At 45.9% G+C, this 70,535-nt stretch overlaps 5 protein-coding genes, 1 non-coding gene and 1 pseudogene across 9 annotated transcripts; 4 read left to right on the top strand and 3 right to left on the bottom strand.

Annotated features, from left to right (window-relative positions):
• The first annotated feature begins 18,083 nt into the window (after positions 1-18,083).
• Positions 18,084-23,982, top strand: LOC117833104 (respiratory burst oxidase homolog protein B). Its single transcript, XM_034712492.2, has 8 exons — positions 18,084-18,955; positions 19,071-19,227; positions 19,343-19,391; positions 19,512-20,656; positions 20,848-20,950; positions 21,045-21,127; positions 22,322-22,833; positions 23,676-23,982. The coding sequence occupies exons 1-8, from the start codon at positions 18,319-18,321 to the stop codon at positions 23,783-23,785; spliced, it is 2,796 nt and encodes a 931-aa protein (XP_034568383.1). The 5' UTR covers positions 18,084-18,318; the 3' UTR covers positions 23,786-23,982.
• Positions 23,983-26,273: 2,291 nt separating this feature from the next.
• LOC117833880 (germin-like protein 11-1) lies at positions 26,274-27,319 on the bottom strand. Of its 2 annotated transcripts, XM_034713478.2 has the most exons (2): positions 27,181-27,319; positions 26,274-27,015 (listed from the first exon to the last, which is right to left on the bottom strand). In XM_034713478.2, exon 2 carries the CDS (start codon positions 27,001-27,003, stop codon positions 26,431-26,433), a length of 573 nt encoding a protein of 190 aa, XP_034569369.1. In that variant the 5' UTR covers positions 27,004-27,015; positions 27,181-27,319; the 3' UTR covers positions 26,274-26,430. The 2 variants fall into 2 exon arrangements, with proteins under 2 accessions (XP_034569369.1, XP_034569368.1); XM_034713477.2 differs by having other exon boundaries at positions 26,274-27,188.
• Positions 27,320-27,328: 9 nt separating this feature from the next.
• On the bottom strand, positions 27,329-30,048 carry LOC117833879 (uncharacterized). The gene is made up of 2 exons (XM_034713476.2): positions 29,616-30,048; positions 27,329-28,194 (listed from the first exon to the last, which is right to left on the bottom strand). The coding sequence occupies exons 1-2, from the start codon at positions 29,930-29,932 to the stop codon at positions 27,699-27,701; spliced, it is 813 nt and encodes a 270-aa protein (XP_034569367.1). The 5' UTR covers positions 29,933-30,048; the 3' UTR covers positions 27,329-27,698.
• A 2,823-nt stretch (positions 30,049-32,871) lies between these two features.
• On the top strand, positions 32,872-34,905 carry LOC117834443 (zinc finger BED domain-containing protein RICESLEEPER 2-like; annotated as a pseudogene).
• A 1,741-nt stretch (positions 34,906-36,646) lies between these two features.
• Positions 36,647-36,780, bottom strand: LOC117834906 (small nucleolar RNA Z247). The gene has a single exon (XR_004635860.1). It is a non-coding gene; the product is annotated as a small nucleolar RNA Z247 (small nucleolar RNA).
• Positions 36,781-38,187: 1,407 nt separating this feature from the next.
• LOC117834733 (uncharacterized) lies at positions 38,188-42,920 on the top strand. Of its 3 annotated transcripts, none has more exons than XM_034714258.2 (13): positions 38,188-38,584; positions 39,527-39,619; positions 39,714-39,830; positions 39,920-40,144; positions 40,226-40,308; positions 40,419-40,519; positions 40,860-40,983; positions 41,074-41,228; positions 41,308-41,444; positions 41,529-41,699; positions 41,806-42,030; positions 42,124-42,357; positions 42,459-42,920. In XM_034714258.2, the coding sequence occupies exons 1-13, from the start codon at positions 38,351-38,353 to the stop codon at positions 42,555-42,557; spliced, it is 1,998 nt and encodes a 665-aa protein (XP_034570149.1). In that variant the 5' UTR covers positions 38,188-38,350; the 3' UTR covers positions 42,558-42,920. The 3 variants fall into 3 exon arrangements, with proteins under 3 accessions (XP_034570149.1, XP_034570150.1, XP_072151801.1); XM_072295700.1 differs by having other exon boundaries at positions 38,528-38,584; positions 39,527-39,643; XM_034714259.2 differs by lacking the exon at positions 39,527-39,619 and having other exon boundaries at positions 38,190-38,584.
• Positions 42,921-58,122: 15,202 nt separating this feature from the next.
• On the top strand, positions 58,123-59,240 carry LOC117866824 (uncharacterized). Its single transcript, XM_034751109.2, has one exon. It carries the CDS (start codon positions 58,213-58,215, stop codon positions 59,062-59,064), a length of 852 nt encoding a protein of 283 aa, XP_034607000.1. The 5' UTR covers positions 58,123-58,212; the 3' UTR covers positions 59,065-59,240.
• The last annotated feature ends 11,295 nt before the right edge of the window (positions 59,241-70,535 follow it).

The following is a 70,535-nucleotide window of genomic DNA, read 5'->3' as shown; positions in this document are numbered from 1 at the left end:
ACGTACTCACCATCTTCAGCTGGTTAACAAGCCAATGCAAGTCATCAAAAGTCAGCATATTCCCCAGCCCACTGATTTAACAATTCCAACACTGTCCTTGATTCCTTGCTTAACTACCCGGTAACCCACGATTAATTATTTTTTTGAAGGTACGATTAATTGTTTTAATCAGGTGGTAATGAAGGACTGACGCCACCGGTTGAAGATTGGAGCAACCGTCCAAGCCTTTGCCTGTTGGCAGTTGATGGACGAAAGTGCCCTTGCAATCGCGATGGGATCAGGTAGTTGTGACGTGTTGACGATTTTCCAAGGTCATTGTTGTTCTCCCCTACAAATGGTTTGTGCCAAACTGTTTTATTTTTTTATATATAATAATGGTGCCAAACCGAAAACGGTTTGATTTGAACACGCTAGGGCACCGAGCCGAGATAGTAGATAGCTCATAGCCGCCATGGCCCATCCATATCTGAGTTCCGGCGGCCATTCCACAAAGTGTGTAACACTAACGTGGACATGTCCATGTCAAGTACCTCTCCACACTGTGCTTGTGCTCTTGTGCCTGCCTCTGATCCAGACATTGCTGTTCTTGGTGCCGATCAGTAGTGTGCTGTATTCGAGCCAGTCACGCAATTCAGTTTGTCAATTGGGACTGTTCCTCGACAGCGACGAAGGCCGTGATCAGGATCAGGATCGTTCCAATCCAATCCTGAAAGCGGCCGCGCACTACTGTGTTGTGATTGGGAGACCGATCTCACAGCAGTAGCAGGAGAAGGACAAACGACGGGTTCTTGTTTGGAGTTTTGGATCGATAACAAAAATCGACAGTAGGTGTTTGGACCGGACCTGAGCCAGCAACCATAGCTCATAGCACATGTTCGAAGGAAACACCTGGATCCCATAGGGACCTACAAATCGGCCGGGCAAGGATTGATTGTGACAATCATTAGAGAAGAGAAATTCGGCACTTCGACACGAGCCGTAGGACTCGAACCTAAGTGGGTGGAAAGATATGATCCATCAACCTTCAGCGTGGGACCGTGGTTCGGTTCCTTTAATTTCTCTCCCTCCAGCTTCCTTAATTTTGTTTTATCGTTACAAATGTTGTGCTTCTTTTCCTAAACAAAAGAAATGTCGTACCATCACTGCTGTCCAGTTGGAAACCCCCTCCCAAGAAAGAGTCAAATGACACTGGTCCTCATGAATAGCAGCATGCATAGACCTAGCCTGAACCAATAAGGTCAGTCCCAACCCTCCACCTCAGTTGGTTTCTATAGCATTAAGTATGGTGCCATGTAGGCAAAAAGCTGAGGTGGCAAGAGAGTTAATGAGAAGAGATGTAAAAATATGGAGAAATCGGGTCTCATATAAGACATGGTGTTGACACGATCTTCAACGAAGAATAAGAGAGGGGAGAGAAGAGAGAAAATTTATTACGGCCCCACGTCAAGAAATCATGGGTTGGAGGTGTAGTTTCTAAAGCTGATGTCTTGATGATTTTGGTAAGATTGACACTACTTATGAACATCGTGGGTTGGGACTGGCCTAAAGCACCCAAAATTTTGGGTTTCCAAATTACTACTCCTTCCATTCTCTTTTGATAGTACTATTTCCTCTTGGTATAATGACTAAGGAAAAAAATCTTACCTATCATCCTACTTATCATCCATTTAATCATACCATTAACTAGTTCTCGTAAACAAGCGATTTGTTAAGGTATAGACTTCTTGATGTCCATGTAGCCAATCTCGGTTGGAAGAATAAAGAGTCACACATCAGACCTGACAGAACCATTAAAGCATAGACTTCTTGATGTCCATGTAGCCAATCTTGGTTGGAAGAGTAAAGAGGCACGCATCAGACCTGACAGAACCATTAAGTGGATGGATAGTTGGATTGAAATAAGATTATCAAAAGAGAATTTTTTAAATTTGGAAATATACCTATCAAAAGCGAACGGAGGTAGTAAATCACTAGAACATTTTAGGTTATACAGTAGCTTTGGCGGATCAACCGAGTCAACCACAAACTATGATTACAAAATTGGCCCAGATGCATGGTAGGTGGTCTCCGGAGTCAGAAACCAGGGGAGGCGTTTCAATGGCCTCGTGAAGAGGATACAAAGCTTTCTTTTTGAGCAAAGATACAGAGCTTTCGAAGAACTGTCTTACCGACAATTTTGACTACAGCAGCAGGTGCCTATGGAATTTGAGAGGAAGAAGGAACAAACATAAATAAGATTAACTGACAAAAATAGCGTTCCGCCAACATACCAGCTTCTCTAACCAGTCCAACATATAGTTTGAACAGCACAACTGCCAGTCCATGCCGACCAAGCATGAAATTAAACCAGACTTTTACGCTCGTGCTGCTAAATGTTTAGGAAGCTTCTGTCCTGAACTACGGCATGCATGTGCCCTGCCTTGCACGTAAAAGGAACAAAACACATGGACCTGTACATCGGAGGATGGAGCTAAAAAGTTCACGCAGCACAAGTAGCGAAGACCTCGTCAGATATGCGAGCCAGATGGTGGTTGGACAGGCAGGGCCTGTACAGTTGTAGAGACACTGCAAAATAACCAAAACAGACCAGCAAGCTCTTCATTTTGCTTGGAAGCTTCCTTTGTCATCTTTTTTTCCGAAGTGGTATACCCTACAAATAAAAGATACGACAAGTTTTCAGCATACTGCTTTAAATTATTCGGTACCTCCTCACTCTTGGCCGCGTTGTGCCTTACGGCCACTTCAAAAGGTTGTGCCTTACTCTACAGAAAAAGAGGAGAAAACAAAGAGGACCCACTTCACTTCCTCCCATGATGCACTTTCATATGTCCTTGTTTTTTTTTTTGCCTCACCCTTTTCATCACGCACGTCAGGAAAACCATACATGGAACTTGACATTGAAAAAGGAATCAGCAAATTAAAGGCGCTCCATCTTTGCCTCATATATAAAAATCATTTTGCACTTTTTTCGAGTATTTTCCAAGAGTAGTACATTAGTGCATGCCATCGGAGAGATGTATGGGCACATGTATTGTTTAGCAACTAATATTATTTTGAAAGGCATAGTCGCTAATGATAGGGATAAACAGAGGAATCCAGCATTTCAGTAGCATGCAATGCATGTGTCAAAGGAACAGCTCAATGGGAGTAATGCATAATGACGTAGTAGGAGTCATGATCTCAATCACACATCCAGTGGCGCAGTTAGTTTATATGACAAGATAATTTATGGAAAATTAGCGTCATTCTCTTGCTACTATGATGCACTAGTACTAAATTAAGCATGGATGGTGCCTACATTAAGCAACTTTCTCAGTGATGGCATAACTGCATTATGATGAAAGCAAAATATAAACTAACAAATTTTGAACGCCTGAGCTTAGGTGCTGACCCATGTAGAGGCTAGTGAGGGCAGAGGCCCTTACTCAAAATTTTGAATCAAAGGAAACTAACAAATTTTCACCATATAAAAGCTTCATAAATTTAGACTCTCCTAAGGTGTGCCCCCACTCAAATCTTGTTCTAGGTCTGCCCCTGCATGAGCTTGCGATGATCGTCAGTGTGTGCAGCCAACCTCTACGGCAATTAACAGTGCTTGAAACAAAGGACAATTATGCTTACGATGATCGTCAGTGCTACTCCATTAAATATAAAAATCCACTAGATTCTTGCAAAAAGTAGCGATTACGATGTCACCAACGTTATGCACGTTATGCAGACAGATACGCTCGATTTGTCCCATCAAAGAAGTTGCCAAGTCACAACGACGACAACGAGACGCTGCTTATATCTAAGCCTGAAACGCGCTAGCTGTCCAGGTGCAGCTGATGAGTAACGATCGACACCGGCACAATCAGCAATCTCGTTAATTAGATTCAATCGTCAGTTGACAGGCAGCGGTTACAAAATTAATTAAGCAAAAGTTCTTAGACACTGTTGTGTTTCTTAGACACTATCATGGGTAGAGCCAGCGATCCTTAGCAGTTAGCACCAAAATTAGTGTGGAAAGGGAGCTCCTGGTTCGACAATGTATATACGCATCTCATTTCAAACCAGGCAATTTGCATAAAATTCATAGGAAACGTTTTCATCCCATATAGGAACCTATGTATAAATCCGCAAATCGGCAAAAGTCAGAAAATGACATGACCTAGGACTTGGACCTTGGTTGGTGAAAAGGGTCATTCGCCTCCGGGACCCGGAGTGTTGCCCGGCCGGTTCCTTTCTCACCCTCTCACCTTGCTTATATTTTTGTAACTAGAAATGTTGTTGTACTACTTTCCCTAAAAAAAATAAAAATTGCACCACCAATGGTTCTGCCCAATAGAAGAATTCCAGTTTGAAGTCCCCCTTGCTCCCAAGAAACAGTCAAGTGAACAATGATCCTAAAGTACCGTAGACCTAGTCCAAACCAATAAAGCAGCATGATTAGCGTCTCAACAGTTTCCAAATTTCTTCACTAAAACAGATACAACTATGCTCGCTTGTAGAAGCAACTAGACAACTAGAAATTATGACTACAAAATTGGCCCGAGTGCATGGTAGGTGAAACTTCTCCAGAGACCTTTCAAGCCTCATGAGTCAGAAACCAGGGGGAGGCGTTTCAATGGGCTCAAGAAAAAGGATAGAGATTTCCAAGGACTACCTAAAATTTTGACTACAGAAGTAATTGCCTCTGGAATTTGAGAGGACGAAGGAACGAACATAAGGTTAACCGACAAAAAATAGTGCACTAGCACACCAACTTCTAAAATCAATCTAACATAGTACTAACTTCTACAAGTAGTTTTCCCGTAAAATTGTTTTCTCCAAGCCACCTGTGTCGACCTTGAATAGCAGAGCTGTCCATGGATGCATGAACGGAAACTTTTAAGCTCGTGCAAAATTCGTAAGAATCTTCTAGTTTGAATTTAAGCATGTGTCCTGCCTTGCACATGCCTTAATTAAGAAAAATAAACATATGGACCTGTACATTCACGAATGGAGTCAAGGAAAGATGCGCTGGAAAACGACTTGAATAGGAAACCTGCGAGTGCCAAGCAAACGCATGAATGCACGCAGGACAAGAGCATTTCTAGGAACCTTCGGTTGCAATCAGGTCAGGCAGTTTGACAAAATCCAACACCCATGCGGCCATGCATGTATGTGACTGCATGAACCTGCCCTAGCTGAGAGCCGAAGACCTTGTCAGATATTTGACTACACACTCACCGGTGGAAATATGAGCATTAGTCCCGTATCTCTCAAAAAAACACGGAACTAATCGTTCGGTACTAAAGGTCCCCCTCTTTAGTCCCGGATCATTCACTCAGGATTAAAGATCTCCTTTTATCCGGTTGGTAATACCAGCCGGGACTAAAGGGACCGCCGTGCATGCGCATGCACGTGGCCTCTTTAATCGGTTGGTCTAAAGATTTTTTTTCTTTTTACCCTAAATTCTTTTCCATATTAATGATAATTGTTGCTTCACTTATACACACACATACGTATACATCCTTAGCGTACACTACTTACACGTATACACTCGTATTGTATGCACGTCATATATATATTTCATGATAGTATATACATAATATTAATTATAACTACTATATATACAATTCTAGTATATTATACACATCAAACTAGTATTTATACAATTACTATATATACAATAATTTATCCTCTTCATTCTTAGGATCCTGCCATCGTGGTGTTGCTCGGTTCAGCTATTGAATGTCCACCATAATAAAATTCTCCTTTGCGATTTATCACCTCGTCCACTAGAAATCCCATGAGAGCTTCTTGGATTTCCAAAAAACTCTCCTTCTCCAAGAGTTCTTCTCTAATCCACAACATTTGTTATTTGAAAATATGTGAATGTTACACCAACAATTAAATATAAGGAGCTCAAAAACAATTAATTATTAATAGGTTTATTTTATGTACAGTTATATTGTCCAATATCACCTTGTCCCTCACGAAATGGTACATGTGCTCATAGACGTAGTATCCACATAAATTATTCCCTTATTTAGTGGGAAAAAACATGTTATGAAATATTCATGTTGCAGAATGTACAAAATGTGCAAACTTCATACGTACTGGGAACGTTGTACTAAATGTAAGTTTTTCTTTGAATTCACCACGGCGAGTCATACAGAATCGTTTCCATGCGCTGCGAATTAAAATAATGAATGATATAGTGTTAGGTGAAAATTTAGGAAACAAACTAAAGATACAATTATTGAATACAAGTTAAGCATGCCTTGAATGTCTTGGTACTTGTACTTTGGTTTCCTCAACGAATCAAGCACAATAACGTTGCTTTGATCAATCATAATTACAAGAAGAATCCAGTGAAAACTATGTACATAAATGTTCACATTAGAACTAACTAACATTAATTAGGTAAGGAAAAAGAAAATCAAAATAGACGGTGCCCACACTTACTTAAAGTTGTAAGGTAGTAGTATGTATTGCTTGTAATTTTGTTGCTCCAAGAATTTGTATATTCTTTCCAATGTATCCTTTGGTTGATCCCGAATCTGATGTTGGTTAACAAGAGCTGGATCCATGACACCAATGTTGAAGTAGGATTCTCGGCGGCACCTCTGAATTAGCATCCTACATAAAATGAAAGACAAACTTAGTAGGGTGACATACATACAAAATAATGATTTGAGCCAAAATTTACATCTAATAAACACACGCTTACAGAACATAGGCGCTAATGAGAGAGACATCGAGGGCATCTTGATGGTACACTTCATAAATATCCTTGAATTCCAACCACAGCAGTTTCTCACCTTCACCGAAAAAATCAATCGTTTTAACACGAAGAGTGAACATGACCCTTTCCTTGGCCAACTGGTCCATGTACCACAAATGGAATTCATACATCTTAGTTGAGAGCTTCCGTACCAATTCAGGCCTGGCTAGAGGCTTGCCTAACTCAAAGGGCCATTTAGGTACAGTCTTTTCTGGAGGTGGCGGTTCAGCTTGCCCTAGAACTTCAGGAAGCGAGAGACATGTGTCTTCCATAAACTTAATGATCTGAATTTGTAGTTCTAAAGGCAAAGGTGCTATAGCTAGAGCATCTTTATCTACTTGTTGATCTTGCTGCACGAGCTGGAAGACAGTACGACGGGACAATGACTCTCCTTGTTTTTTCTTCTGATAAGACTTAACTAATGAACGATCGTAGTTTGATAGTAACGTCTTCTTGACTTCTTTTTTCATGCCAATAAAAAACTTTAATTTGGCTAGATCTACTGGCTTAGGCTCCATCTCCTTCGCTTTTCTTTTTGCAACTTTTTTTTAAATCACTCCCTTACATATGCTTGCAATGCGTCCCCCAATTCCTCTGGAGTCATATCGCCTGCTAGCTTCTTAATAGGTTCAGACTTCTTTGTTTTCTTCCTCGATGGTCGTGACTTCTTGAGAGGTGCTGCAGATTCCTTGCTCGCACCAGACTTTAGTCCCAGCGCTGCAGATGGTGATCGGGGAAGGCTGTTTTGGTCATCGTCGCTCGCACCTTCAGGATTCGATGGTGCTGGAGACAGTGATCGAACAGGATGTGACGGTCCCGGTGGTGATGACAGTCCTGGAGGTGGATGTGCTGGAGATGATGGTCTTGAGTTCTGAGGAGATGGTGGCTGTGGAGGATCTATGGGACGAAATGATACCTCCTGGCCGGGGATGATGTTGTAGCGTTTGCGCCATAGAATGATACCGTGAAGTGCATCTCCTAGTATCCTTTCCCCTTCACCTCCCAGGAGGTCGAGCTCTAGGCCTTCATATTTAGTATCACAAATTTGCTCCACCCCAACGCTGGAGTAGCTAGGTGGAATCTTTATACCATGGCTTGTCTGCCTTTGCAGGATTGGTAAAGCACTTTCGTACACCACCTGTACAAATAGGAGAAATAAAAAAAGTTATTAAACTCCTGAGGTGTGGATCAATTGAGATAATTGTACAAATTATACATATGTGTACCTTAATAGTGAGGTTGCCAAATGGTCTCTACAGCTCACATGAGGTCCGCTAAGTGATGTCATCCACCGGGCACTGTTGGTTGTCCTGTGCAACCATGGGTAAGCTTGGCATGTTCCCATCGGGGACTCCTGCGGAAGCACAGTTGCTTCGACGTTGAGAAGGGCTGACGACAACGTTGGGATCCGGCAGTGCTCCAGATTGGGCCATCTCAGTAACCGTCAGGGCCACTTGCTAATTATCGATTGCCTTCTGTGAAATTGCATTGACAAAACGCGCATAGCTTTACAAGCAGCAATCGTACATTCTCTGGTAGAATACCATTCAGTGCAACCGAAAGCAACTGGATCATCAATATGTGGCAGTCATGGGCCTTTAGATTAGTGAACTTCTTTTCTTGCATATTTATTATTCCCTTTATATTCAAGGAGTACTGAGATGAAACCTTGATACTATTCATATAGCCAAACATGCTATCCTTTTCTTCCTTGCTGAGAGTGTAACTGGCAGGACATAAGTAGTGCTATCATTTATCTCTCTTTCCGGATGTAGGTCATCTCCGTTTCAGGTCCTGACATGCTTCAAATGTATCTTTTGAATTCCCATAACAACCCATGAAGCCGTTCACGCAAAGATTCTTCATCATGTGCATCATGTTTATTGCATTGCGGACCTCTACAATTTTCCAATGAGGTAGCTCCCAAAATATAGACTTCTTATTCCACATGGGTGCACATCCATTGTCGTTGTTGGGAATCAAGACCCTTTCCAAAAACTACCCTTACATACTTTATCATCTCAAATACACGCTTTCCATTACGATATGTAGGTTTATTATGATGGTCTGGCGCCCCTTTGAAATACATCCCTTTCTTTCTTAACGGGTGGTTAGCAGGAAGAAATCAACGATGGCCATATATACGACCTTCCTATAGTGTTTCAAATACATGCTATCTATGTCGTCTAAACAGTTGGTGCAGGCCCGATATCCGTTATTTGTCTGTCCTGAAATGTTACTCAGCGTAGGCCAATCATTGATGGTTATGAACAACAATGCTCATAGGTCAAAGCTCTCTTGTTTATCCTCATCCCACACATGTACACCTTCTTCCTTCCAGAGTAGTAAAAGTTCATCAACCAACGGTCTTAGATACACGTCCATGTCGTTCCCTGGTTATTTCGGACCTTGGATAAGCACAGGCATCATAATGAACTTCCACTTCATGCATAGCCAAGGAGGAAGGTTGAACGTACATAGGGTCGCAGGCCAAGTACTATGACCACTACTCAACTCACTGAATGGATTGAATCTATTAGTACTTAAACCAAACCTTATGTTTCTTGCATCACTTTCAAAGTCCGGGAATGCTCTATCAATTGATCTCCACTGGGCCCCATCTGCAGGGTGTCTAAGCATCTCATCTTGCTTACGTTCTTCTTTGTGCCATCGCATCAACTTAGCATTCGCCTTGTTTCTGAACAAACGCTTCAAATGTGGTATTATAGGGAAATACCACATCACCTTCGCGGGACTCTCTTCTTGGGAGGCTGCCCCTCAACATCACTAGGATCATCTCACCTGATCTTGTACCGCAGCACTCCGCACACATGACAAGCATCCAATTTCTCGTAATCATCACCACGATAGAGGATACAGTCATTAGGGCATGTGTCTATCTTCTAAACCTCCAATCTCAGAGGTCAAACAACCTGTTTAGCTTCATATGTTATGGACGGCAATTCATTATTCTCGGGAAGCATGTTCTTTACAATTTTCAATATCCCTTGTAATGTCGTATCGGACATACCATTTTTTGCCTTCCATTGCAGCATTTCCAATGTGGTACCTAGTTTTTTATGACTCTACTTGCAATTTGGGTATAATAATTTTTTGTGATCATGCGCTGCAACTTTTCTGATTCCTTCTCAGTTTCGTAGTCTTTCTATGCATCCCATAGCACCTGGCCAAGATCATCAATAGGGCCGTCTTCTGCATACTGTTCTTCATCAGCCTCGCTCATTGTAGTATCCGCAAAATGTTTGGCCTGCAGTCCAGTCTGAAATGTTGTTATCATCCTCCTCTTCTTTGTCGTCTTCCAGTATAACCTCTCTTTCGTTGTGCTTGGTCCAAACCAAATAGTTAGGCATGAAACCGTATCTAAACGAGTGGCTAGGAAGAGTCCCCCAGGAAGAGTAACCCTTCTTGTTACTGCATTGGAAGCATGGACAACATATGAATCCCTTCTCTGCCTTGTTGACTTTGGCCACTTCGAGAAAATAATGCAAGCTATCGACAAACTCCTTGGTCCGTCTGTCCATGTTATACATCCATTGTCGGTCCATCTATATCGTATTATATGAAAAATGGACATAGGTCTTCATTTTAGATAAAGAACTTGATCGATATTGATAATTTACACCAATCAATCTCGTAAAGATAAAAAAATTCACATGAAAATTACACCAATCAACCTTCATATCATTCACTACTAGGTCGACAAAAAGAAAACTGCTAGAATTCTAGAACAAGACAATCAAGATATATATACACTAAAGATTACAGACGCTCCATAGTGGACTTCACATAGTTAATAATCCTAAAATAATGATACAACATAGTAGAATGTTCGCCCTCTAAGCCATCTCTGCACATGACTCAATCTTCTCCGAAATCTATAGAGAGTCACCTCTGCTCCTCCAGTACCAGAAAATAATGGTATAACAGAAGATCTTTGAGTCCACATACTCGAGCTAAATATCATAAAGGAATCTTGAAATAATTGTCCAAACGTCTTTTGGAGCAAGTGCCACATTTTTATAATAGAAGTATGGTGGCACACAATAGCCTGTCAAGGCAAAATATCTTTTCACTGAGCATAGCCCATTTTGGCAAGCTAAAATCAACTAAAAGCCGATGGGTCAAGGTCAGTGAACAGATCTCTTCTAGAACAGGCTATTGGGACCCCATACTTTTATTGTGAGAATGTGGCTCCAAAAGACGTTTGGAAAACTATTTCAAGATTGTTTTATTATATTCAGCTCGAGTTTTTGGACTCAAAGTTCTTCTATTCTACCATTATTTTTGGATTCTCCACTCCGTGAAGTCCACTCTGGAGTGTCTATAGTCTTTAGTGTATCTTTGTTGTCTCGTTCCTCAAATGTAGCATTAAGTTGACTAGTGTAATTGTCATGTCACTCTAATTTAACATGCAAACTATCCAAAAAATTGTAGCAATGACCAAATTCTATTTCTTACACTTATAATTTTATTTACCTCAATTTTATTGCAATGACTAAATATTAAAAATAAATTTACTCTATTTTTTTCTCGTACCTAATATTGTTCAAGATATTTATCTAATACGAATCATATATAACAAGCAAGCTATCCATCAAATTCTAGCTCAACAACATGTATAAATAAAAAATCCTCTGCATTCTCCCTTGTTCTATAAAACTCATTTTTCTCTACCTCTAAAGCATAAAATAAAGCATAATAACAATAAATGAAGGGAGGATGAAGTAGCTAACCTTTACAACACTTTGGATGAGTGAAATCCCCATAAAAATAAGGAAAAAAATAGGGCAGAACCTCCCTAAGCTTGCTTGCTGGCCATGGAGAAGGAGCCCGAAGCTCTCGATCTGAGTGGCTCGAGCTCGGAGAGGAAGATGCTAACTTTTATAGACGAGGTGTTTAGTCCCGGTTGGGACTAAAGGCCATCCATTTAATCCCGGCTGGAATTATCAACCAGGACCAAAGATTTAGTCCCGGTTGAATTACCAATCGGGACTAAATGGATGGCCCTTAGTCTCGGTAGGTGTTTTCAACCGGGACTAAATATCCAACAAGATTCCCTCGTCCCCACTAGCCGTTACAACCATGACTAAAGGGGCTCTTTAGTCCTTGTTGATATTACCAAGGGGGACTAAAGCTCCCATCGTCAGTGGCCGTCCGTGGTGGCTGTTTGACCCGGGACCAAAGCTCCTTTAGTCCCGAGTTCAAAAATGACCGAGACATATTACGCTGGATGGAAGGTCGTTTCTCTACTTAGTGAGGTGGTAGTTGGACAAGCAGGGTAATAGCTAAGAACAGAGACTGACAGCATGAGCAGAATAATTCCAGTAGATAATTAAGTGATGCATAAGAGACAAAGTCATGTGTTAAAAAAACGTTATAAGCAAGCTGATCTGTGAGAAAATCTAGTGGTTGTTTGACCTGAGCAGAGCTTGTTAATTTTAAAATTTGTTTGATCCAAACAACGGATAGCTCAGACCAACTAGTGGCACTAGTTTGAAGTAAAACATGTGAGAAAACCTCTGACCAAGAGAAGGTCTTGGATTAGGATGATGTAGGCAACCTAATATCACAAATCAAGTTCCTAGTTTAATATCTTGGTGGGAGTAGTATTTCCAACATTCAAGTCTCTCATTCTTGATTCATGCATCATCCTTCTAGCTTTTTCTAAGTCCTGTCGAATGTCCCGTAAAATTTATTGAGAACTGTATGCGTAGAATATACCCAGGGTTCTTACTAAACTGTGTTGAAAGAGTCCCATAGACGTAAGCCCCCCACCTAACCCATATATCACTATCCACTGAATTATCAAAGGCCAAGAAATGTGAATTTACACGTTTCAAGAAAAACGCAGTTATCATGGTGTCATGTTCAGATTTTTTCCTTTTCCTGCTAAGGGCGATAATTCAGGAGCAGTAGTCCTTTCGTGGTAAGAATTGAATTCAAGTTTTCAAGCAGGTGGAAGGCAGTTTGCATGCAACGCATGCAGTCAAAGAAAACGAAATGTTTTGTGATATTCAGTTCGTTTGGAGAAAGAGGACTAAGAAGGGGTCTAGTGACTAGGGAGCATACGGTCGCTTTACCATTGCCTTTACGCTGCCTATCTCGGATGATATCAGCAGTGTCTGGTCCGGAAATATGCTCTCTCGCTTACCTCATCTTCTTTTGCCCTGTACGTTTTGGTAACCACAGTATGAACTTCTTTTTTTTCCTTTCTCTTCTTTGAAGCCGCATTCTCCCTCCTAATATTTCAACACACTGAAAAAAAAGAATTAACACCCTGTAGGTTCATACACGTCCATCACATGGCGTCACCACGTTGGAGTAATAAGAGACGATGACATACTACACAGTGCATCTGCAAAAGTTCAACACCAAAAAAGAAACGGCATTATTTTCTTTTATTGGGTATAAAGTCAGCTTATTTGCCAGTCAACCGTAGGAAAAAACAACTTCAGAAACCTCCATTCAGAGGGGGAAATGTTACAAAAGAAAATAAAAATCTTCACGATTGAATTTGATTTCCAAGGACAAATACGCATGGACATTTCGCGGTAACCATCCAGCATTCCACCTCCAGGCACACGTGCATTGTGAGCCATCTAGAGCTCGAGTGCTGGGCCATGAAACCACTACGGCAGGCAGCATATTCATCACAGGCCACTGGCCACATGCCCCAATCGCTTTACAAGCAACAATGTGCAGTGCAGCAAAAAAGGTAGCAATCAGAGCGCACAAACCGCCTGAACCCAATCAAGGAAGAAAAAGAACCTTTTCCACACGGCCGGTGAAGACCTGTGGAAAGCGCGGCGATTTTATTCATCGGTTCGGCACTCGTATGAACAGTGAACAGCTGGATTATCTGCCGCCGCCGATCATCGGCCGCCGGCGACGGAGAAGAAAACGACCGGTCAGGAGGAGCGCACTTTCTGTTGCAGCGAGGCACCCCATCTGCCGGCATCTGCGTGGAATTGTAGGGCGGGTACTACGGTGGTGCGTGACGAAAGCACATGCCGTCTCCGGGCAAAGCCTAGCTCACTTGCGAGCTGTGGTGATGTGTACGTTCACTAGCTTGCTGGATGGAGTTTGGAAGCTGCACGTATGCTTGGGCGATCTTGGGTCGGTGGTGGCCTTGTCTCGATTGATATGGTGTATACATCTGTTGATAGCTTGCTTTTGCAGGAGCTTCACTTGGATGCACTTTGGAGGGATCCGAATTATCAAAGGCAAAGATGAAGTGCTAATTTGTCTTTTTTTTAAAAAAATATTGTAGTATACGCAATACATACTCCCTCCATAAATGTAAGTATTTCTATAGAACTTAAAAGGTACTAAAGAGAAAGAGAAATGTCCGTGTTGCCCAATCAATCATGGCAACACCAAAATTGTAGAGAAGCATTTAAACGTATGCCTTTTTAGCTAACCTAATCTTTCAACACAGGTTACTATTATAACACGATGTTTTAGAGACCAGACTCTAGTTGAGGCACGCTCCACAGAATTCGAACCCGAACTGCTTACTCCAAAACCGGAGCAGCTAAGCCACCCAGATCTCCACGTGGTCAATGTTTTGACTATGCTGGGTATGTAAATCGGCAAATACCAACTTTAACACATTGATTACCACGACAAATATATGGTTTTTGAAAACTTTCAAACCTAAAAACATACTGGTATCTGATTATTTTTGGTCCCATCCTAGAATTTTTTTTCCTTCAAAATTCTGCTTTAGGGGGTGTTTGGATACGAGGTGTTAAACTTTAACAGTGTCACATCGGATGTTCGGATGCTAATTAGGAGAACTAAATATGAGCTAATTATAAAACTAATTGCAGAACCCTGTGCTAATCCGCGAGACGAATCTATTAAGCCTAATTAATCCATCATTAGCAATTGGTTACTGTAGCACCACATTGTCAAATCATGGACTAATTAGGCTTAATAGATTCGTCTCGTGAATTACACTTCATCTGTGCAATTAGTTTTGTAATTAGCCTATATTTAATACTCCTAATTAGCATCCAAACATCCGATGTGACAGGTGTTAAATTTTAACACTTGGTTGCCAAACAGGCCCTTAATTGGTGCGAATTTTCAGCAAGTAGACATTTTGCATTGCACGACCGCCGAGAGTCCGGCGCGGGTAGTACGCACCCGTCGCCAACCACTGCACGCGTGCCTTTCTTGCGGTCCATCTGCAGCTAGAAGCCTGGATCGTGAAACCACCATAGTCCATAGCCACCACGTACAGCAGAATAATCTCACAGAAGAAGAACAAGAAGAGAAAGAGGTTTGACAGGGCACGATCGACGAATGAAAAAGGCAGCAATCAGAGCGCACGAACCGAGAGCACAAACTTTTCGCGCGCTGAGAGAGCGAGAGCCGAGGTTCGTCGGTTCGGCACGCGTGAGATCGAACAGTGTGGGATATCGATCGATCTGTGCGTGGATGGACCTGCCGCTGCCGAACGCTCGATGCTCGTCGTCGTCGCCATCGGCCGCCGCGCCGGCGATGACGGAAGAGAGAGGGATAACGACCGGTCGGGGGCGCGCACTCTGCGTTGGAGACGCACCGGACCGGGCACCACCGCCACCCGTGCAGCCGCGTGGAGTCGTGGCACGATGACGGAGAGCGCATATGTGATCCGATCCGGGGAACGCCTAGTTCGCCTTGCAAAGGTATAGTGACTGGCATTAGTTTCATCGGTAACGTGTCCTTGCACTTGCTGCTTGCCGGGGTTAGAGTTTGGATCGAAGCTGCTGCTCGGTAACGAGAGATAGACGATGGTGTGCATGGTACGTGATCCCGGTTGCTCACTTTGACGATCTTGGGTGGTGGTGGTGGTGGTGGTGGTCATGCATGTCCGTGCGGCGGCGGCGGTGACGACGACGTGAGGGTCTTGTCTCGATGAATATGGCATGTACCCGTTAATAGTTTTTTTGGTTTGTCGCAAGATATATTGTTGCACGGTAGCAGGGCCGCTTCCGAGGAGCAGTACACGGTGTAGTTGCCACGACAAGAATTCCACGTGAAATTCGCGCAGCATGCATAATCCCTCTGGAACTGCGTCCGGCCGGGACGGATAGATCCTCTGCCGTACCGTTCGGAACGCGTACACTACTCTCCATGTCACCATCGTGCGATTTGGCTCACTTTTTAATTATTCAGAGTTTTCTAGCTATAAGTACCATTTTCTTTGACATATTTATGCGGCTATAAATATTTCAAGAGATATACAGGGGCTGTTTGGCAGCACTTCGGCTCATAAAAACCAGCTCCACTCCACCAATTCCAGAAAAATATGAAGCTGTTGTACGTGTTTGGCAGATTGTAGTGCTCCAGCTCCAGAAATATGAGGATTTGGTGGAAATGTTCTATTTTGCCCATGGTGGATGGCTGGTTGATGTTTTAAGTTCATGCTTATGCATGGGTCGAGTTCTAGTACGCTCTCCTCAAAACAACAAACTTTTACATTATTCAGTTCGAATTTGATCGAGATGGATTGATGGAACAATATAAACAACTCTCAACATAAGCTGATACGCAGATTGTTGATTATCTACATAGCACTTGGGATTGAGGGCAGAGATGCTCCCGGAGTACGGTGAGCACATCGGCGAATCGCACTACTCCGGCGGCGGCACCACCAAGGCCGCCATGGCCCAGTGTGAGTTCTATCTGGGCGGCATGGGCGGAGGCCAAAATCGAGCTGGTTGGAGGAGCTAAGGAAGGAATCACCGGATTGGGTGGAGGAGGGTCGCCATCGACATTCATTTTCGCTAGGGACTCGGCCGGCGGCGACGCCGCTAGGTTTTGTAGGACGTGGGGGGCGACGGGACGAAGGGGGTGACATGATTTTTTTTCCTTTATCTATCAAACCGGTACTTGTGTACGAATGGCAATGATGGGTAAATACCACCAACTCCATGAGGAGGTCTGAAACTGGAGTTTTTGGAGCACTCCTTGAGATACTCCACCAAAAACGTGGATTTAAACCCTAGCTCCACATTTTTTTTAGAGGTGGAGTTGATGGAGCTGCAAGTTTTTTTAAAGTTGGTGGAGTGAAGCTAATTTTTCTGAAATGGAGTGCCGCTAAACACCGCTGTAATATACCAGCCTTGAATTCTGTACGAGACTGTACACAAGTGTAGCCCATGCGGATCGGACATGCCAATCCTTGTGGTCAGTGCTCCTGCCACATATATCCATCAATCGATCGCTGGCTATGCCGCCGCCAGGGAGCCGGCGACCGAGCCCGTACGTGGCCATCAACGTCGGTCGCCCGGTGCCCGGGTTCCGCTTCGAAATACAATTTGCAAGGCGAACTAGGCCGTGGGATGGCATATATACAGCGTGTTTTTACTGGGTGCATGTGTAGCATCTGATCGTAGCATGGGGACGTCAGCTTCACGTCATTCAAGCCATTATGATGCCATATTCTTATCCTACGGCCTTCAAAATGTTGTCTGCCACGATATAAGGATTTTCTGGATCAAACATTTAAACTTCTACTGTCAATGCCAAAAAAAAATTTATATAGATTGCCAACGTAGATTACCGGATTCATATGAACAATAATTCTTTATTTACAAAATGAACCGACAGGAGAGCTGCCTGTATAATAAAAAGAAGGAGAAAATATCAGACTGCTGAATAATAATAATAATAATAATTTTGAAACGTTTAACCTATATTCCTTTGAAAATGTCCTATATTTATAAAATCCAGACAAATCCAGACAAATCCGAAGATTTTGTTCCATGTCTCCCGTCCAGACGCTGGCGCGCGAGCCGCCGTGCGTGATCCAGAGCCAACCCAATCCAAGGGCGTCCACGAAACGCTCGACTGCTCAGTAGAGCCACACACGTCGGCGACCCCTCTTCCCCTCTGCCGCCGGCGCTGGCCCCACCGCCTCGCCCCCTCGCCGGACGCGGACACGTGCGTACGCGCCGCGCCGCATACGACACAACACAGCGCACCCGCGTGCCGGCGCGCGTACATTGTACACGACGCTGGAACGGGAAGGGGGGGAGAGGCGCGAGCTGTTGCGACACTGACGGAACGGGGGATCGGAGTGGGGCCGGGGCACCGGGCACGAGGCGACGAAGCAGCAGCTGCGTTTCCGCGTCGTCAGCCGCCGCCTTGACCTCCCTCCCCCTCCCCGGGCGCCGGGCGGATTCTTCCCTTCCCCACCTCACGCCACCAAGCCCGCTCGGCAAACAATAAGCCAACAACCCCACCCCCACACCGGCGACGGCGCCGAGACGACGACTAGTAAAACGTACGCGCCTCCCCCTCCCCTCCCCTCCCCTCCACAGCTATAAAGCCTCCGCTCCTCCCTTCCCCTGCTCCCCAAACGCCACCGTTCCTCACCTGCCACCTCCTCCCTCTTCCTCCTCCCCGACACGACTAAAGAAGCCGCCGCGCGTCACCCGCACCCCCTCCTCCTCCGCTCCGTGCGAAAAAGCGTTTCGCTTCTCCGGTTACCGACCTGCCGCGCGCGTGTTCCTCGGACAAGGAGCTAGAGAGCCGGCCGGCCGGCGGCCACCATGCATAGCCACAGGCCGGGCGCCGACGCCGGCGCCGGCGGGGACATCGTGGAGATGTCGTCCGCCGCGGCGGCCCCGCACGAGGGCCGGGACCGGGAGCGGGTGATCCCGCACAGCGGCCCGCTGAGCAAGAAGACAGGGGCGCGCAAGAGCGCGCGCTTCGCCGAGTCCGTCTCCGCGCCGCTCTCCGCACCCCCACCCCGCGCCTCCCCTTCCGCCACCGACGACGACGACTACGTCGAGATCACCCTCGACGTGCGCGACGACTCGGTGGCCGTGCACAGCGTCAAGCCGGCGGCCCACGGCGGCGCCGGCGGCGAGGACCCCGACGTGACCCTCCTGGCGCGCACGCTCGAGAACCGGCGGTCCTCGTCCTACGGCCACAACGTCATCCGCAACGCCTCGTCGCGGATCAAGCAGGTGTCGCAGGAGCTCCGCCGCCTCGCCTCCATCAACCGCCACGGCGGGGGCGGGAGGACGCTCGACCGGTCCAAGTCCGCGGCGGCGCACGCGCTCAAGGGGCTCAAGTTCATCAGCAAGGCCGAGGGCGCCAAGGGATGGGAGGCCGTCGAGGAGCGCTTCGACAAGCTCGCGCCGAACGGACTCCTACACCGCTCCAAGTTCGGCCAGTGCATCGGTGAGTGGTTTGTCCTCTGGTTCATCCATCCACCTGCTTCAATCGATTGCCCGTCCTGTCCCGTACTTGCACGCACCAATTGAATTAAGAATTAACCACCTGGCTGACATGACAGGGATGCGGGAACCGGAGTTCGCCGGCGAGCTCTTCGACGCGCTGTCGCGCCGCCGCAACATCTCCGGCGACACCATCAGCAAGGCGGAGCTGCTCGAGTTCTGGGACCAAATCTCCGACACCAGCTTCGACGGCCGCCTCCAGACCTTCTTCGACATGTACGTCATTCTGACTTATTGATTGCTACCATTTCCTTTCAGCAACAGTAACCCTTCCCTTAATTACTCGCTAATGGCGCCGTAATTAACGAAACCTTCCCTCGATTAACCGCAGGGTTGACAAGGACGCGGACGGCAGGATCACCGAGGAGGAGGTGAAAGAGGTAATTCTGCCACCACCCTTTCACCAGCTCGATTAACACGTTTATTTGCATCTTCTTCCAAGAGAAAAAAAAAAGATTGATTTTATTTTTTCTGATGGAACTCCACCTGCAACCTGACAGATCATCCTGCTGAGCGCGTCGGCGAACAAGCTGTCGAAGATCCAGGAGCAAGCCGAGGAGTACGCGCGGCTGATCATGGAGGAGCTGGACCCGGGCAACCTGGGCTACATCGACCTCTACAACCTGGAGACCCTCCTCCTTCAGGCGCCCAGCCAGTCGGTGCGCATCGGCACCACCAACAGCCGCAACCTCTCCCAGATGCTCTCCCAGAACCTCCGGCCGACGCCGGAGCCGAACCCGCTCCGGCGCTGGTACCGCCGCGCGCAGTACTTCCTGGAGGACAACTGGAAGCGCGTGTGGGTGATGCTGCTGTGGCTCTCCATCTGCGCGGGGCTCTTCACGTGGAAGTTCGTCCAGTACCGGCGCCGCTACGTGTTCGAGGTGATGGGGTACTGCGTCTGCATCGCCAAGGGCGGCGCCGAGACGCTCAAGTTCAACATGGCGCTCATCCTGCTCCCGGTCTGCCGGAACACCATCACCTGGATCCGCAACCGCACCGCCGTCGGCCGCGTCGTCCCCTTCGACGACAACCTCAACTTCCACAAGGTGGTCGCCGTGGGGATCACCGTCGGTGCCGCGCTCCACATCATCTCCCACTTGACCTGCGACTTCCCTAGATTGTTGCGCGCCACGGACGCCGAGTACGCGCCGCTGGGGCAGTACTTCGGGTTCCCGAGGCCGAACGACTACTGGTGGTTCGTGAAGGGCACCGAGGGGTGGACGGGGCTGGTGATGCTGGTGCTGATGGCGGTGGCGTTCACGCTGGCGACGCCGTGGTTCCGGCGGGGGCGGCTGGCGCTCCCCGGCCCGCTCAAGAGGCTGACGGGGTTCAACGCGTTCTGGTACTCGCACCACTGCTTCGTGGTGGTGTACGCGCTGCTGATCGTGCACGGTCACTACCTGTACCTCACCAAGAAGTGGCAGAAGAAGTCGACGTGGATGTACCTGGCGGTGCCCCTGGTGATGTACGCGTGCGAGCGGCTGACGCGGGCGCTGCGCTCCAGCGTCCGGCCGGTGAAGATCCTCAAGGTCGCCGTGTACCCCGGGAACGTCCTCTCGCTGCATTTCTCCAAGCCCCAGGGGTTCCGGTACAAGAGCGGCCAGTACATCTTCGTCAACTGCGCCGCCGTCTCGCCGTTCCAGTGGTAAGCGTTCTGTTCTTTTTTTTTTTGGCTGTTCTGATGAAGAGAGGAGGACTAGGTAGGATGGGCTTCATTAAGCAAAGGTGGTTAAGTGGAGATGCTTTATTAGGGTTGTTTAGGTAATCGGATTAAAGAAGGCTTTGGTTGTTAATGGCGAGACGCTAACGACTTTTGTGAATCGAACCTGCTGACAGGCACCCGTTCTCCATCACGTCGGCCCCGAAGGACGACTACGTTAGCGTCCACATCAGGACGCTGGGCGACTGGACGCGCGAGCTCAAGACCGTCTTCTCCAAGGTACCGTGCTCCACTAATTACATTCAATCCGGCAAAACCAATCCTTGGATTGAATCTTATGAAATGGAGCTGATCGTGACCAAATTGGATTCAGGTTTGCCGGCCGCCGACGGAGGGCAAGAGCGGGCTGCTCCGGGCGGAGTACGACCGCGACGGCAGCACCATGACCAACCCCAGGTGAGCGAGCAAGCACCCTCTTCTTCTTCCTCGCGTTTCCACGATGATGACAAAAAACGCACGTGGAGCTAGAGCTCGCCGGCCGTGTCGCCGTTACCGCGTCGGCTGTGGGGCCTGTTGGGTGGGTGGCGCGGATGTGGACGAGTCGTAGTCTCAAGCCAGGTCGCAAGTCGGGTCGGTACGGGTAAGGTTTGGACCTGTGGACCGGACCAGGTCTCTGAGGCTCCCCGGGGGGGTAGGTGGATCCATCACTGGCCGTGTACCACTGCTTTCTTTCTCCAGCTAGCTGTGGTTTCACACATGTCAACCACGGCCTGGCATGGGCTGCTCCTGCTCCAGTCGGTAGCGCCACCATCTCTGACCTCCATCCAGAGCTTCGTGCCAATTGCCTAACACTTTTTGCCCCCCCCCCCCCCCCCCCCCCCCCAATGGTCAACAGAAATGTGGCAGCGTTTGAGCTCATCGCTTGCATCACGCCGGCCTAGAGTGTCCAGAGTCCAGACAACACAGATGCGCGCGCGCACTGGCTCACAGTCAGCACACATGGCAAAGTGTTCTTAGTTCGGTTGGGACGTGTAGGGTGGTAAGTCGTAGCAGGTGTTGACCCCTGCAGGATCTTTGTCATCGAGTAGTAGCAATGGTAGTGGTAGCATAATTCAGCCGGTGGGAATGATGAGGTGAACGGCCGGTGGCGGCCGGTGATATTCCCGGCGGTGGAGGAGAAGAGCTGTTTTGTTTTTTTGGCTCATTCATTCATGGGCATCTGGAGGACGGCCAGTGGTTGGGGGTGGTGTGGTGAAGGGTCCATGGTCCATGCCTATGCGTGCCCATTTGCCCAACACATTCCTATTCCAAAGATCCTTTTTTTTATTTAAAGATCAAAGGAAAACGTCTGGGAGAAAAGGACATTCATTCTCTGATGCCTTCAGTCCCATCTGTACCTTTGGGAGAACGGAGCAAGCAAAGCGTGGCTGGCTTGTGGCTTGTGAGTGCGGGTTAGGTTGTTAATCCGGCGCCGTTGACTTCTGACTCTCCGACAAACACACCACCTTTTGACATTCTCATTTCTTTTTTCACTACGCCATCGCCGATCGAATTAATGCGGCTAATTTTTAATTTCTTTTGGAAGATTCGCATTGTTGCAGTTTGCACGCCAATAACTAACGCGATTAAAAAAAAACGATTTCCTTGCAGCTTCCCGAAGGTGCTGATCGACGGGCCCTACGGCGCGCCGGCGCAGGACTACAAGAAGTACGACGTCGTCCTGCTCGTCGGCCTGGGCATCGGCGCCACGCCCATGATCTCCATCATCAAGGACATCATCAACAACATGAAGCAGCTGGACGGCGACCTGGAGGCCGGCTCCGGCAACGACAACTCCGTCTCCACGGCCTCCTTCCGCACGCGCCGGGCCTACTTCTACTGGGTCACCCGTGAGCAGGGCTCCTTCGAGTGGTTCCGCGGCGTCATGGACGAGGTGGCCGAGACAGACAAGAAGGGCGTCATCGAGCTCCACAACTACTGCACCAGCGTCTACGAGGAAGGGGACGCACGCTCGGCGCTCATCGCCATGCTCCAGTCGCTCAACCACGCCAAGCACGGCGTCGACGTCGTCTCCGGCACCCGCGTCAAGACCCACTTCGCCAGGCCCAACTGGCGCAACGTCTACAAGCGCATCGCACTCAACCACCGTGACCAGCGCGTCGGTAAGTCCATCGATCCATACTGAAAAATCTCTGTCCAGCCCGTTCATTGTCAACATGGTAGAAAAGGGTAAAGTCGAGATCAGGAATGGTCAGTAAATTGGCGGTTGTTAGGGTCGGCATCTCATGGTGGTGAAAAGGCTGCAGGTTATTCATGCCTCCACGCTTCTCTCACTCGATCGCGGTGAAAGAAGCACTCTACCAAACATAGCTGTCTAGGTATGAGCTTAGAGCGCAATGTGGCTGGCTCCACTTTCGTCGCAGAACATAGCTGACAGGGACATTATGCATGACCAGCACCAGAGTGTGCGATGCTTGCTGTGCTCAATTTGAACTTAGCCATGACTAGGATTGACATTGAATAGGACGACCCTGACAGCCTAGGGGCCAACCGCCCAATCACTGTTGCTTGCTGATAGCCACAACCAATAAGTAAATGATGAGACGCAAGAATTTGCATTGCATTGGCAACTGAAATTAGGTTATAGATTGGGGGCTAGCCAATCTGATAATTGCAATTACAAAATAAAAAATGCAGAGCAGAGTCATTGTAGATAGAGATGAAGAGTTATGTATATATACATGGGTGTCTAAAATTCACATTTATAAAGTCAAGTCAGATAGACATGGGATTCTTTAACATATTCCCAAGAGATGCTTGCTGCCTTTGCCTAACCGAGTCAAAATCAGGCATGCCTGTCAGCTCAACCTTACCTGAAACTGAAAAGGGATAACACTAACAGCAGGGCCAATCAGCATCCTAGTTACTGCACACAATACGTAATTCTTCTTTTCATAATGAATTTCTGAATCAACACTGATATCTTTGTTCTTGGATATTGCAGGAGTGTTCTATTGTGGTGCCCCGGTGCTGACAAAGGAGCTTCGTGAGCTCGCGCAGGATTTCTCACGGAAAACCAACACGAAGTTCGAGTTCCACAAGGAGAACTTCTAATTCATTTAGCATCAGCAAGTTTTTGCATGACACTTCGGTACATACCGTGTATTCGACACATGTAGCGTATATATGGATGTAGAGGGAAGGAGTAGAGAAAAGTAGGTATTGCTTGATTGTGACAGGCCAGTTGGGTCAAAATCCCATCAGTTTTTTGTTTACTCTAGAAGAATCAATAATACAATTACCTTTGTACAGATCCTCTCTCTCTAAGATACACCGTGTCACTTAGACAGTATGACTAGACAGCTTGATCAAGCAGCATAATAGAGAGTTTGATGGCCTTATCAGGTCGAAGGCATCAAAATGTCTGATCTGGCAAGATCAAGAAAGTTGGGCTAATGCAGGAAAGAGTGCACACATTTTGTGGCTGCTATCAGCTTTGCCACTGCAGGTCACATCTCTCTCATGTGCTGGTGCACCATCTGGTGGGCAACAACCATGAACGGCCTCAACCGATGAGTAGTGCTAACATGTTAGGGTTCCAGAGGATGATGATGAGCATGATTGCATACGCCCTGGCCCACAGAGCAGCCAGGGAAGTTACCTTTGCCTATTGTTTTTGTCGGTATAGTTTGGTTGTGTTATTTATGTGCCGTCTAGTGTTTTATCACATTGTATACTGTGTAGTGTATAGTAGGAAGGCAAGAATATCTACATTCTTAAATAGCAGGCAATTCTTTTTTCTCTGGTTCCAATTTCTCTCTCAGCAATTTTTCTACCAAAGTGCTCCTATTCTGGCAGCATGTCTCAGAAGTTTCAACTGTGATTATCAAATTCAAACATAAAATGGGAATAAGTCATCACCTTAACATTTTGAAAGGACAGTTAAATAATCTTCAAATGGAAATAATTTTAAGTCAAGGATTGGGTATCTCTCTCAGCAGTTTTTCTACCAAACTGCTCCTATTCTGGCAGCATGTCTCAGAAGTTTCAACTGTGATTATCAAATTCAAACATAAAATGGAAATAAGTCATCACCTTAACATTTTGAAAAGACAGTTAAATAATCTTCGAATGGAAATAATTTTAAGTTAAGGATTGGGTACTAGTCCCGCAAGACTTAATTTATTTGTTCATTGGTTTGTTGTTTGAAGAAAGGCAGTTTATAACAGACAAACTTCATGACATAAAGTAAGAGGTAAACTTTCAGTCGGGACCTATGGTCATTTTCCTCTACTTCTTAACATGTGTGCACGAGTCTAGAACATCGCATAGAAAGAATTTAAAAGTGACATGTAGCCATCTTAACCTGCAAGAAAGTAATGCAGGTTGACTATGCAGGATACGTGCGTGATGAATTGTTTCTTGTTGTCACTTCCATGAATGAACCATGCATTGTAATTTGTAATAATTCCCATGACAAGGACTGAGTGTAAGATTAATTATCTCAATCGTGTTGAATGACATACAAACTGATACATCTGCTTTCCAGGATTAGCTTGGAGAACGCTAATTTGTGAACGTCAAATCGTCTTGATTAATAGGATATTTCATTCAGAAAAGGTGCTGCTGAACCAAAAGAAAAATAACTCTAGCGCAACTGGTTTACTTGGACAGCGTCAAAGAAAATTTTGTGTTCTTTGGCTCTGAATTTTCAGTCAAGCCAATAAATGCTTCTCACCCATCATGGTAAGCTTTTGAACTGTCTGATCTTCTGTTGACAAATTCTTGGTCAGATAAGATCAGATCAAATCACAGAATCAACTTGAAGATTATTTAGTTATTATATGGTCCTGTCATCAAGTTTGTTAAAACTTCTATAATAAGTATTCCTAAATTGTTTCCTTGTAAGAAGAAGGAAAGCCATTGTTACGAATCATTGCTATCAGTGAGGAAAGATGTCGCTGAAGAACTGACGTTTCTGAATCCTCCAGCAACATTGATGAAAAATGTAGTCTCAAAAAGGATGGAGCAACCGTGTCTGCCAAATCCAAAAGCAAACGCATAACTCCACAAGTTCTTTTACGAAGGGTCACTATCATCAGCACACTTGTACTGCAATAGACCAACATAAAGGAACATCTGACAAGAATACTGGGAATCCAATTCAAAACTGATCACCTAATAAGTCATCGAATTAGACTCCGGGCAGCGATTTCTCGCAGTGCACATCAATGATTACACATTCAGTTACAAGAGCATCTTGGATAAAGCAGCGTGTGAATATGATAGGATTGGGCTGGTGCTATGAGTCTACTTTATCAGGTGCAGGAGCTTTCAGTTTGAAAGAGAAGGCGTGGAAAAGAAAGAGATCTCACCTTCGAGGAGCTGAGAGATAATGCTAAACAACAAAAGGCGTGTTGAGATCCACTGAGTAAAGCAAAAGGCAAAGGAAGGCTATGCTGTCCAGGGAATGCCAAAGGATGGCGACTGCTATGTGACGCAATTTTCACATCATCCGACAAGTTTGCAAAGTGAAATAGGATCGTGTAATGATAGAAAAAAGAGAAACATTAGAGGTTACAACATCATAATCCTGCAGAGATAAGGCAAAGAAGTCTCTGGTCTTAATCTGTGTGGTGCCTTGATAGTTTATTAAGCAGCTACATCACAAAGAAGAATCCATTACTAGGCACTTATCTTCAAATCATCTACAGTCAATTTTCATCCAAAGTGTACCACTAAGTTGAGCTAACACATAATCAGAATGCCCATTGCAAACCAGTATAAGTACTGTTGTCACTTAGTGCCATCTCTCCAAACTTCAACATTCTTGCCATCAGGCCCTCGACCACATCTGACTCTGTTGCGAACATCGCATGGGTGATGCCGACGACGCCAGGGTTCTGGCTGTTGAGCACCGAAAATGTCGTAGCGGGGCCAAAACCATAGTTCATGATGTAGTGCACCAGACCACGGGGGAAGATGAACACATCCCCCTCCCCCAGGGTCTTCTGGAACAGCTTGCCCTTGGTGTCAAAGAAGCCGACCACCACGCTGCCACCATGGACGAACATCATCTCCGACGCCCTCGGGTGAGAGTGGGGGAGCACCACCCCGCTGGGGGCGATGTCGGTGCGCGCCATTGCCAGGCCCAGGGTGTTCAGCCCAGGGAACTCGGTGGCGGTGACCATGTTCACCGTTGACCGGAACATGTTATTCAGGTCACCGGCATGGTTCAGCAGCAGGGTCTTGAAGTCAGAGGCCAGGATGGTACTGGGGTGCTTGCAGAGGAAACCATTAATGAACAGCTTCCTCTCACCTTGAGGTGCCATGGGGCATACATCCTGCAGAGGGGGACTATCTGATAGGGCTTTTGGAGCATAGATGCCAATGAGAAGAATGTAGGAACACAAGGGAATGAAGAGCTTCATCTCTTAGAATTTTTGGACACAGGGATGCATAGCAGAACATGGGTTATATAGTGTGATGACTGATGAGAAAGGACTCACGGAGTGAAACCAAAGTTTCTTCAAACTGCATACTATTCTTGGAGTTCACTGCATGATTTGCTTTGGATTGTAGCAAAAGAGTATAGACAACCGCTTGTAGTCACAGAAATGTCACAGCAGCTGTCCTACATCACAAAAGTAAACGCAGTTCTGAATCAAATTCTGATACAGAAGAATATCTTATATTACCTCTTCGGATATACATTAAGTTCAGTACAAGATACAGTCAGAAAAGCAGTCTAAACCACCAGATTACTCTGGATGCACAACATGTGAGCTTCTATCATATATTCACCTTGCTATCCGCTAGAACAAGAGAAGCTCAAAGGACAGAAACGAGAAGGTAGCATCTGTTAAATGCACCCAAAAAACCATGGCATGAAACAGATAGCATAGCACTGCAGTGATGCACCAATGTGTAAATTAAGTCTTTGACTAGCATCTGAGTGTAGCTGCTTGATACTCCATTGCTGCCATTGCAATGTAGTAAATCGTGGACACAGGGCAGATACTGTCAGTCACCTTCTCTTCCTAGTTTTCCCAGAGTTGGTATTTGTAGATGGCGCCGAAGCCAGCTTAGCATCACCGTTGGAATTTCCATTTGTAGGTGCACTCTTAAGCTCATCAGGAATAGCAAGTGCAGAAGAATACTGCTTAATCCTCCAAGAAATTAGAATGCTGGACACAATGCCAATTGCTGGAAACAGGTAAGAGTAGATACTGGACTTCTTAGATCCTGTAGTGGAGGCCACTGCTGCACCAGCAAGGCTTACGATTGACACATTCTGCAGTATCATTGGTAAGCAGCCCACAATTGTTGGAAAGAGAAAATCTCTGAAAAATCCAACATTCGTAGCTGATAGAGCATAGTTGATGATGTAGGAAGGCAGAGGCGAGAATCTAGCAAGCAATACAAATTTCCAGCCATCCTGCTCAACCCCTTTAACCACAACATGGAAGTACTTGTTCCTCTGTAGCCATTCCATTGCTGAAGTGAAATATCTGAAAACTGCCCTGAAGAAATTCACAAAAGATTAGTTAGCAAAGAGAGCTAAAACAGAAGGTACAGATCAACAATTACAATGGCGTGCAGACAAACAATACATGAATCGACACTGCGATCTATAACACAAAGCCTAGTCCACATAAGCTGATAGAATAATCATCCAGAACACATATCAGCTAGAGTTAGCTGACGAATATGTTACTGTGTCTTCTTTCATCCTGATAAGTCAAATCCTAATCCTATCCATAACTGAGTTTTCTGCAGCAATGATTGCCTGAACGGAGCATTTCTCAGTTATCCTAAAGCCATATACACATCTAGAATATGATTGTTTTACGTTTTCCAGATGTCTGTCCTATCTCTATTTATGAACAGCAGCCAAAAAATATTTTGCATAGCACAAGCATGATCAAGATACCCATGAACTCAAGAAAAAGGTGTATACTGTGACAACTCAAGAAGCTTAGCTTGTTTTTGTTCCAAACCTCGATCCGCCCCTGTTAGTAGGTACGATCCCCGACTAAAAAGTAACTAAAGGAATTGTATGTAAGGTCAAGAAGGTTAAGTGTTATTTATGTGCAGCCAATTTCATCCAATCAATTTGTTTCGCATGACTTTATGCATGCAGTGCTCAATATGACAGGATACACGTAACAAACCTCAAGTTTAATAGTTTATTTCACTTTATACTACATTATCATTATCATGAAGTGGTGTTATCACACATCAGAATTCATCATTAGTAACAAGCAGTAGTGCTTAATTACAATCAACCAGTGTGACATTCTGTTCTTCTATAGCTTTCTAGTTCCAACCTATACTCTTGCCCTCCCTAGTGATGTCCATTCTATCCTCCCCCTCTTCGATTTTAAGTTCGATTTACTTCCCTACTGCTGCTCAAGGACTAGCCTTTCCACCGCATCAACTCACAGCTATGCTACCCAAATGCAGCACAACCGAACAATTATACGGGGCCAAGTACTAGAATACTACTATTCACTGCTCTCGTCTAGAAACATTGACAAGAAAACAAGTCATGCAGAAGTTAGCACCTAGATCTCGCTAATTAGTAATTACCTCGAATTTCTATCTATGCGACCCAAACTCAGCACAAGTGAACAATAGTACAGGGCCAAATACTGCGTAATTCCAAATTCCATGGTCGCAGAAAGGCAACAAAATGGAAAACCAGCAGAGAAAAAGTGTTAACTTCTTTTTGTCTAGAACATCCCACCCAAATCTACTTTCCTTCATGCCACAGTCCTGACCCCACGATCGGTGCCACGCACAAACAACTTTGAGATCGCGCGCTCAAAGCAACAGAATTATCAGATCTCGACTCCTATGCACAGACAAAGGAACCCAGGAACGCAGCAGAGCACGACAGAGCAGGGAAGAAAGGGAAAGAGAAGAGGAGAGGCGTCGCGACCTTCCGATCCAGAAGGAGATGGATGCGCCGAGGACCTTGGCGGAGAAGACGCACGCGACGCCGGGCAGGAACCCGAAGACGAGCGCGGCGGCACCCTCGAAGAAGATGGCGTAGGGCGGGCAGAGCGCGAGCGTGAGCGCGTGTGCGGCCACGTAGGCCGGCGCCGCCCATGGCCCCAGCGCGCCGCGGGCCTCGCGGAACGCCGCCACCGCGGAGGCCCCGTCCCACCCGTACCGCCGGCCCGCGCCCACCGCCAGCGCCACGGCCGCGAACGCCGCCGCGCCGCGCGCACAACCCCTGCCCCGCCGCGCCGCCATCGCCCGCCCGAAGCCGGTCGACCCGCGCCCGCGTACGATTCGCTCGCGTCCCCCTGCTGCCTGGTTGGTTGGATGGGAAGCTGCGTACGCGGCGAGTTGGACCGGGGACGGCGACGGCGTGCGGCAGCGGAGATGGCAATTAAAGCGGGGCCGGTTCTGACGTGGTGGAGGGGACGTGGGCGGTCGGATCTGGATCGTGCGGTTCAACGCGGTGCCAAGCTGTGAGGTGGCGGAGGACTTTTCAGTGTCGGGAGTGGGCCCGGAGTGCAGTGAGGAGCATGGCCCACATAGCCAGTGCAAGCCCATGTGCTGTTTTATTTGTCTTTTTTATTTTAAAAAAAAGGCAGCTTGATTTGTCTGGCACATGTACTCATCACATGGTTTGCTGGTGCTGAGATGCGGTGACGTAATGGGAGCAAAATATATTATTTTTTCATTTTATTTTGTATACATCACTCTCATATATCTTGTGCAGTTTTGATTTCGATCTATGGACAACCATTGTGAATTCATAACTGAATCTTGCTGTGTGTCTTCCTTCGCCGACGTACGAAATCGGGCAGAAATCTTAATCACTTTAGTAAGAAAAAAAAAACAAAGAAGAAAATAGAGATAGAGATATAATCTTGGATAATCTAGCAAACAACATTTATATTTCATAGCTTTTGTAATACGTATGTCAACAAGATACACAACCACTTCAGAAAACAATAACTCAGGCTGCTGGCGAATTCAACCAATAACACTAATTGAACAGCATGTTTTTTTCTTGATTCACAAATAATACACATCTAAATAAATGTAGCACACTAACAATGTTGGAGAAACAAAGGTTGTGGTAACCATTGATCCAACAAACGAATAATTTTCTGTTCTTCTGTACATTCTGCAGCAAGGACGGCCACTCCAACGAGAGCCTATCAGGCCTAGAAGCAAGTAATGAATGTCAGCAACAGCCAATATATCAACAGAACCAATTTTCTCAAAAATGGAAGAAAATACTTTAAGGTAAAACAAAGAATGTATTTTGACATTGGATGGTTAGTCAGGTTTTTCCTGGAGAAGGAGCTCGGTTGGGGTTTGGAAATTAAGAACCTTGCTTGGCAGAAGATTGATGAGATGTGTAGCTGTGAGGAAGGCTTCATCCTAAAATTTTAAAGGCATGGAAGCTTTAGCAAGGAGAGCAAGATCAACCTCTACTATGTGGCGATGTTTTCTTTCTGCAGAGCCATTTTGTTGATGTGCATGAGGGTAAGGTGTGTAATTCCGACCTGCCTAAAAAAGGAATTTAGTCTCTCATACTCTCCCCCCAGTCAGTTTGCATGGATAGAATTTTCCGGTTAAACTTCCTTTCCACAAGTTTCTGGAACTCGTGAAAGATAAGGAATTTAGTCTCTCATACTCTCCCCCCAGTCAGTTTGCATGGATAGAATTTTCCGGTTAAACTTCCTTTCCACAAGTTTCTGGAACTCGTGAAAGACAGAGAAATCATCAGATTTCTGGCGGAGAAGATATATCCAAGTATACTTGCTATAATCATCAATAAAACATAGTAATTATATCGTCCTACTGATGTTTAGCCCTGCTAGTGGGGCGGGTTGATACGGGTATTTTGGGGTGGGTCCACGCGCGGGTTTTGTTAGGATGGGTAGGAATGGGTACCAGAGGTTAATGGGTTGGGGCGGGTTGGGTGTACTGAAATGCGGGTCGGGGGCGGGTTGGCCTCCCACATCATGCGGCCAGCACCCCGCAGTCCCGCACGCGAGTCGCCGAGTCGCCAGGCGAGCCGCCCCACCCTGCGTCCCTGCCGATTGCCCTCTCTGGATACGCCACCGAGTCCGTGGATCCGCCGCTCTTCCATCTGCCGCCGAGTCCGGAGTCCCTTGTCCCTTTGCTCCGGCGACGCCGCCGGTGCCAGCACCGTCTGCCGCAACCCCCGCTCTCGCCGCTCTCCTCCAACAACGGCGGCAGATCCAGGTACTCTTCTTGCACCTCCCACCTTCCATCCCCTCCACATTACCCCTCCCCTTCTTCTCCTCATCAACTCATCCCGATCTGCAGGGGAGGTACCGAGGAGACGGAGCTGTCGGCCTTCAACCCTTCTTCTTGCTTGATCTGTAGGGAGGCGCCGGATCCAGGCCCCTCGCGCCGTCCTCCTCCCATTAACAGGGCTAGGCTAAATCGCCAGCCACAGTACCCACACACAGGTGCGCTATCTTTGTCCGGCAAAGAACCTCTGCACGAGTGACATGATTGGGAGGAATGCATAGTTAACCGACCAAATTGATTCTTCCATTTCGATTATTGTTAGTTAGTTCATGACCTGGGGTCAGTTTGACAGTTTTCAGAAAGCTTCAGGTTATGGAAAACAGGCATCAGGTTGAGGGTAGGCAGTTGTCCTCTCCTCTGCCCACCACAACTTTATGTGTTTGACTAGTAAAAAGGGGAAATGCTCTGCATCCAATTGGTTTGCACAACTTCTTTTTAACATAATCGACAAGTTTCCTTCCTAGTTTGTTTAAAGAAATGGTTTATACGACTCTATTGTATCGGTATAACAAAGTGATTTTTAACTCTTTGATTAACAAATAAGCAACGACCAATGATGTCAGTATGTATAGCAATAAAGAAAAGGTTTAGGACAAAAGTTTATTGGTTCGTCTAAGCTTCTCTGCTACTCTACCTTTATTTTCACACCATGAATGAGCCCAGCTAGTGCTACAGGAACTACATGGAGGGCCTTTGGTGCTTCTCTGCTAGTGCTACTAGTTAAGCTGAAATCTTGTCAATTTGCTAAATAGAGAGCGTTGCTTCTACTTTGTGCTATTGTCAGTTCATCTGTTTCATTACGAAATCTTGTCAGTTTGTTAATTTGGCAGATGTCACTCTACTTTTACACAACGTTGCTTCTACTTTATACTTTATATTTTTTGAAACAGATGTCTTCTCATCGGTTAGAGGCCTCTGGTACTAGTGAGAGCACCAACAACAATTCCTCGCAAACACCAAATAGAAGGGCACCAGTCTGGGAGTATTATGAGCCGGATTTGGTCGAGATAGATGGTGTCCTAAAAGCAATTTGCAAGTACTGTGGAACAAAGTTGACTGCGAACAGAAAATCAGGTACAAACAGCCTTCGAACTCACATTGCAGAGCATTGCCCCATAATCCCTAGTGATGATAGGAACAAATTTGTCGCTACAATGAAGAAAAGGCCTGTAGATAGTTCATTCACCTTTAATCAACAGAGAAGTCGTGACTTGATGATTGCATGGTGTGTTAGAGCTGACGTAGCATTCAATAAGTTTGATGATGAAGGGTTTGAGCCTTGGATGGAGTCATTACAACCTGCATTTAGATGCATAGGGTGACAAATGATTCGTAATGAATGTGTTGCTAAGTTTGAGAGAGCAAAGATAGAATTGCGAAGTGAACTTCAGAGTCTTAAACTCTCGCATTTGCTTCACATCTGATCTTTGGACATCAAACCAAAAGTTGGGATATATTTGTGTGACAGCTCACTATATTGGCCCTGATTTTGTTTTGAAGAAAAAGATAATTGCATTTAAGGATCTGAAGTATCCACATACGGGTGTAGCTATTGAGGAAGCCATTACAACTGTTCTGACAGATTATGGTATCAAAGAGAAGATGTTCACCATCACACTCGATAATGCAGCAAATAACAAGGCAGCTTGTGATCTTTTGCAAGAAAGCGGAAAGTCTGACATGTTATTTGGTGGTGAGCATCTTCTTGTTAGATGTTGTGCTCATATACTCAACATTCTTGTCCAAGATGGTATGAACATTGTTAGTGCTATGATAGAGTTGATAAGAGACCTGATTAGGCACATTAACTCATCACCATCGCGTATCCAGGATTTCAATGAGATAGCTCAAAGGGAATGTCTTGCTGCAAAGGCTGGTTTAGTCCTTGATGTTCCCAACCGTTGGAACTCAACCCATGCCATGATTATGGAGGCAGTAAAGTACAAGATCGTCTTGAAGCGATATGCCCAAGCAAATCAGCAACCATTTCCAACTGAAGATGAGTTTAGCAAAGTTGAGTATATTGGTGAGTTTCTTGGAGTTTTTGAAGAAACTACCAGGGCGTTCTCAGTTGATAGATACGCTACTTCCCACATGTTCCTGGATAATATGCTTTGTATCCATCAAACTCTAAATAGTCCAGAATGGTACAAGGATGAGGTTATCGCAGATTTGGCAAAAGCAATGGAGAGGAAATTTGATAAATATTGGAATGAAAATTACAATATGGTCCTTGTTATTTGCAGCATACTTGATCCAAGAACAAAAGTTGACTTCTTAGACTTCTTTTATGAGAAGGTGTGCAGGAACTTTATTGATATTGACTTGAGCAAAAATCAGGCTAAAGAGTGGCTTCGCCTATATTTCAGGAAGTATGAAGAGGTTATTAGACAAAATGATACAAATGTAGTTTCACAAACTGGTGCATCCAGGAGTATGGTGAACCGTTCTCCAGTGCTAGTTCTTGGAAAAAGAAGACTAGAATAAGAATTTGTTGAATATAGGCATCAGAGGAGAGGGACTTGGATTGAAAAATCAGAACTTGATGCATATCTAGATGAACCACCAGTGAGAACAGATGAAAATTTTGAAATTCTGACTTGGTGGAAGACAAACTCCAACAAGTACCCTGTGCTGTCAGCGATGGCACGCGATTTCTTAGCAATTCCACTCAGCACCGTTTCTTCTGAATCAATATTCAGCTTGAGTGGTCGGATTCTTAGTGACAATCGAAGCTCAATGACACCAGAAACTCTTGAAGCTTTGGTCTGTTGCAAAGATTGGCTGTACAAGTATCCCACCAATGAAGGTAATTTTTACTGCATATTAGTATGTTACTAAGACAGTTATATCTTTGCAACTTGTTACTGCATATACATGTACTGATGTCTCCAGTATGCCTCTTTGCATCTGCAGCCACCTGAGATAATGATGCCTCTTTGAGTTCGAAGAAGCTCAAATGACTCTTAAAGGTACCCAAGCAATGTCCTCTGTGCTAACTCTTCATATAGTTAGCAGTCTGCTACTTGTTTGTTACTCTGTCCATTTTTGTGATGACAGCATCTTAGAGCAACTCCAACTCAACTCCTACTTTAGATCTTAATAATTTACAGGTGGTGCATAATTTCAGCTATTAGCAACTGGCTCATAATTCTAGATTCATTTTGAAAATACATCATGTCATGTGCTGCAAGTTTTCAGGAGCTGAGGTGTGCTTGGGTAACTGAGTTAACAAGGTCAAGCATGCTGGAAAATGGAGTATTATTATAATACTTTTGTGGCAACAGAATTGGTAGAGAAAATGAGTAGTGAGTGCATCAGCTATCTACGACAGCATGGGAGTCAGCTCATTACATTTCGTCGATCCATCGATTTAGTTTGATCAATCAAGTTGTTTATCAATTTCACTATACTTCAGTTTTTTCTTCACAATTGACTTGACAACTCAATCTCCTTTGTGCTTCAAATTGTTGTTTCTTGGAAGGAGATCAGCTCACAAAAGTAGTAAGTTTAAACTGGTTGTTTCACTGGCAAAAGAATTGGTAGAAAAAAAATGAGTAAATGAGTGCATGGCCCATTTTAGTTTGGTCGGGCAAGCTGTTTACCATTTTGATTATCAACAGTTTCTCATGATAAAGGTAGGATAACTTTTTTTCTGGGATAATTTTTGTTTGCTCCTACGATAATCAGTGATGTTGGTGCTGGGCCCAAACATCCGAATGTATTAGAGCAAGCAGATGTGTAGAGATATTTTGAGACTTGGTATAGGGGAGCTGATGGCTTTTAGCTCGTTGGCAAGGATCACAAATAGATTCAGCACTATCATCGTTAATAAAGGGGAGAGCATTATTTTTGAGGACATGAGACACAATAGGAAAATCAGGATGTCCTAGGCGACTATGCCATTGCTTAGTGGATGGCCTAGTTATTACAAAAGATTGTTTCCTCCAACTATGATCTAGGGAGTTCGGCACCAAAGGGTAAAGGCCACCTTCACATCTTTCTCCATGAAGAATTCTCTTCGTTGCCCGATCCTTAATAAGGAAAAAGGTGGGATGAAATTCAAAGTAAGCATCATTATCACGAGTTAGACAATGGACAGAAGCAAGGTGTTTGTTTGCTGAAGGAACATGAAGAACATCCTTTAAGTAAAGATCTCGGATAGGAGAGGGCAAAATAGAATGACCAATATTACTAATAATCGTACCTGCGCTATTGGCGGTGTGAACTTGGTCCCGTCCTCCATACTTCTCCCGAACCGTCATCTTGTCGAGATCAGAAGTGATGTGATCAGTTGATCCACTATCAGCATACCAATTTGTATCAACTCCATAGTATGCAGTTGAGGCATTAGCTGTTGTTTTATTGTTGACAGTCGGCTGAAAATCCTCCTCAAACCTATACCAACACTCGAGGGCCAAGTGGTTTGGCTTGTCGCAAATCTGACACCTTGGTTTAAAGGTCCCTTGTCCGCCGGTTCTTGTGCTAGCAGATTGGTTTTGGCGACCACCAGCACCTTGACCTCCACGGCCTCCACGATCGCGGAAACCTCCTAATCGCCCACAGTTAAAGCTGTTGCTGCCACCACGTCCACGAGACGAAGAAAAATTTGTGGACGATGGGTACTGTCCACCTTGATCATTCAGCATCTCAAGCCTTATTTCATATGACATTACTTGCGCATATAGTTTAGACAAGAGAATTGGATCCAATCTGCCCATAACTGAAGTTACAATTGGGTTGTAATCCGCATCCAAACCAGCAAGTATGAAGGAGACCATCTTGTCATCTTCTATTTTCTTCCCAGCCGCTGCCAACTCATCACCCAAAGCTTTCATCTTGTTGAAGTACTCTGTTGTGGTCATGCTCCCCTTCTTTGAAGTCGAGAGCTGCATGCGTAGGTTTGTTACCCTTGCACGCAACTGCGCTAAGAACATTGCTTCTAGCGCTGTCCATACTTCAGCTGCAGATTCCAGAGTTGCAACTTGTCCCAATACATCTTTAGAGACAGAGTTAAAAAGAAATGCAAGCACCTGTTGGTCTTGTGCGAGCCATGCAGAGTAAGCCGGGTTGACGTGGACCTTCTTTGTCTTGTCGTCCTTTACAACCTCTATGGTCTTTGACGGCGACTTGGATGATCCATCAATAATCCTCATGAGCTGAGCGTCTCTAATGGGGAAAGAACCTGCGCCTTCCAAAGGACATAGTTGTCCCGAGTGAGCTTCTTCGTGACTTGGGGTCCTAGGGGCGCAGCAGAGCCGGCGCCAGAGGATGACGCCATGGCCGAAGCAAGCAGTCAGACGTACTAGAAGAAGATAGCTCTGATACCATGAAAGATTTGTGGTAGGTACGTAAACGTGGTTGTCTTACCCGGCTCACCATCGATTCCATGTTTATATAGGGATAGCCCCTGAATAAGAGTACAGATTAGTTACAACGTGCATAGCAAGGACACTTGGTTTCTAGTATATGCTTATCTCTATCTCTAAACCAAGTCCAAATCTATCATGACACCTATAGGGGGTGTTTGTTTCTTTAGCACCTCCTAAAATTCCTGTCACATCGAATCTTTAGATACTAATTAGGAGTATTAAATATAGGCTAATTACAAAACCAATTGCACATATGGAGACTAATTTGCGAGACGAATCTATTAAGCCTAATTAGTCCATGATTTGATAATGTGTGCTACAGTAAATATGTGCTAATGATGGATTAATTAGGCTTAATAGATTCGTCTCGTGAATTAGCCTTCATCTGTGTAATTAGTTTTATAATTAGCTCATGTTTAATCCTTCTAATTAGCCTCCAAATATTCGATGTAACATAAATTTTAGTGAGGACTAAAGATCCAAACATCCCATACTCGACGCATACATGTGTATAGAGATCATATATGTTACAATAGGAAACCGAAACTAATTTGTGTATTCTAAAACTCGACTCCACGGAGAACGCACAGCCAAACGAATTTTGTTCACACCAGTATGCACCTCAAGTCCACAACGCACCATCAGAAAACATGGCGTCAACGTCAATCCGCCGCCGGTAAAGTAAAAACAACGGCAGTGCTTGCAGAAAATGGCAGCCCGGATAAAAGCAAGCGGCCAGGTCAGTACGTCACCATCTGCCCTCTACTTCCTCTGCGCTCCGCACGCATTGAGGTGGGCCAGACCAGCCAACCAAAAGTCCTCCGCAGCAGCCAAGAGTCAGGCAGCAAGCCAGCACCAGCAAGCTGCAACTGCGAGCAGCGAGCCCCATCCCGAGTCCCTCCCGGCCACCGCCTGCCCCCTCCGGCCCTCCCGGCCTCCCCCCTTCTCTCTCTCCTCCGCCCCCACCCCGCTCGCGTGAGGGCGACAGGTGTCGGGCATGCGGCCGCCACGTTCTCCCCGGCCGCCGCCACGTCCCCACTCCCCCTCCCACCACCGCCGCCGCCGCCTCCTCATCTACCTCGTTGCCGCCCCACTCCTCTACTTCGCCATCCTGACACCAGCCCTCGCCGCCGCCGCGGCACCTCCAGCACCACCAGCAGAAGGGGATTCGGGCGGAGAAGGCAGCATCATCAGGACAAGGACCAGGACCGCCGTCGCCTGGCCCGCCATGGTACGTCGTCAGTCCTCGACCTCAGGCTCTGCTCCATCGTGTGATCGATCTTTTTCTGGTTGCCCTCGCGAAAAAAGAAAATCTTTCTTTTTCTGGCGTCCCCAACTAACGAGGAAAGCCGTGATCTTTCTTTCCCGTGGCCGCCAGCCTTTCGGGGCTCTCAGATCTCTTAAACCTTTCCAGTTTCTACTGTATTGGTCGAGATGGATCGGACCATACTCTGCTCAATCAACAACGATGCTTCCGCTAGCAAAGTGTTCAGCCAAGACCTTGTTCCTGCAACAATTTTGGCACCAATGATTGGTTCCAATTAGTTAGTAATGATACTGCGCCGTTTATGGCGGCTTACTCGGCGGAGGCCACCATGGAGGTGTGCCAGCTATAAGCATTTTGGCACCTCGTGTCTGCGTAGCTTTCGAATTCGCAGAAACTGACAAACTCGGCGGTCAAAGTTACCTGTGCCATGGACCACAACAATGGCTATTACAAACTTAATTTGTTGGGCCTGATAGCTTTTTAATTGGTGTGCTAAATTTTCTTATCAGCAGCGCATCTGTTTCATAAGTAGTAGCTGACTGGAGGTATGCAGGGGCGGGCCAGGTAGCATTATGATACAAATTGGAACCAAATGTGTTAGTATATCCATTGCCTGAAAATTGTACTGATGAAGTTTTTTGAGCCAATGGGGCAGTTTCCATTGGTGGAAAATAATCATGCTATGTATTTCGTAGTTCCATGCAAGTGATTACCCGTTTGATAGTACTAGCCAAGTGTTGCTACCACTTCGGTCAAACGACCACATTTTTTTAATAATCAGTGTTCCAGAAGTCATGCGCCAAATCTGATGATGACAAGTGGCCCTGTGCAGTTTCTAATTCTAACTACAGGGTTCAAGGGGCACATAGCTAACTAAGTTTATTGTTCATTCATTGTGGAACACAGGCATGGCCATCAAAATGTACATGGCTGCCCTTACCAAACAATGCGAGGTGTCATTCGTATACTCTTGTTTCCAGATACCACAAGATTTGGAAGGCACGACTTTTTTTCTACTGTTAGGTACCTAAATCCACTACTGTTAGTGTACCCTATTCTGAACTGTTGGATCATCTTATCTGTTCATCTTCAGGACACAAAGGGAGTTGTTTCTGCAACAGAAGTTCTGAAGAAAGAACCAGTTAGCGATGTGATTGCTTTAAAGGATTCTATGAAGTACTTTGATGCAAATTTCTTCAGCGATTCAAAAGTAAATTCGAATTGATCTCTTTTATAGCCTTTACACAAAGTTGATATGTTGACATTGTTGTTTAATCTACATTGCTCTGCTTCTTGTAGCTACGTGAGATGGAAGATGGTGCAAAAGAATTTAATGTACCTGCATTCAGAGAAAATCGGAAATTGGTCGCCTCGGAGAATGGTGGGTTACATAACCCTTCTGTTCTACTCTTCAAATCATCATGGAGTGGCGACAGCATTATAAGTGAGACTAGAACTTTTAACTACCCTGGTGCGCCTGCAGTACATCGTCCAAGTAATGATGAAGATATTGCCTTTATGTCGGTCAGTTTTCTGAACCATCTTGTCGCACATTGGTTATACAAATTCATTCCTTCTTGAATAAAATAAAGATATTTATGTCAGGTAATTGAGCTCGGGGAGCTTGTTAGGACAAAGCAAATAACATCGCGTGAACTTACGAATATATTTCTGAGGAGATTAAAGAGGTCCATCTGCGTTCCTAGTTTCCATGCATTCTTCGTAGGACTTGTGTGAATACGACATGTGGCTCACGATTATCTTATTTTAATAATGTAACAATTTATATGTCTATTAGGTACAATCCTGTTCTTGAATCTGTTGTTACTTATACTGAAGATTTAGCATACAAACAAGCAAAAGAGGCAGATGACTTGCTGGCACAAGGAAAATATCTTGGTATATAACTAATCAGCCTGTGATTTCAAAATATTATCTTCACTTTTAAGTGTATCTTTGGTCTATCTTTTTCACTTTGCTTTCATTGGAAATATCTCAGTACATGTTATTGCAGAGTCCATAATTTCACATTTACTTTATTCTCATGTGACTATTAGCCTGACTGCCCGAGAATCTGTGGAGAAAAATGCTAACAAGTGCCTTTTTTTCTCCAAATGGCTAACTATGCATGTTTTTCTCCGTAGCTCTAATTATGATTATTGCGGTATTCAAACTACAAGTTATTACTTCATGCCCAATGTTATGCTTGAAAGTCAAAACTGACAAATCTTGATACCAGGTCCTTTGCATGGTATTCCATATGGCCTGAAAGATATAATTGCAGTACCACACTACAAGACCACTTGGGGCTCAAGGACTTTTAAGAACCAAGTTCTCGATACGGAAGCATTTGTGTACAAAAGGTTTGTTCGTTTTTCAGGTTATGCATCATGTTTCAAGCTATCATGTGAGATCAGTGCAAATTACCTTTCATGTCTGCCATTGTCCTTCAGACTTAAGTCAGCTGGAGCCGTCCTTGTAGCCAAGCTTGTTACAGGTTCGCTCGCCTATGATGATATATGGTTTGGCGGGAGGACACGAAATCCCTGGAACATTGAGGAATTTTCTACTGGTTCATCAGCAGGTCCAGCGGCTAGCACCTCTGCAGGTTAGTCTATATGAAGTGTGTATGTGAACTAGGAGCTTATAAAATATTTTCTGAACACTAAATTTTTGCCCTGCGCTAGGAATGGTTCCATTTGCAATTGGTTCAGAAACTGCAGGATCCATAACATACCCTGCTGCTAGATGTGGAGTAACAGCATTGCGCCCAACTTTTGGAACAGTTGCACGGACTGACGTCATGAGCATATCTGAGAGTTTGGTATTTACATGCAAAACTCAATGTTGACTTCATGTGCTTCGTGCCACTCTTTGTAGTGATGAAGATCTGAGTCTACAATTGCAGGATAAGCTTGGTCCTTTCTGCAGGAGCGCAGTAGATTGTGCTATTGTGCTAGACGCAATTCGTGGAAAGGATGCCGGTGATCCTTCATCTCGTGAGGTTGCTTTGGGTGATCCATTTCATGTCGACATCACAAAACTCACCGTTGGCTATCTTGATGACGCTGAAATGGAGGTAGTAGAGAGTTTTTGTCTGTTCATTGATCTGTGGTTTAGAGGTTGGTCATTCATGATCTGCTTCTCTAACATGATACTGTTCTTGTTGTTGTGAACATACCCAGGTTGTTGATGTTCTTTCCTCTAAAGGTGTCAAGCTGGTCCCTTTCAAGTTAAACTACACTGTAGAATCAGTTCAGTCCATCCTGAACATAACGATGGATGTCGATATGCTTGCGCATTTTGACAACTGGCAGCGTGAAGGACATGACGATGACTATGAGGCGCAAGACCAATGGCCAGTAGAGCTTCGTCGTGCACGGTTGATCCCAGCAGTTGACTATATACAGGTGCTTTATGAATCAAATTTAGCTCTACATTTGCCAGTGCTTATTCATGGGATCTGAGATTTATTATTTTTATCCTGGACGTCCTATGAACAGGCGCAGCGAGCACGGGGCAAGCTGATCAACGAAGTCAGAGATAGCTTCACTGTTGACGCGTTCATCGGCAACGTGACCGACTGGGAGCGCGTCTGTCTCGGAAACCTTGTTGGTATGCCGGTAGTCGTGGTGCCAACGGGCTTGAAGACCATTGAGGACCCACCGAAAGGTGGCACAAGGAGAAGAACCACCGTGACGACAGGCATATATGCTCCCCCTGACCATGACCACATTGTAAGTTTCTTCCTCTGGTAACATATCAGATGTCCACACCAAGAAACTTGTCGGTACAGCAACGGTGACTCCGTGATGCTTTGACTCACATTTCCTCACAGGCTTTGGCACTGGCGATGGCTTACCAGTCCGCCACCGGTCACAACAAACAGCGGCCGCCAATCGATGATCTGGGGCCGAATGACAGCATACACAGGTAGGGCAACCTGTTCATGAAGTGAGTCTCCATGGCAAGCTGAAAAGAGATGTACCGTAGCAAGATTCAGAAAATTAGAAGGCCCCTAAAAGGCCAGAAATTTGTTGTCATCTCGCGTTCCAGTGGACCCAGTCTTGCCTGAACTTCCAGAATCGTAATGGCTGGGCTGCCATTTCTTCTAGTTCAGTGTATGGGCTGTATGCTGGCCTGCTGCAATCATTCTACACATAGGCTTTTCTTTTTGTTTGTATTTTTGCAGTTCTTTTTTGCAGTTTGACAAAAGGCAGGATATGCATCTTGTTTGTTTGCATTTTTTTGCCAAAAAGGAACAGAAAACTTTACCCTTTGAATGTCATTGATTAGCCCATGCATGGTCTGAGTATTTCTGGGCTGGGAGGACGCGTCGTGCTGGGCTTAAGAAAAGCCTAAATCCTTTTTTTAGGACTAAAATATTCACCCAGGCCCATCGAGTATACCAGCGAGTTTGCCAAAATTGGGATGGGGCGACCAGATTTTCATTGGGCTGCAAAGGTGCTTTACGGGCTTGCCCAGCACTCTGTGGACCGCGAGGAAAACTGGCCTGTGAAAACCACCAAGCCAAAAGTTTAGTCTGCGAAGGGATATGAAGCCCAGTAACGGAAACCACCTGGCGCAGCCCAGAAGGATTCGGAAGCAAGGGCGGCGTGTGCACGAATCACGAATCATGCGTGGCTCCGATCGGACGGAGTGAAATTCCACTGAGAGCTCGCAATTTCATCATGAAAAAGGAATTTGACTGATTAGGCTTCTTTTTCTGCAACAAACCAGTGCCAATGCGCGGGAAAAAAAATAGCGGCGTGCGGATTCATTCCCAGATTCAAACTGAAATGAACAGAGTACACGACAAAAACCCTCGCTCTTTGCCGTCCACAGTGTTTGAACATCGTTCCAGCCGCGTCCGGCCACAAGCATCTGGAGAAAGTGGAAACACACTGCAGAGCGCAGCCAGCAACCTGACACGAGGATGCCAACACAACAGCGCCGCAGCGGTCAATTATTCGGGCCACCTAGTCCTCCGTTCCATCCCATGGACAGTATTCAACGACACGATGATCTCCGGGCTTTACGACACGACTCGCAGGCCAGCAGCTAACCGGCGACCTGGCCGCCGCGCCGCCGGCCGGCCATGCAGAGCAGGGACGTCGTCGTCCGGCCGGCCGCTCTCTCTCTCTCTCTCTCTCTCTCTCTCTCTCTCTCTCTCTCTCTCTCTCTCTCTCTCTCTCTCTCTCTCTCTCTCTCTCTCTCTCTCTCTCTCTCTCTCTCTCTCTCTCTCTCCATCAACCATAAACTGGAGAGATTGCAAGCTCTGACTCCGAGTCCAAGCACATGCCTTGGAACGTGGACCAGCTGGGAGCGAACAGTGAACAAGACCGGATGCTGGGAGTTGAAAACGAGCGAAGGCAACGACTAACAACAGCCAGTCAGAGCCTGCTATCCATGGAGGGTGACAGCGACGGATGCCGACGGCTGCATCCCGGCGGTCATGGCTGCGGCGGCGTCACTGTCAGTGCCAAGGAAGAATAGTCGGTGTGCGGACGACGACGGCGACGGTTCCCGCAGCGACTGACTGCGGCGTGGCGTACGTGCGCCTTGGTAATTGACTGGCGCTTGGCGCTTGCCGTCGTCGTCTTCCGTGGTGGCTGCAGCATGCGGTTGGAGGCTTTGCACGCGTTGCATGGCTCGCGTGCGTCCATGGTAGCACTAGCAGCGCCCTCGAGGCTCGAGCTGAGGTGAGGGCCACTGCTAGTCCAAGGAGCGCATGCGTCGTGTGTCTGTGTGACTGTGTGGACAGGCCAAGTGCCGGGACTCAGCAGCAATCAGATGCATGGCAACGAGGATATGGCATGGTAATTTGCAGTCCGAGTAGTGGTCGTTGTGTGCAGCACTGTGTTTGGTGCAGTGGAGCAGTTTGAGACGTCAGGGAAAGTGAAAGTCTACAGGGGCACATCAACACCACCTGTCCACCTCATTGTCCTCTATATTCTCCTCCCTGGCTCTGAAGGGTGTGCTTTAATTTACTAGCTGAAATTATGCTCCTTTTTATCCCAATTATTGTGAATTCGTTATCAAAATTCCTACTACTATTTTCAGGATTACCGTTTTAAGAAAAGTGAAGCCGACAGGTTAATTAGCATCCTATGCATGTACGTATTATTTTTCAGGGTTACTTCTCTGACCATCGGAGAAGCTATGTATAATATAGTCTATAATAAATAGCGTGTGCGTACGTAAGTTGACTGTTTTTATATGCTCAAGAAAACAATGTACTCCCAGGTTCAGCTAGCTATATAAGAGATGGCATGTTATAATTTATTAATTTTATTTGCGTGAAAGATAGAGAGATGACAAGCGGTAGAGAAAAGGCAAAAAGCTACTCCCTCCATCTCAAATTACTATTTATTTTGATTTTTCTACGTACATAAATTAGGCTGGCCGCGTGGCCACTTTTTTTTTGGCAACCATACTTGTTCGCTATTGTCCACTTTCCTCTTCTGGAAAATACTATTAAACTAATACTGCCAGTCCTTTTTCGAGAGCAAAGAAGAGCACGGTGCCCAGCAGCACCCACAGTTTTACTGCCGAGATAAACAGTGTAAGCACAATATGCACATTTGTTCAGAGATTACACAGGATTCATCATACAACACATGATCTAGCAATTTGGTTGTCCTAATGTCATCACAAGGACTGCATGACAAGAAACTAGCAATTTGTTGCTGTTGTCCCTCTTCTAACTATTTGGACTATATAATCTCAAAATGACTGCACCTTGAAGAACTGCGTGATAAGAACGGTAGCAATATGTACCTAGCTCTCCCATAACATGTAACACTACGGGGCCGCTTGGTAGCTTTGCTGCTGCTTGCCTACCCAGGCTGGGCAAAAGAAGTCGTGTTTGCTACTCTTGCCGCACTACCTCGGGGCCTGTGGGGGCGAATTTTACCTTGCTGCAGCGAGAGAGCCGATTCGGCTCTCCGCGGCGGGCAAGGCGAGGCGAGGCGAGCCCTTCAACCGAGCACGCCTTACTTATTTTCAGCATTTTGCCCCCATCAATTTTAGAAACTACACATGCAGAACAGATCCTCCCAAGACGAATGTACACACCATATTTTTCTTCCCATTACATATTGTACTTTGCATTTGAATTGATGACCTGCGAAATATAGTGTGCCAAAAATGAATCAATCAGAGAGCTTGTAGGAAGGTGTTGGAGAAAAAAAAATGAATAAGGCTAGAGAACATTTTAGGTTGTGTATTTGCATAGAAAACTGAAAAGTATACTCCCATAATGAATGAACACAACACTCAACTCACTCAACTATATGTTTTGACGTACATAATAAGCATTTTTGTTAGAAGTTGTAGGCATATTATAATGAACAAAGAAGCAAATTAAAACAAATGAGCAGGCAAAAATAATCAAAACCCACACAATCTAAATTCTAGCATTTTATATGTTGGAAGTCCAACTCAACAAGTTACAATGAGCAGTGTTTTTGGAAGCTCCTAAGCAAAGTTTTGAAAAATCATGAGCAAATTTAGAGCATGGACAAAAGCATTCAAAGATCAAAAGGTAGGGATTGGCTGCACCATTGGTTTGCATGAGCCTACTTTACACACAAAGCTCCAAGCAGAAGCTAAATCAGTGGAAAAAGATGGCACATCATCAAAACGCAAAAAAAAAAAGATAACTCAGGACATAAAAGGCATAATTTGACAATCTTAAAATGTTTATATTTCATAAACTGTGTATTTGATTTATGATTCATTTGCACCGCTATAGTCCTTACATTTTTCCAAACAAAACAAGATCCATTTATCCATATTTTAAAGTTATATTTCCATGCAGACACAAGTTGCCTATATTAGACTGATAAAAGACATAACTAACCAATTAAAATCCTTATGAGTTTCACCAAAACTGCTTACCTCTCTAATAAAAAATATCTATTCAACTCAAAAGGCACATATTGCTTGCATCATTTGGTTTTTATGAGGCAGGAACTAAATCAGTAGAAAAAAATGGCAAACATGAACCATATTTGCATTGATATATTACCCATGATCCCATCAATCACCTCTCTAACGAAGCACTAAAACCACAGACCAACCATCAAAGAGAACAATGTGGGAAAAAAGGGGGTAGTACATGTACAGCTTAGGGTTTGAGATGCACCATCAGAAAGAGAGCACTGAGACTATCCTCAAATTTTAGAAAACACAACCCAACTAATTTTCTACCCTATACAGCAAAATGAAGTTAGTCATCCACTTCTAAACCATATCCATAAGAAGGATCCAAAGTGACTAGAAACTTTTGTCACACCTGGTTTTAAAACAAAATCAAGTGCTACCTATATGTATGCCAGAATCAAGCTTCATACATATAGTGACATCATCAGTGAATAACAGTAACAGTATCACGTAAATAAATATAAATAATGACTTACGAGTCTATCAAAGATATACATCTTAATCCTGGAAATGAATGCTCCAAACTTCACAGGCAATCGACTGGAGTTGCGTATGCCTAGAACTCAGCATCTTCTTCAGAAAACTTCACACACCTTCCTCTTCTGAGCAGCAGTAAGCAAGGGTGAGTACACTTATGGTTGGTACTCAGCAAGGCCACAAGAAATAGCCAGAATAACGATTTAAGTCCATCTTCAAGTTTATTAATCATGTGAGGGTCCAGGCCGCTCTTGACCATAAGCATGGCTGATATATTAGTTTTACACTCTGCAGAGGTTGTACATCTTTACCCACAAATCGCGTAAAAGTTCAGAAGAACTTTAGACCCAACCATGCTGTGCTGATTGGGCACTCATCACACTACTGAGGTGTGACTGCATAGGACGCTACGAGGCCTTTACAAAGATTCTCTCGTAAGATTCTCTCGTAAGGATAGCTCGCTAAGGTTTCATGATCAGCGCAATGCATAAACCTCTCTCAAACTGCAAAGCTACCATAGAGCAGATCAGTTTGAGGGCCGGGCTATACACCAACTCCTGTCTCCCCCTCTTGCCCCTTTCATGTAAAGCTACCACAAACTAGAGTTTCTAATTAATTAGCCAAGATCAGAGCCATGTAGTTCATGTGGTTGCACTGTTTTCCTGGGTGGTTCTTCATGTTCCAATTATGACATGGTGATCTTGTAAATAAGCATAGATAGAAGGATGGTTAGGGACACTTGCCTTTATCCAATGAAAAGTTACTCTTACTGCTCATCAGCTCTTGCTCTCTTAAAACTCTTAATCTTCAAATCTTTCAAACAGCGATCCTTCTACTCGAAGCAATCACCGGCACAAACATACATGCAAACAAACAAGCACAACTAAGAACAATACACCAAAACAAAAGAAAAGCTTTAAAAGAGTGTACTAAAGGATAGGGCTCGATTCTATGGTCACGCGAATGCAAGAAACACTAGGAACGGAACTATGGTTGAAAAGATAAAGCTATCGAGAGATTATTATCAAACAACAAAAGACTATGTGCTAGATATATTTTAACTCAATAAAATCATGTGTAAAGGTTATTCAGCACCTTATGTTAGAATGAACTCAAATTATATTAGTATCTGAAGAGCCGCAATAAAACTTAATCAAAATTTATTTGTAAATGTGTATGTATAAATTATACAAATTAAACATTTATTCGGAAAATAACATAGGTGAGGACATCTAAACGCATAGCTTTATGATTCGGATTGAACTAAACAAATTATAATTCAAAAACATATTTATATTTATATTAGCTAAATTAACATTTAATTATGAAAACCCAAGATATAACTTATGTAGCTTTTATTTAGAAAAAAATTGAATAATCATTAATCAAATTGAGTTTGATTATGAAAATGCTGAGGTGTAGCTCTAATTAGCTTTTAATTGGAAGAGTTATTTAAATAAGCATTAGCCAAATTTACATTAGTTATGAAAACGTGGAGTTGAACTCTAATTAGATTTTAATTAGAAAAGCAAGTATATAAGTACTTAATCATATTAATATTTTGAATAAACTACAAAACGGAGAATATGATCAACACTGCTTCTAATGCATAATTTAAGTTGATATGAATCTAACGCAACAAGAACGAGGCTAAACGGAGCTAAAACGTGTAATATATGGATTAAACAAGGTTCTAAGGACCTAATCATGATTAACAGTAGATAACAGGGGCTAGCAAGGAATATTCCCAAGACACAGTGAATAGCGCTCATGAATATGATAAGAGCAGGGTTAGGTCTGAAAAGTTCACGGCTTGGGTTCGGTTGAAAGGATCTTATCTCTTCAGGGGGTTATCTGCAGATTTGCCAAGACACAAAGATCTTCAAGAAAGTATAGAGGTTCTCGCGGTCTAATCTGCAAAAGCTCAAAGGCTTTTGGCCATGGCGACCGGTGGTTTTTGGCACTTGGCTCGTCGGCGATTCGGGTGGAAAGCGCCTCGGCTGCGGTGGAAAAACGGTCGAGGAGAGCGAGGGGATCTCGGGGATGTGCTCACCGACGGTGGAAGATGACGGCAGCGGCCAAAATCGGAGCCGTGGCGGAAGATGGCGGCGACAAGCTTCAAGCGAGCGGGTGGTGCTTCGACGACGATTGGACAGCGGCGGCCGGTAGAGGATGTGCGACTTGACCTTGTGGAGCTCCTCGTCGCGTCCGCATCCTCAGGCAGTCGGCAGGCGCGGTGAATCAGCCGGAACCAGGCTGCAGTGGCAGAGACGGCAACTGGACCGAGCTTCTACGCGACGGACTTCTTCCGACGGCGGATGGCAGCCGATGGCTAAAGATTTAGTCTCGGTTGGAATTACCAACCGGAACTAAAGGGGCTCTTTAGTCCCGTTTGGTGTTTCCAACCGGAACTAAAGCACTCTCTCTCCACCGGTGGCAGGCAACGCTCCCTTATCTTCTCCTCCTCTTCTTTTTGTCCCAAATAGTTAGTTCCGGTTGGTTTTTCGGAAGCTATGTGGCTTACCAACTGGGACTAAAGGTGAGTTTTCCACCAGTATCTAGATATATAGCAAAAGTTATGTATATAGAAATGTCAGGCTATAGTGTACGAATAGAAGATAAAGCTGTGTAAAGAAGCACGGGGTGTGTTGGACATAAAAGAAAAATGGTTTTGTGACGACTTAGAGCTAGCAAATAGTAAGGGTGTTAGACTATGCATTGGGGAAGCGATCTGCCTATCTCTGTTGTGTATAATAACATGGATATATACTTAATAAAGCTAGTAAATTGACTATCTCTTTTAGACGCTTTAAATAACAATGTACTCCATGTTCAGAAGGAAGAATCCGTTTCTCTTTCATGCAGCACATCATTACGTACGCTTCCATGTTTGTAACGCAGGTGTTCTTATGACTTCTGCGGAAATTTAACTGTTCATGTGAAATTCCTACTGGTGGCACTTGGTTATTAACACCTGCAAACTGAACAAAAAGAATTACTTCTATCTAGGGCCAATCCCCTATCCTTATCTCCCATCTGCAACATCTCATTAGTTTAAACCTCTCGTCGAAACCTCGAACCAAATCTTAATTATATCCAGCACGTAGCCAATCAAACCCTTTTCCTTGTTTCAGACTCTGAGCCGAGACTGGCCTGCCACAGACATCACATGCACCCTCTGATCTCCTCCCCGGTAACGCAAAAGATTCCTTGGCCTTGGTTGAACAAACAGGGAATGCAAACAGACAAAAGGTTGGCACACGCTCGCTCACCTTCGTGGTGAGGTACGTCATGCAATGGCATTGTGATGTGTGAGACTTGGCAAGGCCTGCTACCTTGGGGAGGAGCAAGCTCTCCTTGTGTGGCTCAACACGGGTTTGAATTTGGAGTGCCCAATGCAAGGAGGAGACTAGAGAGGAGGATCTGAAAAGCAGAGGATAAACTTGTTTAGAGGGCCGAGGAACATGTATTCGCGCGTGGACGCAGTAGTGTGAAAGACTGGAGTGGATTTACCTATAGATTCCTTGCGTGTGACGCAGCAGGAATGCAGGATGCATGAGAGAGTTGCAGAGCTCGAGAGAGTGTGACTGAGAGCAAAATGCACGGTTTCCAGGGAGGGCCACCAGCCAGCGCGTGCGTGTGTACGTACGTACGTGTGTCGGTGTGCGAGGGTCAGAGGGTGACACTCGTTTGGGTATTTGTGTTCGCCTTTCCTTGCTATGGATGCAAAGGGTTGAATTAAACCCTCGACCGAGGTTACCACCAGTGGTAGATCTCCCTCAGTTTGAACATTTGTGCTCGGTCTAAAACATGAGTTGTCGATTTTTTACAGGAAGTTTGACTGCACGTGAATAGGTTTTCCTTGAAACAAAATACTAGGAGTATGGTACTAACTATGGATTAGGAGAAAGTACACTGCGCTACATTTCGAACATAATCCAGAGGCCAGTGAGGCAAACAACCGAGTAGCAAGCATTACGATTCTGTTGCTCTCTTTTGGAAATGAAGCAAAGCACTGCTGATCCAATCCAGCACCTGCAGGAGGGGCACGCGTGCGGACGCCGTGGCCGTGGGCGTGGCCGGGGCCTGGAAAAAGGTAGGCTAGTCGTCGTCGTCGCCCGCCGGGGACAAAGGCGTTCAAAAAGGGCGCTGGCCGGGGAGACCGCGGCGGCGTCGGCGAGCGCGCCGGCCGGCCACCACCTACCTATCCTCTCTTCTTCCATGGCGTGCGTGGGTTCTCGCGCTCCCTGCCGCTGCCCAGCCTCTCTCCCTCTCTCTCTCTTTCTCTCTCTCTCTCCGCAGTAAAAAAGTGGCCTTTCGTTTTGTGCAGGCAGCCCCCCGCCAAGTCACGTCGCAGGCTCCTCGCAGCTACCGTCACGGACACCCATGCATTCGCGTGAGTAGCCCCTTCTCATCTGGGCATTACTCACCACCTTGTGTTACGCGCCGCCGCGCCGTAAAAAAGAAAGCTGGGTTTTTTTTTTTTAACCGCGGGCTTCTACTACACGCACTTGCTAGCAGCTTGGCTTCTCGATGCGGGCGCGAAAAGACGTGTGGTCCGGGACGCCGCGCCGCGCTGTGCGCGCGGCCCCGGGGCCGGGGAAGAAAGGCCGGCGACGGCGAGGGGGCCGCGCGCGGCGGGTCAAACGGAGAGGAGGTTGGGGGGATCTCGAGGCGCTGAATGAAAAAAAGGAAAAGGCTTTGTATTGGAGACGTAGAGCAGCACAGTGTGCCGTGGTTTGAAAAATCTTCTTTCCAGGCTTTTGTTCCTTTTGTTTTGTTCACTCGATTTGAATGGACTGGTGAACGTAAAGTGACATGACGACGATGGAAAAGGGCGTCCCACGCAGAAAAGATTAAGATTATACAGGTACAAAAAAAAAAGCGAACTTGACACTGTACCTGTATCACGAGGGAGCGAGCGCCATCTCTCTCTTTTTATTTATTGGTTATTACACTAGGAAAAACGTCATTACTACTTGTTGGGAACCCCTTTAGTATCGGTTTCCGCAACCGGTACTGTTAGTTCGGTGTTAGTTCGGTATTAGGGGGGCTTTTAGTACCAGTTGAAATAACCGGTACTAAAGGATATTAAAAAATTAAAAAAAATCCCCGCCCGCAACCCCCAGCCCCGCCCCCCTCCTCCGGCCGCCGGTCCCCGCCCCCGCCCCCTCCTGCCGCCCGGCCCCGCTGCCCTCCGCCCCGCCTCCGTCTCTCCACCCGCCCGTCCGGCCCTACCGCCCTCCGCCCCGTCGCCCTCCTCCCGCCGTCGCTGCCACTACGCCCCACCACCGCTCTCCGCCCCGCCCCGTCCTACCCCACCGCCCTCTGCCCCGTCGCCCTCCGCCCGCCATCGCCGCCACTCCCGCTGCCGCCGCCTCACCTTGTCCTGCCGCTGCTCCTCACCGCCGGTGAGGGGCGAGCAGAGGGGAGAGGGGAGGGGAGGGGAGGCAGAGGGGAGGGAGATAGAGAGGATAAGAAGGAGAGGAAGAGGAGAGGAGAGGCAAAGGAGAGGAATGTGTGAGGGAGATAGAATTGAAGGAGCGGTAGCGGGGGTTGAGGATAAGGTGGCAGTGGCGGACAGTTTTAATATCGGGTGGGAGTACCACCTGGTACTAAAGGGCTTTAGTACCAGGTAGAGGTTCCAACCGGTACTAATGTGCCTTAGGACCTTTAGTACCGGGTGGAGCATCCACTTGGTACTAAAAGGGGTCACGGGAGCTCCTCGGGGACTATCCGTTAGGCTCGGTACTAATACTCATATTAGTATCGGACGAAAATGCAATCGGTACTGAGTTTCGGGAAGAAAGCTCATTTTTCTAGTAGTGTTAATTTTCTTATGAGGGAGTGTATGCTCGAGTAAAACTCTTGAGCAACAAACGCATTAGGTCATACGTGTGCTCATTTGGTCATTGCTCAATCGACGAGCCAATCATCTCCGATACGTTGATCAATAAAGCATAAACTCCCACGGTTCGACAAAATATAAAGAGATAGATTTTTGTTCGTGGGTTTTTGCCGTTTCGGGATCATCCCGGCTTGGCCCTAGTGCTGTCAAGGTTTCTGGCTGGTTTTCTTCAAGTCACTGTACATGCAGCAGTTATAAAATTTTCGAGCTCTACTTCACTAACAAACTAGACGACCTCCATTCTAATTCCAGCTGCGGTGTTAAAGAAAAGATATCTTGATAACAAAAAGGAAATCGTTACTCCTATGTTGCTTGGTGTGCTTTTCATATTGACCTTTTTTTAATGGCTTACATGCATTGTTCAAACCCAATAACGAATTAAAATCAGATCCATGATGACATGTGCATACGTGCTACCCAAAACCCTACCTCCCTGTGTCACCGGTAAAACCAAAATGATAGGACTCTGAGCAGCCGTAGAGCAGATGCTTGCCACTGTATTTTGATAATATTATCCAAACTACTGCAAGAGAAACTTGTCATCGTGTATAGTTATTTCCTTTTTATTTTATTCTCTGGTGATAGAGCAAGGGACCGCCGGATGAGGTGCTTGCCAACTACGGCGTCACCAGCTGAGAGTTGAATCAGTATACTAATTATCAATCAGATGGCAGTCTTCCTCGTGTCACTTCCGTTGATGGCTAGTATACTCCTACTCTGTCACTACATGCAATAACAACGCTACCTAAACCTTGGACCCTTTCCTTTGAATACGACCAACCTTTGCCTTCACGGGGACGAGCTACTACGCGACAGTGATCAAGAGTTGCCATTGCCACTGCCAAGACGGCTGGTTTGGGTGAACCTTCAGTTTTCATGATACAACCACCAGTGCCCATGCTGAAGGGGTGTTTGATAACTGGTGCTAAAGTTTAGCACCTGTCACATCGGATGTTTGGATGCTAATTAAGAGTATTAAATATATGTTAATTACAAAACTAATTTCACAGATGGAGTCTAATTCGCGAGACGAATCTATTAAACCTAATTAGTCCATGATTTGACAATGTGGTACTACAGTAACCATTTGCTAATGATGGATTAATTAGGCTTAATAGATTTACCTCGTGAATTAGCATAGGGGTTCTGCAATTAGTTTTATAATTAGCTCACGTTTAGTCCTCCTAATTAGCATCCGAACATCTGATGTGACACTGCTAAAGTTTAGCACCCAGTATCCAAACACCCCCTGAAGCTGAACACACACACATCGAAGCAGGCTGGTACCGACCTGATGACTGGCGGGAGTGAGGCGTGCATGATTGGCGGGCTCGCCGGCCCAACGACCGAACGCCGACCTAACAAACAACCAGCCAGCCTTTTTTCACTGCTCATTGACGAATGTTTTGGAAGCAAGCGGCGTGTGGGGCCCCGGACCCGACTGCTGCAAGCGTGCAGTGAGTGATTGAGCTACCAGCACGAGCGCATGGTCGCCGGTCAGTCAGTCACACACTCGCACAGTCACAGCACACATTTTACACGTACACACTACTCGATCGGTCGGCCCGGTCCGCTTTTGCTGTTGGTTGGAGTTGGAGTTAGTTGGACCCGCGTGCGTTGGCGGTTGGGTGTCGACGGCGTAGTGGGGGCAGAGGGGGTTGTTCGCTTGCTTTGGTTTGGAGCTCCGCCGTTGTTCTAGAAGGTTTTACCCAGCGGTGGAATGATGATAAGATTATTATATATACTATGTGCAGTGTACTCCTACGTGGTACTTGTATTCCTGGTACCATGCACGCTGTTCTCGTTAGGAAAAAAAAAACTTGCTGCCTTATGGCTCACGGTGTAGTACTTCGATTTCTTAATATCTTTTTTATCTCTGTTCAAATTGTAATTCACTTAAAACTACCATTTTGTGCAACTAGAGACCCATATCAATGAGGGGGGACAATTTGGGCCGATGCACGAGCTATTGCATGGCAACAGAAATGTAGATTAGCACACATGAAGCTAAGTTGTCATATGCGTGGTGTCGGAAAAGTCGCTTAGATTGGCCCATAGAATGTGCGCCAACATAAAACAAGTTGGATCGACACGCACGGAAGCCCTATGTGTGTCGACCAAAAGTTGGTTGGATCCTCCACTTTGAAGGAAAACGTAAAGAGGCAAGATCCGCAACAAATCTCTGCCTTTCTAAGCAATACTAACATCTAAACAATAGGAATGAACATGAGTGTTACCGCTGTGATATACGCTAACACATCACTACCAAGTATATCTCTAAAATCCCCTTGGATCAGACAAAGCATAGCAAAATGCACTACCACCCTCCGAATAGAGTAGAACTCTATATGATGCAATGGATGCAGATAGAAAGCTAGCAGGATCAACATGTACAAAGTTCTTGTACGTGCCAACAGAAAGCTGGTTGGATCAACATATTAGAATTTTTTTGTTATCCATTCTAATAAAAAGCCATTCAATGTAGTATTTCGACTTCTTAATTATTATCCATTTATTATCTTTTGCAAATTGCAATACAAGCAACCTTAAAGACTACCGCTTCATGTAATTAGATACTCATAATAGCGGCTCTTTGGGGTACCACATAACATATTAGCTCTGAGAGGCATTTCTAGAAATATAGTATTTTCTAATTTAATCACTGTGGAGTGGAGAGTAGAGAAGATGACCAAAGTTCGGGTGCTTTGACATGCACAAAGTTCTTATGCTTGCTACCATAAAACCATAGGAATAAACACAAATGAAGAAGCTTCCATGTGACAACAAAAGCCACTTGGATTGAATTGAATCACACATAGACTGACCTCAAAAAAAAAAATATAATCACACATAGACTAACCTAAAAAAAATAGAATCACACATAGACATAATTTATAAGCATGCACGTAGAGAAGCTAGTCATATCAAAGTTTTACTGTGTGCCAACATAGGATCGATGCAAACGAAGTTATTGTTGTGCCAGCAAAAAGCCACTAGGATCAACATGCATGGAGTTCCTATGTGTGCTAACAGAAAGTTAGTAGGATTGACGCACACGAGGTTTTCGTTCATGACAACGGACATGCGGTAGGATCAACATGCACAAACTTCTTGTACGCACTATGATCGGCACACAAGAAGTTCGTATGTGCGCCAACGTAAAGCAAATTGGATCAACGTGCACAAAAGTCCCTATGTATTTCAACAAAAAGTTAGTTGGATCGTCGCACTCAAAATAAAACATGTACAGGCGAGATCTGCAACAAACCTCTGTCTTTTTCAGCGTACACTAGTGTTAGAACAATATATGCTGACACAAGACATCACCGTTATGATATGCACTATCACATCACTACTAAATATATCTCTAGACACCCCTCTAGTGAGTCACAGCCTAGAAAAATGCATTACAAAGAGTAAGCTTCAAGCCATGAAGCCACCACGGTTAGTGGAAAATTTAAGGCAAAAACCACTTATTTTCCTTTGACAGATAGCTAGAGACGTTTCGGTAGATTATACACCATGAAGGTGTCAAACTTTCAAAATCATGGTATCCTTGTTACCAAACATACAAAGTGAAGCTCAACAATTCTCATATCCACATACATGGCAACAGAAAAAAAGCTAGCAAAATCGAGAGACACAAAGTTCTTGTTCATGCCAACAGAAAAAGGCAGCGAGATCGACACATACAAAGTTCTCATGTGTGCCAACGGAAAGCTAGTTGGATCGCCAGAAACAAATTTTTTGTTGTGCATGCTAATAGAAGACCATCTGGACCGATGCACAAGGAGAAACTGCGTGAGCAATGGAAAGCCACTTCTATCATTGCATAGGGAGTTCTTATGCATGGCACCAGGAAAAAAACCAATTTGATCGGCATGCGGGAAGTTTCTACATGGACGAAGAAAAATGCGAAAAGGCAAAGTCCGCACCGGACCTCCACCTTTTTCGGCAGACACTAACGCTAGAACAGCACCAGCAGACACGAGCGTTACCCCAATGATATGCATTATGCATCATGCTAAGTACTAGTACATCTGTAAAGCCCCCCATCAGAAACAACCCCTGCAAAATGCGTTACCATCCTCTGAGAATCGTAGAATTCCATGAGCGTTTGCCGAAGCAATAAAAATCCATCGGAAAAGGAGTAGGTTTCGGCCGGTAAAGCCGCCCTGGCTCCAGGCTGTAACACTTTTTTCTTCTTTCGGTGGATGGCTAGGAACGTTTCAGTAGATTGCATACCGTGAGTGGGTGAAAATTTCGAAAACACATTATTCATTACCAAAATTCTGGGCGTGAAACTCAAACATTCCCATATCCACGAGGAGCGCTCTTATACTGTGTTCAGTAGAGCAACGGCAACCACAGTACTGATGATAAAACGGATAAAGTCTTAAGCAAATGACGTCTTGGTTCCTCTTCTCCACGGCGCTCTCGAAGGAGAATTCAAAATTCCAGCACGGTGGATCGATCGGTGCCGAGATCTCGGACGACCAGTCCATCATCATCTCCCCGTCTTCGGCAGCCGGTCAAACTCTTTCCCGTCTCCCTTTCGTGTGCCCGTGGGCACCAGTCAATACTCTCTCTCTCTCTCTCTCTCTCCCCCTCTCCCTCTCTCTAAAAGAAATTTCTGTCCGAGGCATACGTGGTCATCTGTCAGTCAGTCACCCACTGACACTGGCCCGCCCAAGAGGTTTCCAATTCCGTCCCTCCCGTGCCGCGCCGCGCCGCGCCGGCGACCCGAGTCCGGGCCATCTCGCTCGCGGGCCGAGCTGGTGGCCCGTGGCCGTGGCTGGTCGACCGCTCCCCACCCACACGTGGGCACCGACTCACTGACAGCCTCGCTCGCATCTTTGAACGGACGACGTCGACAACCCACACGCCCCCGCTCTCTCTCTACAGTCTACACAGTTTTTTTTAAAATCGAAGTCTACACAGTGCCCTGGAAAGAGAGAGAAAAGAGAGGAGAGAGAAAGAGAAGAGAAAAAAAAAGAAAAAAGGAAAAGTCACGGAGAGCCAGGCGAGCCAGCTGCTAGATCCAGACGACGAGGCCCCTTAAAAAACCGCCGGTCAAAGTGTCAAACCTGCCACCACGCCGGTGGGCCCCCCGTGCCCCCACGCTCCCCACCTTGCCTTCCTTCCTGCCTCTTATACCCACCACCCCACTCGTCGCCGCCACCTCCTCTTCTTGCTCCTGGTCTCCCTCTTCCACTCTCCCCCCTCCCCCATCTCCTCTTCGGACCTCAGCTCGACAGCCATGAGGCAGTGGAAGTCGCTGGTCCCCGCGCTTCACCTGCACGCCCCCGGCGCCGCGGCGTCCTGCTTCCCGCACCCGCCGTCGCCGTCGCCCTGCCCCTCGCCGCCCCGGGAGGAGGAGGACCCGGCGTCCCTCCTCCCTCCTCCGCCGCCGGAGAAGGATGGCAAGGCGAAGGTGGTGCGGCTGGTGGGGTGCGACGGGCGGGTCCGGGCGTACCCGCCGCCGGTGACGGCGCGGGAGCTGATGCAGCAGCACCCGCGGCACCTGGTGTGCCGCGCCGACGCGCTGCTGATCGGGGAGAAGATCCCCGCCGTGGCGCCCGGGGAGGAGCTGCAGCCCGGGCAGGCCTACTTCCTCCTCCCCGCGCACCTCTTCCGCTCCGTCCTCTCCTTCGTCTCCCTCGCCTCCTCGCTGCTGCTCCTCCTCTCCACCGCGGGCGCCGCCGGCAAGGCCGCTGGCAAGCAGCAGGGCCGGCCGTTCGAGCTCCACCGCACCGCGTCGGGGACGCTGCAGATCAAGTTCTCCGACGACTTCCTCGTCGGCGGCGGCGGATGCGGCGGGGCGTCGGACGAGACGCCCGCGGCCGAGGCCAAGCCCGGCGTGCTGCGCGGGGACGCGCGCCTCGCCAAGGACTACGAGGAGCTGGTCGGGTACGGCAAGTCCCGCCGCTGGGCGCCCAAGCTGGAGACCATCGAGGAAGTCGTGGTGGCAGCCGCCGCCGCCTCACCCGACGCCGCGGCGCCCACCCCGGAGCGCAGGAGGAGCCGCGCGCTGCCGTTCCTCGGGCGCCTCGGCAGCCGGCGCCGGCGGGACACCTGCAGCGGCGGCAGCGCCGTTGCGTGCTCCGGCTAGCTAGGGTTGATCGGTCCGGTAGCTTAGGTAGCCGACGGCGCCGGCGCCGGCGGCTGGTTCGCCTCGCCGGCGTCCGTCCTCATCTGTAATTAGGGGAGACAACAAAAAATTTTGGTGCTAATGAAATCTGTAAAAATTGGGGGCGATGGACTGATGGTGGCCGACAGATTTTCCTCCGCCGTTCCGCGTGCGCGCCTCACACTCACTAGCTGCTCGCTAATTCCCATGCCCGGAAAAGTCCGCGCGTTTCCTGTGTGCCGCCGCGGCGCTCGCCCACCGGAACAGGAAGGAACGGAACTGGGCGGCAGCCATTACCGTTACCTCCTGCTGGCGAAATCAGAGCGCGCCCAAACCAATCCCTCTCCATCTTTCTCCAACGACCAACGCAGCCATTGGGCGGATTGGAACTCGGATCCGACCATCCTTCAACAGCCCGTCCAGGATTACTGCGGGCAGGTGACGTCAGCGGCCAGCCACTCAGCCTGCTGGGTGCAGGTGGCACGCAACGAAGCGGCCGGTGATGACGGGTCAAACAAACAAGCGAACAAGGAAGCGGCGGTGGAGAGTGGAGTATCTTCCGGTCATCAAGTTAGGCGGAGAGAGAGAGAGAGAGAGAGCAATCAATCCGGAGGAGGAATCGTCGATTCGGAGGAGGAACTGACCGGTAATCCTCATCCGAAGCTAAGCCACCCAGATCATATCCCCCCCGCCCTCGATCGGTCTCCTCCTGCCGGCGCTCCTCCTGGCAGCAAGCGAGGAAGCTAGGAATAAGTAAGATGCGAATATGCCCCGGTGGGTGCCCGGCCATGGCGTAATCTCTGGGAGATCAGGCATCTCCCTTTACGGCTTACTAGGCGAAACAAGACTCGACGCGAATATTATTACATCACAACCAGGGCATGAGGAGATGCCTTGGCGTGGTCCGGGGGCGAGCTAGCTAGCTATAGCTGCCTGGAGGATTAGCGGAGTGGAGGCCCCCCCCGCCCCCAGCTGGTTTGACCACGGTCAAACCAAAGCGAGCACACAGCACTAATCAGAGAGCTAGTACTAGCTAGCCCGAGGCACGAGCTCGATGACCAGATTAGATTAGAGTGAGGGAGCGAGGGGGCAGCACGTTCGCCGAGGTAAACAACTCGAGAAGGGGGGCCTGGCCGGCGCATGACTGCATGAGACTTCCAGCTCACTCCGCCGGTTGGGCCGGGCCCGGGCGCGCGTCGGTCGCCGCGGATCGGCGGGGGGTCGAGCAGGAGGAGGCAAGGCGAAGACGGAGAGATGCCACGGCCACCCACGCTCGTCCTCCGGTCATCGTGCTGCTGGCAGGCGGGCCCGGGACGCAGACGCGAGGGCAGAGAGAAAAGGGGGGGCCCCGCCCGTCGGTGCCACCCTGCCACTGCTGTCGCTCCCCGAGCCCTTCCCGTTTACCACACGTGCAGCTGGTGATGCCTGCCTGATGGTGATGGACGTACGTGCGCTACACACTACTGCTACGGAGTATGTTCAGAAAGGCCGGGGGACATCAAAAAAAAAAAAATTCAAAGGAAATGACATCTGAAGATCATGCGGGCGCCCAAATCGCAGGATACGCGCGCTTCCTTTGCTTGCTCGCTCGCTCAAGCCTGCTTTTAGTTTTAGAGGAGGGAGGAGGTTTGACCCGGCGGTCAGAGATCGATGCGCTGCGTGGGGCCCACACGGCCGGTGGTGGATCCGGGTTGCCGTCCGTCGTCCATGTCCATCCTTGCATCGGTTGTCTAGTAGTACAGTAGTATTTTAGAAGCCGTACGCATCACCTTGAGCAGCCACTGCTACCGTATCATTATCCAACCGCGCATAGTCAGTCAGCTGTTAGCCAGTCAGCACTGATCAGGCCGGTCAATGAGTAGTGATCAGCAGTGCCAGAGGTTGATTAACAATAGGCTTAGGAGCCACTCACTGCATTGCAGTCGGGATGGCGAGGGTACGGGCGGGCGCGGGGTTGACTGCGAGGGGGCCGTGTAAGCGTGGTCGTTGGTGTGTGGCAGCATCGTGGCTTGCCGGTGATTGCTGGCTGCTGTGCGTCGCTAGCAGGCAAGCAGGTCAGGGCAGCAAGCACGCCAGGGCTCAATCGTGCACAGCCCCAAACTTTTTAGATTTTGCTAAAATTCAAACTACAGCCGATCATAAACTCTTCTACAGGTTTCATAAAGGTTGTGAGCTCAAAGGATATTTCATTTGAAAGATAAATAGCTCTGGATTTTAGCAAAGTGCTAGTTTTCAGACAGTAATTTTATTTTAAGTGCTAAAGCACTAGTAATAATCTTAACTTAAAGTTCTTATTCAAATTGTGAATTTGGCTCTATCCTAAGTTTTAAAGCACGACCAACACTATAACTTTTTATATTAAAACAAATTCATTTTAAAAACTATTTCCACGAGCTTTAAGAACCACATTTTATTATCACATGAAGAAGAATGCATTATAATCTACCATGATAAATGTGATTATGCTACGATCGAGGGTTAATGTACGGAATTCACACTTGGGGTGTTATAGCCCTCCCCCTTAAAAGAATCTCCTCCCGAGATTCTGAGAGTGCTATTAGTTAGAATTTTCAATGGGATGTAATGTGTGTTACATAAAGAAACCCAAATAGAGCATGCCAGAGTTCTTCAATGTTCAAACTTAGAAAAGATAAGTCACAGGTTTGTTTCACCACACAATCTCAACGTTGCTCATGTGGAAGCGGCCGAGTAACAAAAACGTAAAAAGCTAAGACCATCAAGGCAGGTGTACAACACTACTTCAACCCAACAATCTAAATCGCACGTCTCCAGAAAACAAGCCATAGGTGGCGGTATGGGATCGAATCTTCCTTATTTCGTCAATCTTCAGTCTTGTGGAGTCCTCTTGTGGGCTTCTACTTTGGTGAGGTTGACGCCGGAAGCTAAGCGGATAAGCTTCAGGTGGCTTCTTGGATTGGCATTGGTAGGAGTGTGGCTCTTCCTTGTGGCACCAAGGGAAGGCGGAGAAGGAGTTTGCCAAGGAATGGAGCAAGCGGCGGAGTTTGGGAAGCTTGCACGCCAGAGGGATAGTCGGGGGAAGCGTGAGCGGTGGATTTGTGCAGCTAAAGCTGAGGTAGCCTTTGGGTGGTGGGGGTCACCTGGAGGTGCTCCTTTATCAACGGCCAGAAGTGGTGCGGCAATGGCGGTGTGCGTGACAGCTTGCACAAGAAGGTAGGGGCCGGCAGGGCGATGGCGTGGTGACTGCGCGTGGCACGGTAGTGGCTGGCATCGGGATGCCCTGGGTGACGTGATGGAGGCCATGGTGGCGTGTGCGTAGGCGGCGATCAGCAGCTGGGGGAAAAAGGTGGTAGGGTGATGGAGCGAGACGGAGCAGGTGGTGCACGGATACATAGGGGTCAAACGGATTCTCGAGACTTCACTGTGGCGATGGGGAAAATGAGAAGGCAAGGGTGTGCATGTACTTCAGAACAGAGATCGCATCATGAGAAACAAGGGTGGGAAAAGCGATGGGGTCTTTACAAGGATTTCTTACAGATAGTAAGTGGGGTTGCATGAAAATAGGTGTTTGAATGGGATTTCTAGAACAATCTTGCTCAAGTTTACTTAATTTGGGAGTTGCACAATACCGTTGGGAAAACATGCTTGTTTTGACCAAATCAGTGATGCTTTAGGCTAATATCATCGTGATATGAGGACAATGACACAATGTTATATCTTATGGTCTAATGACTTAAATTTGATGTTTTGATGCACCCATGAGTCGTATAATTGCAATGACAATGCACAGGGGATGACTTGTGCGACAATGGGATGATGCAGAATTTATGATGCATAGCTGACGGTGCATATGTTTATGCTCATGCTGATGTGCATAGAATATGATGCACATGCATATGAACGAAAGGTGCACATGTGGGGATGCATATTAGCTTGCCTTGTGTCCCACCGCTAAACTCATTATCTGTCAGTGGAGGTATCCGAGAACTACGACGACTATTCGGGTTGTGAAAAAGAGGTTCTAATGGAGTCGCATTCACATGCACCTAGATACCAGCGCGCTCCTATTGGATCAGTCGCGTGTCTGTAGCACACACGAAGCCCTAGGTTCCGTCGCGGCACCATAGGATATGGAACAACAACACCACAAGAGAATATCATGGATTGCAACCCGAATAGCACGAGGGACAAGAAAAGAGATAGAAATCTGCCACAAGTTATGATGCATACGTTGTTAGTCAACCCAAAGATCCACAAGGTGCGTATGACATGTTAATGGAAATGCGACACTCATGCATGTGCATTAATGTAAACACGCGATGCATGAATGCTGCAATGACACTCATGATGCTTAACTAAGGTGGTCATGCTCTATATTTATGTATTTATGTTTAGTTGAACAAGAAGGAGAACACAAAATTTAGGAAAATGGAGATCAAGGGGATCAGGATAAAAAGTGTATCAATTTCAAGAGAAGCTGAAGGATTCACATTCACATAACCATTGACTCAAGGATAGATAACTTCTAGCTGAGCGGAGTGTGTAGAAGTACAAGAAAAGCACAAGACCATTAACTAGTGGCCGGCAAAGTTTGTCAAGCTTCTGGGTAGCGACTTTGAAAATTCGTATCTCCTAGACTACTCCTCCAAAAATGGTAAAATTTTGAAAGGAGATGAACATATCAGTGAGCGACAACTTTATTATCATGCGGTTCCGCAGATTCCATCATTAAGATTGCAGAAAATGACTTTTTCTAACTGCTGTCAAATCTGGAATTTATGTAACTGAGCACCACTAAACTGATCATAACTCTTAAGCTACTCATCCAAAAATCTTGAAACTTTACCAGAATTTATATTGCTTACTGTGTTATCTACAACTTTGCTTTTATGACACCGGACCAAAACTGATCCTAAGATAGTCGAAAAAGAAAATTCAGCAATTGGTCCACTGTGTAGCCAGAATTTTCAGCAAACAACGAGTTACTAATTTGATCATAACTTGAGTTCTACTTGGCCAAATTTTGTGAGATTTTTACAGCGGAACCATGCTAAATTTCGAACAACTTTTGTATAGAACATTTCTGGAGCAAAGATCATCTGATAGCCTGAAAAATTCCAAACAGCAGATGGTTACAGTTTGTTGACAGCTAGAAAATCCTTAGGCGATTGGTAAGAGTTTTTGTGAGAGCTTGATATGCTACCCACAACCAATTTGTAGGTTTTTAACATGATGCATGCACGTCCTATACGTCCTCACAAAATTCAAAGAATTGCCAATAGCTTGGACTTCGCGAAGACAAGTTCGGTGGCAACAATACGTCTCTCCCTATAATAGCTAGTCGAATTGTACTCATCTTAACTTACGCAATCGAGATTAGTGTGATATGAACCCGCTAGGGTTGATTCCCGATCTTTCGATGAGAGAGGCGTGGATAACTCGATTGGTGGATGGAGACGACGTTCACGGCCCGACTACAGCCTTCCAAGCTGCGCCTTAGCAACCGATACACCACCTCCAATGGCTGCCGCGATCTTGTGGAGCGCGTCACCCGGCCACTAGGGCAGAAGAACAAGCAAGAACAAGTAGAACAAGCAACTCAATTGCAAATATGGAGATGAAAACCAATCTGAACTCACAAAGTTGGGGTTCTGGATCGAGTAGAACAGATGGTCTAGTCGACACACACGTCTACAAGGAAGTAGCAATGGCTAAACTTTCAACAAAACAAAACCCAATCTGTTCATGGCGGCTCTAATCCTTATTAATACCTAGGAGGATGACCAGGGGGGTGTTGGGGTCGTGCTCCAACCCTAGGACATGTCCCTAATGGACCCAACTTGATACAAGGCCCATTGGGCCAAAATAAGGTGACACAGCACATGTGGACAGAAAACCTCTCGGTAGTATTTCGATGATTGCGGCCGATTCAGAGAAGATATGGATATGATTCCAGATCCATATGAAAATAGACGTCATAAGAATTCCAAGGAGTACTTGAACACCTAAAACGGAGTCCGGATGAGATCGTGGCGGCCGTTGCAAGTTGACACAAAACTGCAGTCCGAATCCAGCACCAAAACGTATTGGATTGGAACTCTTTCTTTCCTTGGGCCAAAAGTGACGTGGTGGCCTGGTGGAGGACGTTAGGAATACTTGGACTTGGCCCCCAATCTACTTCTTTGGTCCTCCATGCCTTCCATGTGTGTTTAACACTATTTTTGATCCATATATGTATTTCTGAAATTGACAACGAATACACATCATGGTGCAGCATCAATTCATCAAATGTATCACATATAATTATGATAAAGAATTGTTTCACCTTGGAGTAAAAAGATGCCAATATGGTTGTATCCGAGCATGTGATGTCCTCATCATTCTCCCCTTCTTGGCTGCAAGTCGTCCTCGACTTGCTCCAATGGCATTCTAAGGTGCTTGTTTTGATGTTGGAGCACGGAGCGACGGCCATGCTGCATGGCCACAACCAGTAATGCTCCCCTTCTTTGGTCTTACCCTGTTGCATATGAGAAAAACTAGAAAAGCTTTGCAAGACATTATTAGTGTTAGTGCAGCCCTCTATTTGATCTTGGTATTGGTGCCCAAAGGATATTTCATATTAGAGCAAAAATAAACTTTATGCACCAAATATTCTCCTTTGATGTCGTATTTGCTAATTGGATGAAGCGAACAATGATTAAAGCTTGGCAAACCAGAATCAAATTTAAGTTTCTCTTTTAGACAACTTAGATTGCACAAAACATCAAATTCAATATAACCCAAAGTATTTAAAGAGGATAGCAAATTCAGTTCATCTTGTGCACAAGTAATAGGATGAAAAATTTTATCTTCAGCACATTTGTATGGTTCCAAACTAAAATTATCACACTTATTCACTACTTGTGGCATAGAAGTAAAAGAGTCATCAGCACACAAGTCCTCTTTATCACAAGGAACAACAAGTAATTCATTTTGTGACAAAGGAAAATCAGCAATGGGTTCCACTATTTGTTGCTCGTCATTAGCATGGAGAGTGGACAAATTTTGGATATAATGGGTCACATCATTCTTGCAAGTATTCACAGATAAAAGAATCTCCTTTTCAGCATTGAGAGCAAGACAATACAATTGAGCAAGATGCATGCATGATTTGCTAATTAACAAAGTTCGAATTTCAGAATTGAGCCCTCTCATGAACCTACTCATCACATCTTCCATGCATTCATCTAATCCACCATACATGATACAAATTTTAAAATTATGGAAGTATTCTTTCACAGTCCTACTACCTTGCCTCAAGTTGTCTAATTTAGCAAGCAAATAATCAGCATAATATTCAGGAATGAATGCATCTCTAAAAAGAAATTTAAAGTCTTCCCAAGATTCTAGAACTTTTATGCTCATCAAATTCATTATCTACTTTTATCTCCCAATCAATGTAATCTTTAGGATCAAACTTACCATCATATAACGGCAAGTATTGAATGACATCTTGAATATGAGAGTCTAGTTTCAACAGCTCAAACATCTCCGTATCACCTGCCATGATTAGTAGAAAATAAGAAACACAAAAATAATATGTATCCTCCTGTCAACTACTAGGATGTGTTGGTTGTAATTCTCTCAAACTTAACTTGTAAAAACAAGCCCTTACAAGTTCTTACCAAGCCAAACAGGAGGTAACAGCAACCAACAAGTCTACAACCGTGGAGTGAAGTGTATCGGTGCCGCAGCAACAAAAAACCTGTCAAGCTGTAGTCGAATATGTGGAGCTGTAGGTGGGCTTAAGCCAGGAAATATACTAGCACCACGTTAGTCACAAAAGCAAGTTGAGTAATCATTCAACGGTGGTATTGTGCTGGTCCTAGGCTAAACCATGCTAGAGACGTGAGCCTAGGCATAAAGGTAGTCACTGAAAAGAGAAACTAGCACAGCACAAAGAAATCAACAGATTCAACCCCTTCTTTCTTCTCCTTCTCTTGTCTTTTTTTTTCTTCTTCTTTTTTGTTGTTTCTTTTTTTGTTGTTTCTTTTTTTTTGCAGAGGCCTAAAACTTTATTTGGTACTATAACAACCCAAACAATAAGGCTATTGCACACAGCCCTTCGAATATTAGATTTAACAACTCTTGTTAATACAGCAGATGCGGAAATCTCTAAGATGATTGTGGAGCGCTCAGACTGAATTTTGCTGCAAGGTCAGATCCGTTGGAAAGAAGACAACTTCAAGTTTCCAGATTGTATTTAAACTCCCAAATTGGACATCATATGAAACCGTGGTGGTAGAAACAAAGCAATGATGTATATGGTGATGGTGGATCTCGTGGTAACCAAAACGTGATAGAACTCAAAACTCTAAAGGAATGGACACATTAGTAACTTTTTATTCACAGGTGAAACAATTCTTTATCATAATGATATGTGATACATTTGATGAATTGATGCTGCACCATGATGTGTATTCGTTGTCAATTTTAGAAATACATACATGGATCAAACATAGTGTTAAACACACATGGAAGGTATGGAGGACCAAAAAAGTAGATTGGGAGCCAATTACAAGTATTCCTAACGTCCTCCACCAGGCCACCAGTCACTTTTGGCCCAAGGAAAGAAAGAGATCCAATCCAACACGTTTTGGTGCTGGATTCGGACTGCAGCTCTAGCCCAACTTGCAATGGCCGCCACGACCTCATCCGGACTCTGTTTTAGGTGTTCAAGTACTCCTTGGAATCTTTATGAAGTCTATTTTCATATGCATCTGGAATCATATCTATATCTTCTCTGAGTCGGCCGCAATCATCAAAATACTACCGAGAGGTTTTCTGTCCAGAGGTGCTGCGTCGCCTTATTTTGGCCCAATGGGCCGTGTATCAAGTTGGGTCCATTAGGGACATGTCCTAGGGTTGGAGCACGACCCCAACACCCCCCTGGTCGTCCTCCTATGTATTAATAAGGATTAGAGCCACCACAAACAGATTGGGTTTTGTTTTGATGTATGTTTAGCCATTGCTACTTCCTTGTAGACGCGTGTGTCGACTAGACCATCTGTTCTACTCAATTCGGAACCCCAACTCTATGAGTTCAGATTAGTTTTCATCTCCATAATTGCAATTTAGTTGCTTTTTCTACTTGTTCTTGCTTGTTCTTCGATTGCTTGCAGGACGAGTGCCCTAGTGGCCGGGTGACGCGCTCCACAAGATCGCGGCAGCCATTGGAGGTGGTGTATCGGTTGCTAAGGCGCAGCTTGGAAGGCTGTAGTCGGGCCGTGAACGTCGTCTCCATCCACCAATCGAGTTATCCACGCCTCTCTCATCGAAAGATCGGGACTCAACCCTAGCGGGTTCATATCAGTTGGTAATCAGAGCAAGGTTTATCGGTGAGAGACTTCCAGTTCCTTGCTGTTTTTTTAATTACCTATAGTCTAGAAAAGCACAAAAAAGATAGTAGATTAGTTTACCTGTAATCCTATAAACCCTTTGAGCCTTTTCTAGCATTGCTTAGTTAGGGCTTGTTGAGTTTTTTTGTTGCATCGGTTGTGTCGAGTTGCTGGTCTTAGTGTGTATTCCTTTAGAGTTTTGAGTTCTATCACGTTTTGGTCACCACGAGACCCACCATCACCATATACATCATCGCTTCATTTCTGCCACCACGGTTTCATATGATGTCCTCATCATAGTGTACCTGCAAACGATGACATAATATACGCATTTTTGGACCCTTTGTGCCAGCATTCATGAACGGTCCCCATGTGTCCTACGCCACACGGGTAACGCATATGCAGTTTCCCATATATTAACACATACATTACCATCCACTATAGTGATGGCACCCAAACGTTTAACGCTGAATGGGCAGCGCTTCATACGATACCACGTCGCCGTGATACCACATTCACTTCCCATATAAATCGCCTTACGGGATATTGGTATGTTTCACTTCCCGTACCTGCACGATCTTTATACCCCGTATATTTCTATACGGGCTATGCTCAAGTAAGCCACTGCTTGAGCGCAACGTTCGGATCACATCTCACCGACAAGAGGATTATTATTGTGAAAGAAAGTAAGTTTTGACAGAAAGTAAATGTGCTGGAAGTCAGTTATAATAGTAGCCACCTTAATAATATGTACCCATTAACCCCTAGAGCTCACGTGCTATCTTCTTAATTCTTTAGCATAACCAACACATTTTAAGGACTCAAAATTCATTTTAAGTTTTTAAAGCCCCAAAATAGCCTTGTTAACATCATCCGCTGCATGTTTCGGCTCTGATACTAGTTGTGGCGGAAGCGCCCAAATTAAACCGGCTTAAGCGGTCATACACACTTAAAATGGTGTAATCCGACATTCTGTCGGGTCAAGCCCGATGCAACCACTGAATATCTCGATCGAAACAACATGCAACAAGTCTCACTCAAAGATTACAACAGATGATACAACATGGTATTTCAGGTTACAAACATAAAGTTCATAATTAATTTATAAACCAAGTTCGAATTCATAAAAGATTACAAGCTAGAGTTCTTGATGTAAAATGCAGCGGAAGTCTAAACGATAAAGCACAAAATAAAGATACATGACGACATGAGTAGCCCGCCACATGTCATCCCACACGAGACCACCTCAAGGCGAGGTCAGAGACCGCTGAACCGACCATCCTTCAGGTAAAGGACGACCATCCCAAGGTTGGCCGGCAACCAACTCTAACATTTCATCACTAGTACCTAAAAGTAACAATAAAGCAAGGCTGAGTATACTAATACTCCGCAAGACTTATCCGACTATGGTATATACTTAGCCAACTCCTAGTATGAGGCTTTTGGCTGAGGGGTTTGCTTTGCAAAAAAAAAAGCAACTAATAGTGGATCCTTACTTTCAAGTTTTAGCATCCAAATTAAAGTTGAGCTAACCATTCTAAGTGAGCAACATTTTCAAAACGTTTCAGTGTGGAAAAACAATTGATTAGATAACAACATCAACATCATTTCTCATTTCCTTTCATTCCATTTCTTACTACGATGTGACACGGTGATCAAGGTTCTCTTAACCGAGAGCGGTGGCGAATCGATTTAATTTTATAACCTTGCAAGATGGACCTATACACACGACATATGCATGCCCCGTCGAGCCGCACATGGCAAGCAGTCCCCTTAGAGAACGATGGCAGTTGTGAACTCCTGTGACCGTCGAGGGCTAATCCCCACCGGTACCTCCCCGGGCCTGCCGTGAGTTTCTAACTAGCACACGAATAGGAAATAGGACCAACTCAATCTGCAATCGCGCCCTAAGTTACTAGGTTTTACCAGTTTCAACTACCTCTTACTTCCAACATGTGTATAGTACTGTTCAAATTCGATCAGCAGGGCCACAATGAACGAACCTTAATCGACACAGGCGGAGCGCAACCACAATACTAACTTCAACTTTACTTTCTGATTTTCTTTCATCAGTGATCCATTCTCAAGTAACTTGCC

Source organism: Setaria viridis, chromosome 8 (assembly GCF_005286985.2).
Source record: "Setaria viridis chromosome 8, Setaria_viridis_v4.0, whole genome shotgun sequence".
Taxonomy (NCBI): Eukaryota; Viridiplantae; Streptophyta; class Magnoliopsida; order Poales; family Poaceae; genus Setaria; species Setaria viridis.
This window is presented reverse-complemented; position numbering and strand designations above follow the sequence as displayed.

What these genes read in the sequence shown, in the direction of transcription:
- LOC117833879 (XM_034713476.2), bottom strand. Translation starts at nt 29,932, where the DNA reads ATGGCGGCGCGGCGGGGCAGGGGTTGTGCGCGCGGCGCGGCGGCGTTC. An exon ending in ATCTCCTTCTGGATCGGAAG is followed by an intron (nt 28,195 to 29,615) that starts GTCGCGACGCCT and finishes GAATTTCTTCAG; the next exon opens with GGCAGTTTTCAGATATTTCA.
- LOC117866824 (XM_034751109.2), top strand. Translation starts at nt 58,213, where the DNA reads ATGAGGCAGTGGAAGTCGCTGGTCCCCGCGCTTCACCTGCACGCCCCC.
- LOC117833104 (XM_034712492.2), top strand. Translation starts at nt 18,319, where the DNA reads ATGCATAGCCACAGGCCGGGCGCCGACGCCGGCGCCGGCGGGGACATC. An exon ending in CTCCAGACCTTCTTCGACAT is followed by an intron (nt 19,228 to 19,342) that starts GTACGTCATTCT and finishes GATTAACCGCAG; the next exon opens with GGTTGACAAGGACGCGGACG. An exon ending in CCGAGGAGGAGGTGAAAGAG is followed by an intron (nt 19,392 to 19,511) that starts GTAATTCTGCCA and finishes GCAACCTGACAG; the next exon opens with ATCATCCTGCTGAGCGCGTC.
- LOC117833880 (XM_034713477.2), bottom strand. Translation starts at nt 27,102, where the DNA reads ATGAAGCTCTTCATTCCCTTGTGTTCCTACATTCTTCTCATTGGCATC.
- LOC117834733 (XM_034714258.2), top strand. Translation starts at nt 38,351, where the DNA reads ATGCGGCCGCCACGTTCTCCCCGGCCGCCGCCACGTCCCCACTCCCCC. An exon ending in TTTCTGAGGAGATTAAAGAG is followed by an intron (nt 40,309 to 40,418) that starts GTCCATCTGCGT and finishes TATGTCTATTAG; the next exon opens with GTACAATCCTGTTCTTGAAT. An exon ending in GGCACAAGGAAAATATCTTG is followed by an intron (nt 40,520 to 40,859) that starts GTATATAACTAA and finishes TCTTGATACCAG; the next exon opens with GTCCTTTGCATGGTATTCCA.